This window comes from Eucalyptus grandis, chromosome 5 (assembly GCF_016545825.1).
Source record: "Eucalyptus grandis isolate ANBG69807.140 chromosome 5, ASM1654582v1, whole genome shotgun sequence".
NCBI lineage: Eukaryota > Viridiplantae > Streptophyta > Magnoliopsida > Myrtales > Myrtaceae > Eucalyptus > Eucalyptus grandis.
Window position 1 is genome coordinate 56,223,839 of NC_052616.1, and position 72,089 is coordinate 56,295,927.

General features: G+C 37.8%; 3 protein-coding genes and 1 pseudogene across 3 annotated transcripts; all 4 read right to left on the reverse strand.

Moving 5' to 3' along the window:
- Nucleotides 1-9,545: 9,545 nt before the first annotated feature.
- On the reverse strand, nucleotides 9,546-10,321 carry LOC120294057 (putative cysteine-rich receptor-like protein kinase 35). The gene is made up of 3 exons (XM_039313936.1): nucleotides 10,152-10,321; nucleotides 9,939-10,075; nucleotides 9,546-9,829 (listed from the first exon to the last, which is right to left on the reverse strand). Exons 1-3 carry the CDS (start codon nucleotides 10,319-10,321, stop codon nucleotides 9,546-9,548), a joined length of 591 nt encoding a protein of 196 aa, XP_039169870.1.
- A 12,207-nt stretch (nucleotides 10,322-22,528) lies between these two features.
- Nucleotides 22,529-35,966, reverse strand: LOC104447655 (cysteine-rich receptor-like protein kinase 10). Its single transcript, XM_039313937.1, has 10 exons — nucleotides 34,970-35,966; nucleotides 33,432-33,572; nucleotides 33,195-33,316; nucleotides 32,854-33,064; nucleotides 32,430-32,667; nucleotides 32,203-32,353; nucleotides 31,826-32,106; nucleotides 25,821-25,874; nucleotides 25,557-25,611; nucleotides 22,529-22,942 (listed from the first exon to the last, which is right to left on the reverse strand). The coding sequence occupies exons 1-10, from the start codon at nucleotides 35,964-35,966 to the stop codon at nucleotides 22,529-22,531; spliced, it is 2,664 nt and encodes an 887-aa protein (XP_039169871.1).
- A 20,697-nt stretch (nucleotides 35,967-56,663) lies between these two features.
- On the reverse strand, nucleotides 56,664-57,890 carry LOC120293264 (annotated as a pseudogene).
- A 176-nt stretch (nucleotides 57,891-58,066) lies between these two features.
- Nucleotides 58,067-62,272, reverse strand: LOC120294058 (cysteine-rich receptor-like protein kinase 10). Its single transcript, XM_039313939.1, has 4 exons — nucleotides 61,486-62,272; nucleotides 59,692-59,829; nucleotides 58,398-58,519; nucleotides 58,067-58,231 (listed from the first exon to the last, which is right to left on the reverse strand). Exons 1-4 carry the CDS (start codon nucleotides 62,270-62,272, stop codon nucleotides 58,067-58,069), a joined length of 1,212 nt encoding a protein of 403 aa, XP_039169873.1.
- Nucleotides 62,273-72,089: the final 9,817 nt, after the last annotated feature.

A 72,089-nucleotide genomic window follows, 5' to 3' on the forward strand; every position in this document is an offset into this window, starting at 1 on the left:
TTTAACCTTTTCTTCATCAACCTATATACCATTAGCACTTACAACAAATCCTAGAAATACTAATTTGTTGGTAACAAAAGAGCACTTCTTTAGATTAACGTATAATTGCTTGGCCCTTAAAACCTGCAAGACAACTCGCACATGCTCAATATGGTCATCAGGACTTCGGCTATAAATTAAGATGTCATCGAAATAGACAACCACAAATCGACCAATAAAAGCACGCAAAACATGATTCATAAGTCGCATAAATGTGCTCGGTGCATTAGTTAATCCAAATGGCATTACTAACCACTCATATAATCCATACTTGGTCTTAAATGCAGTTTTCCATTCATCACCTTCTTTCATCCGAATTTGATGATAGCCACTTTTCAAATCGATCTTAGTGAAAACGCAAGAACCATGCAACTCATCCAACATGTCATCTAACCTAGGAATAGGATGTCGATACTTTACCGTAATATTATTGATTGCTCGGCAATTGACACACATTCGCCAAGTTCCATCCTTCTTTGGCAGTAACAAAACAAGGACGGCGCACGGGCTAACACTCTCTCACATACCCCCGCTCCAATAGTTTGCTAACTTGCTGCTGAAGTTCCTTTGTCTCCTCGGGATTGCTTCGATATGCGGGTCGATTAGGTAATAGCGCACCAGGAATCAAGTCAATTTGATGTTCTATGCCTCGAATCGGTGGTATCCCTCCAAGAAGTTCATCAGGAAAGACATCTTCAAATTTCTGCAATAAAGATACAACAGGACTAGGCAAACTTGGGTCAAGATCGTTAGTAGAAAATAAAACCTCCTTGTACACAAGTACAAGCATTGGTCGATCTAGAACTAAAGCTCTCCTCACTTCACTTGATTTTGCATAAAAATTATTTTGCCTCTTTTCTTTCCTCTCTTCTTTTCCCTCGGTTTTTACCACAATCTTTCTCTCGGCCTCTCCTTTTCCTTGCGTCTCAGACACACCACGCAAGCCCTCGAACTTCTCACCTTTTCTCTCTCTCTCGGCTTCTCGTTGTAACTTTAATTGATCTTGATACACCTCACTAGGTGTCATTGGTACCAAGGTATAAGTCTTTTGACTCATCATCAATGAATAATGATTAGTATACCCATCATGATGTACCTTTCGATCATATTGCCATGGTCTTCCAAGTAAGATATGACCCGCTTGCATAGGTACAACATCACACTTTACCTCGTCCTTATATCTCCCTATCTCAAATGGAATTCAAACTAACACGGGACCAATGTTTGCATCCCACATGTATCTAAGATACAATCAAACCATCCGGCTCCCCTACTCTCCGAGCATCTCGTACCCCAACTGGCATCACGAGGACCCTCCGGCATTCAGCCATTTAAGGCCACTGGGCAACCGGCCGTACCCTTCTAGCCAGGCATCGTCGGCTCACACCTCCGACGGCCTTCTCATTTATCTTAATTCTCATCTTCAATTATAGTTCAATTTTAACATGGCATGTGATGTGATGGCAATCAAGATCATATCCATCATTGAATTCATACATGCATCTCAAATCATTATCATACATGCAGCAAGACACTATCATCCAATCAATACAATTCATGGAGTCCATGCAATTTAAAATGGTCCATATTTCATGCATTTTCAAAGTTTACAAAATTCCAGCATGTACCATTTTTAGAAAATATTTAAATTGAATATCCATATGCTTCTCAAAATCATCATATCAAGGCATGTCATATACAAGACAATAAGATAGTAATTTCATGAAAAATACATGCCCAATAGAGTTCCACACAAAAGATATAATTCACACAAATACAGCATGACATTTCGGATAGAAATAGAATGTGCAGTTTTCGAAATAATTCGATTAAAATACCCGAGCGACCTCCGAAAATTATGAAATTTTACCAGGTTATATTTAAGACACTAAATTAGATTTTCCATGAAGACTTCTAGGCCAGATTCGTTTTAAATAATTTGCTATAGTCATCCGAAGCTCCTGGTTCTCTCACCGAAACGTCCAGTGTAGTCATCTCCGAAATACCTAGTTTTCACCCCTTTATTCGTCTTATTTTTCTCTGCAATTTGGATATATTTTACTTAAAGAGGTCCATGAAGTCTCGGGTGTCCTGTAGCGTGTCTCCAGATTTACCATCTTCAAGAGTAAGTCGATTCACTAGGCTACACTTACTCATTTTGCTTCAAATTTGAGTATGTTAGTATTTAGGATGTTCTATACAAGTTTCATGAAGAAGTTGAAGAGATATTCTTAGTAAAAATCGACATACAACCACAAATCTACCGAAAGGTCAGCAAAATCGTTCCAGATCTAGTGTCTTCATAGGATGAGGTTTTTGCCCCTTAAATCTCCACCTTTTTATCCCATATATTAGTATGTTGTAGTTTAATATGTTGGCTACAACTTTCATGAAGGAATAAAAGTCAAAATCCAACTCGAAACATGCATACAAGCCTTCACAAGATTCTGGGTCAGGCGGTTCACACGAAAACAGCAAGCATACTCAAGAACAAGTCACATTCTAGCTTCGGTTTTGTCTACCCTAACATCCGAAATCTACCACCAACAAATCACACATGCAAGACACACATGCAATAGTGGAAATCAGTCCCAACTTGCCTCAAAGACCAAGCGGACAGCGGCACACGAACGGCACACCGGCGACGAACGGACGGCGTGCGGGCGGCGACGGGCGAACTCCTCCTCCCTCTCGGCCTCACTCTCTCTCTCTCTCTCTCTCTGGCTAGGACGGTGGCCCTCAACCGGCCACTCTCTATCTTCCTCTCCCCTTTTATTTCCCCAAATCTCCATCATTGGCAATGATTATTTGCCTCTCCCCAAGCCAAAGCATGATTTACACTTGGCAATTTGAGAGAAACACATGGCCTTCTCCATGCAAGGATGGGCCTCATTCTCGGCTGGGCTTTGGGCCTTCAAATGGGCCGGTCAACAGCCCCTCCTTGGCTCCAATGGGCCGGCCATTCGGCCCTCCAAGATTCATGCTCTTGGGCCTAAGGCCCAACCTAATTCAAATCAATTTTAATTTTCTTTTTAAACACTAATTAAATCTTATTAAACTGAAGTACTATATAGTAAAATTAAATAACTAAACACTTAGAATTACAAACCTATGGATTCTAATTCATGGTGCACACGGCCAGAGGTAAGCCATCCTCTTCCAAGATCTATGCATTTAAACTCGGCCATAGATTTTAATACAAGACACTAATCGGAGCACCTCTAATGGCTAGCAAAGAATTTCAGGATGCCACATCATCCCCTTCCATTAATTACTAGCAACACCTAAACATCCATACTCATTATCTCCATTTAATGCATTTGACTCTTGTTCTTAAAGAAGATTAGCCTATCTAGCTTGGCCTCTAGGTCTTCTTAATAGGTTCATGACTCACCCTTTCTTAATGTACAACCATCCAAAATTTTATGATTACCTATACAAGGACAAGACTAATTTTGCCAAGTGTCCTACTTAGTCATCAAGTCTTAATTAACTACCTTCCAACAGTATTAAATGCACTAAGGGAAATATCTAAATTTGAAGGCCATCTCATTGGGCATGAATTAATTGAGTTTGATTGCAACCGACTACCTTATTTGACCCGAAATTTGTGCCTAAGCCATGATCGGATGAAGTTGGACACAACCAGGCATAACTAGCGAAATAGAGTTCGCACTCTTCATTTATCATGTAAAGAGCTCGAAGTTAAGGATGTTACATTAAGTATACTTCACTTTCTATGCAACTAGAGAATCTAGGGTCAAAGACTTAGTTACTATTTAATCAATTAATACATTTCCGTTACCTAATCTTGTTCATTTCAAGAAGATTTTTGTTGAGTAGTCTTGATTGATTTTAGACCTATCCATTAACATATGAGGTGATCATGTGGGTGCGTAGTCATTAAAATAACAATCAACAACCAAAGAAAACATTGAATAAATTACAAGGGAAAGCAAGCATCTAACTCTAAGAAATAAATAAATCTCAATCCTAACTAGGCAAAAGAGAAGCCATGGTCATCATGTAGAAAGTGCGCAATCAAGAGCATTCTTCTTTATGGATGTTGACATCTGATTTTTAGTAGATGCGTCAAAAGATAAAAAAAACCGATATTTGGGATTCCGATCTCGACAAAGCCCATTTCTCAACTAAATAATTTGGTTTTCCATTTCTGTCGATTGCATTATCAAATTTAATAATTTTCTTATTCATTTCTAAGAAAAATCTGAAAAATCATCTAGTTGACTTTCAAGTTAACTTTTTGATCAACCCTTTAATCAAAAGTTAACCCCAAATAAAAAATTGATTTTTCATCTAAAAAGATGTCAAATAACCTTAATTTCACTTTAGTTGGGTCAATTTAAAAATATATATATTTGACTCAAAAATCAATATTTTAGAAAAAAAATCAATTGAATGGTTAACTTTTGGTCAAAATTTTGACTAAAAAAATTGAAAAAATTGAAAATTCTCAAAATAATTTGTTTTAATGTCAGTTTCATTTTTGTATAAATTTTTTTTACAAAATTCAATTAAGAACCTTGTTTTTCTGAATTTTTTTAGTTTTAAGTTCTAAATTGACCAAAAAATAAAATTACTTTTTGTTTTAGTCATAAATGAGTGTAGTTCCTTTTACAACATTTGGTTTAGGGACTATTTCTATTCCACTTGTTCATTCGATTTCGGGAATTGTCATGTTGAGAGGCGAATTACCATTTTAAGCCCCAATTAGGGGGTCAAAATCGATTTTTCATAATTTGCAAATGGACAATTATTTTCTACTTATTTTCTTAGGATAAGTCCAAATCCGGGTTAATTTCGAGAAATTAACATGAGAACTTTCAAATTTGAGAGATTTCGCTCTTTTGAATGTAAGAAAATTGAGCCGTCGAGTGTTAATTGAAGAAATTTAGATTGACCCATTTAAGACTATCCTTTCCCCTTCAAACAAAAAATGTAGGTCCTGACACCCGGCAAATCCCACCTATGTTGATTAGCGCCCCAAAGAAAGCCCATTAGATCCTACAACCTACAGGTATAGTTTTAACAACATCGAAGCCCAACTAGTTTTACAAGTGAAGAAATGTACAGTCTAGTGGGTTAGTTAACAAACAATTCAATTTGATTATAGACAAGAGAAGAAGTATTGAGCCTTATAGAAGCACCACAATGTACAAATGCGTCAAATTACAATGGATCGGTGTATGATTTAGGCTCAATTAGTAACACGTAAGAAAAATCGTAATAACTATGATGGATAATATGTGGAAAGTCTTCTTTTAAATTCACACGACCCCATTTGAGCAATTAAGAACGTATTATCCAAATACATAGATTTTTGCTTATGGCTCATGAAAATTCATGGCGAAATGCCAAGCAATTTCACTGCGAGACGATCCTTGAAGAAGGATTTCAGTCATGCCACCATTCACTAGGGGTACAATTCAGTAATTGACATGCTACTGGTGGATTCCTTCTATTCAAGCTCGTTCATTGGGGCAAGCTTACTTTGGATGAAGAAAGCTGGATGTTGAGGCAATGGTGGGGTAATGGAATTACTATTGAACATGAGAACTACTATGGCCATGGTGGGTCTAATAGTAAGATCTCCTTGAATGCATAGTAAGAAAATGTGCAAGCATTGAAACGCTTGAATATGGAACTATGATAGCTGCGTCCAACACTTGCAAGGGTGTGCCCTCCCTCCATTGATTCCACACCTGCAAGAATAAGTTCAGAAAATCATCACAGGATTGTCACACTGATTCAATGACTCCTCATGCAAGACATTTGAATTTTGTAGAAAATCACATATGAACAAGGAACATAACAAAAGCCATAAGTATTTTTACATGCTAAAATGACTAAGTTTTTACAAAGGAATTTCAATTTCACTTGACCAAAATTACAAAGAGTGCAGTGCCAATATTTGTTGCAATAGCATGGTAAAACTCACATAACTAGCAAGATATTCAGCCCTGTCCAATTGGTGGTTGAAGTTACTCCTCTTACCACTGATCTGTAGAAGTAGTATGCCAAAGCTATAAACATCGGATTTCGCTGAGAACTCTCAATGCATTGCATATTTTGGAGACAAGTAACCACTGCAAAAACGAACATTAGTCACATGTAAATTAGGATTTAGATTCGGATCATGTAGCATCCTTAAATAGATCAAATGAGCAAGTCCAGCATCCAATCACAAAGTCAAATTTATTCAAACACTAAGACTTACAGAGTCATTACAATTTTATCTGTGTTAGCCTAAGTTTAATCAACTCCAAAAACTCTATGCCATACCAAAATATGAAATTTTCGGGTTCATTTCACTGTCTAACAAGATATTGCTATATTTTAGGTCATGATGGATGATCTAGAGACAAGAATCTTCATGTAGATAGAGTATTTCTAGAGCAATCCCAGATAGTAATTTATAACGTAAGGACCAATCCAATTGTCCCCCTTTTTTTTCGAGATATGCATCGTTCACCAAAATTAGTTAATGTTCTAGGATGTGGTACCTATTCAAAAACTCAAGGTGAAACTCATCACACAATATCAAAATATAGTTAGGGTGCATTTGGTTGGACATTTGGGAATAACCATTAGGAAAATGCAAATGACTTTAAGTTGAAAGGACTTTTTAGAATGCAAATTGTGTTTGTTAATTTGTAATCTAAAAGTTCATTGTGAATTACTTTTGAGCAAAATAGTGTTTGGAGAGATTATATTTACAACAGATTTTTGTGATTAAAAAAAAAAAAAAAGAAAAAAATATTCATCAAAAGAAAAAAAAATTGATTGACAAGGGTAGGCGATTGCCAGTGATTGAAATCTATTGCCAATGGCCAACATCTGACTCAAGTAGCCTTGAAGACAATCGGGGAGGGCCACCTGGGGTCAGGCGACCCCTAGCGAGGGTCATCGGAGGTTGGTTGACCCAGATCTGGGGCGATGAGGTCACGCAACCTCCGGTGACCCCATTGCGACCCAAATCTGGGGTGGCAAGGTTGCACAACCTCTGGTGACCCAGCCGTGACCAAATTTGGATTGTGGTTGGGTCATCCAAGGTTGCACAACACAAATCTAGGGCAGTGAGGTCATGTGACCTAGATCCGGGTCGCGGCAAGGTCTCCGGTGACCTAGATTTGGGTCTCGACAAGGTCAGCGACCCAGAGCTCACCGCGATCCAGATGGCGCGGTGGTCACGCCACCCCCCGGTGACGGTTGCCTGCACCGTGACCACGTCAACCTCTATCTAGCCGTTGCCGGTTGCTCATAGCCCCGCGCAACACATCGGTCGACCTCAATAGAGATGAAGATGAATAGTCCAATGACGAGGTGGCAAAACTGGAAAATAGAGTGAGTAAGAATAGTTTTGGAAGAAAATAAAAATAGGAACAACACACCTACTTGTATGCCGAGAAAGCTGAAAGCCTAAAGCACCCTCAAACCTACCTTGGGCTTTTAGACTTTAGAATGTCAACTTTGGCCTAATGGGTATTTCAATTTTTTTTCCAAACACTCAATACTTGGCCCAAAGGGCTTTAAGTGTCCAAAGTGCCTTGTAAATGGCACCCCCAAACGCACCCTTACTCTCATTCATCAAATGTAGCTCAAGAAAAACTAATAATCAATTGAAAGAACAAAAAAAATAAAAAAAATTCAAGGTTTCTGCAGCTAGTGAAATTTTGAACATTTTATTTCAAGCAATTGTACATTAAGCACATAAAAAGGTTAAACTGCAACATATGAAATAAGAAATAATCAAAGTTTATATTTGGCACAAACTCATAAGCAAGTAGTTTTCATTTCTCTCCAAGCAAGATTAGAGTAGTTGAACAAGGTTTCTGTGTTGAAGCTTTGCAACTAATAGAACTCCGTTCTTAAATTCTTCATCACCTCATCTTGAGCTTTAAGATAGCATTTTCATTGCAATTTGTTGTCCTCTAGGAAGTCTACCCTAAATGATTTTGTGTCTTCATTTAATTCCTTATCACAACTTCTTAGAAGCTAACATAAGAAGGCTTTACATGTTTTTTTCTTCAACATCATTATGTTCAATACAATTTATATGTAAAGCATTTTGAATTGTTTCTAACAGTTTATAATACTTACCGGGAAAACTTCACCAAATCCACTTTCACCCAACTTTTTTTCATGAGAGAAATCATTTGTTGTAGCCTGTGTTGTAGCCAAATCAAACTGCAAGGACTCCACGGTGGTAAGTTCATTTGCACCAACATTACAAAACAACTCAATTTATTTAAAAATTAAAATAATAATGTTGCTTTTTATAAATAGTAATGGATTTAGAGTTGCCAATGCTTGCGGACATTTATCACAATGAAGAGCACCAGTTAAACTGGCATGTTGTGTCTCCCTACCCTAGGCACCCTAGGCAATCTTTCCTCTCTAGATCGGTCATGAAGAAAAGCAAAAAGAAATAAAATCATCAATACTAAAGGAAACAAACGGGATGAATCTTGTATCACGGTCACTTCTTCATGCTAAGGGTGGTGCTCATTGTGGTGCAAATGCTACCCATTCTTGGTGGGAATCCTTAACGGTTAGAACTATTTTGAGGCCTCATTTTAAGGTTAGTAATGGTGACTTTATATCGTCAAATAAAGAAAAGAGTTGTCTGAACGTTTGTTATTTCCTTTTCTTCGACAAATTCTTCTTTTCCTTTTCTTATCTTTTGCTTCTTCTCAATTCCATGAGTAATGCCACTACCCTCCTCCTTTTGTGATAAGAAGGCGAGCTTGAGCAAAGATGGGCTGATGAAATGCAGAATCGAAATATCGATAATGCGAGGCACGGAAATAAGGCGAGGACCGTGTGAGTTGTGGTGGAGGGGGGAGGGGGAGAGAGAGGATGATCCCAAAATATTTTTAATAAGTTGCTGTTGGTTAAGCCATCACTTCAGGTGTAAAAGAGAATAAGATAAATGGTGACCAGTGAGAATGGTCCCCCATTGGCGTAGTACGGGGGTCATTTACATGGTCAATTGCGTGACTTGCATTCTCACGTTCAGCGATCACGTTGGTCAAAGACAGCGCTTGATGGCCCTTCGAACTCTAAACTTTCTGTGGCCTTTGAAGATCGAGAAATTAAGGAAATATGCGTGTAAAGTCGCTTTGCCTTACTATCATAATCAACCACCAACCATCATAATTGAGTAAAGAAGTCGGAGATGCAAAGGAATATATTTGGAGATGACATTCAAGACCTCGATTTCTAATGAATATGATGGAAATAAAGCGTGCAGATTATATTATCACATATCATGAAAATACTTTGAGAAAATCATGACAATGAAGTGAAACTCTAGTCCTTTCTAATTAATCATTTCTTCAGATGAGGAAGAACTTCCATTCGTCTATCCAATAAAACCACATATACATATGAATAGATTAATATACGACCATCGTTATCGAGAGGATCAAAACATAATTAGCCTCAACGAGAAGACACCATATTTGCTCGTTGTTCATTGATGATCACCGAAATTCAGCCCCAATGATAGACCTCCCGGTGGATTTGTCCGATTCCAGTCTCCCAGTCCTGCCGGAGCAGAAAGCCGGTTGTTGGGGCAATTCAAGAGTAATGGAGTGGCTGTTCAACTCATGGACTATGTCCGCCATTGTGGGTCTACGATTTGGATCTTCCTGAGCACATAGCAAACCAATTTTGAGGCATCTAGAAACTTCGGCCACTGAATACGTCTCTCCAATGGCGGGATCTAACACCAACAAGGCATACCGTCTCTCCAGTTTTTCCAGGCCTGAAAATAGTTCATTGAAAAAACTTCTCAAGACATCGAATTTGCTTAGTTTAACCATTTTCATTTTAGTTAAGGAGTTGATTTGTGCAACTTACGTAGCAAGCAATACCTTCGCCTTTGTCAACCTGGTTGAAAAAACTATTCTTCTTATCAATAATGAGCTCTAGAAGTAGGACACCAAAACTATAGATATCAGACTTCACTGAGAATTGCCCATTCATTGCATACTCAGGTGACATGTAGCCACTACAAACCATTATATATCAATAATATAAGCATAACTAAGCATAAAAAGCAAAGAACAAAGCACAACAACACTTACTAAGTCCCACCAATTCTTTCAGTGATTGCTAGTGTTTGGTCGATCCCGAAAATCCTTGCCATGCCAAAATCGGAAATCTTGGGGTTCATTTCACTATCCAACAATATACTGCTTGATTTCATATCACGATGGATGATTCCAATTTGAGAGTCCTCATGTAGATAGTGCATTCCTCGAGCAATCTCACATGCTATGTTGTAACGTGTCGACCAATTCAAGTGCTCGCTTTTTTCAAGATCTGCATGAATGCACAATTGAAATGTAGGTTACTTTTGGTTGATAAATCCTCTTGAATGTATTCTATGCAAGGAACTAACTTTAGGTTGCAAAAGATAGGAAAAATTCAACATAATATGAGGCTAATCACATATTCGCCTCAACATAAAAAGCAATAGCTTAGTAAAATCTCAAAAAGATGATGTACCAAATAAAAAAGTAGTCAAGACTTTTATTCTGCACAAACTCATAGACAAGCAGTTTTTCTTCACCCTCTAAGCAAAACTGGAGCAGCTGCACAATGTTTTGATGTTGAAGCTTCAGTAGCAACATGACTTCGTTCTTAAATTCTTGGAAACCTTGTCTAGAGCTTTGAGATAGTTGCTTCACAGCTATTAGTAGTCCATTAAGAAGCGTACCCTAGAAGGTTAGTAATTTTATGTTTACACCTAAGTGTCTTCTGACCACAACTTTTCAAAGTGACCAAATCAATGATCTTCAAGTTTTTTTCTTTGAGAAAACGATGAACTTGAATCTATGGAGAATTTCGGGCAAAGAACAAAACTAAGAGAGAAAGTCGGTTGATAAGTTTTTTCTTTGTTTTGACTAGGCTCTTTCTCCAAAAATACAGAGATTGTCAAGAGAGAGGGAAAATCAGGAAAATTACTAAAAAAATCGTAAACCTATTACAATTGTATTAATTTAGCCATAAACATTTTTGTGTTACTTAAATCCTAAACATTTTGTAATTGTGTCAATTTAGTCTATCTCGATCAAAATTGGCGACACTAATGTGGCTACCGACCAAGATGGGAGATAATTTTTTAAAAATAATTTATTTTTTTGAATTATTTAATTAATTTTTCTTTTTTTCCTTTTTTTTTTTTTTTTTTTCCTCCTCCCTCCTCCTTCCTTTGGCTCGACGACTAGCCGAGGGGAGAGCTAGCCGGTCGTTGAATTGGATCAGCTGGGTGAGCCCTTGTTAGATTTGGCGAGGGCTCGCTCGCTAGGGGATAGGTGAGCTCACCCTCTCCCAGCAACAACAAGGTGAGTCATTGCACAAACTATTGATTCACATTATTAAAATGAATCTTTTCGTACTTGAAAAGGAAAATATCAAAACCAAAGAGATAATATCAGGCATGAGAGTCCCTAAACATGGGGAAAGCCCGTCAAAGATTTCAGAATGATTGTGCACTTGTAACATAAAAAATGAAAATCGTGCTTCAAAGTCTATGGGAGACTTTTGGGTTGTTTAGGAGGACAAGTTAGCTTATTTGCCAAATCAATTAATAAATATGAATTTCCTTTTCTTATCTTCCATTAAAAAGATCTCAGCTTATTGTTTTGTTTTTTAATTGATTGAATGCAATTTGGTGTAGCAGTTACGGAGTGGACATATGTATGAAGAGGTGGATGAATCAAGTTCGGTAATTCCTTACCACAATTTAAAATGGAAAAAAAAAATTATAGGTTCGATTTCCTCGTGACGTGTTTCTTCCCAAAAAGGAAAAAAAAAATAGACAAGAAAAATAAAACCTTCATCATAATCGATTAGTGGATTTTTAAAAACTTTTGTATTAGGTTACTCTAAATATTACCATCTCAAGTATCATGTTTGAAGCCATATAACTCCTCTCTATCACGCATGCACTTGGTTAAATATAGAATGGTGTCCACTGGATAAATTAGTCTTTACAATAATGATTGGAGTTACCCAAGAAAAGATCAATGAAGTTAGAGCTGTAGTTCCCTAAACGAGCTAACGCTACTAGAAAAAACCTTACCAAAACGTCAAAATCAGTCCTAAACTCTCATTATAGACGACTCGTAGATCATCAACTATCCTTGGTGAGGGTTTTGCGAAACCTATCATCATGACGGAGACGGTTTTACTTCCCATTCCTAGAGGATATCAATTATATGCTCGTCCCATCAACTGCACGATAAAAAAGATCGATGGAGATAATCTAATTTAATAACAGGACAACTAACTAAAAAGTTAAATCAATTAATCAAAGAACTATGAAGACACAACTACAACAAATGTATTCCTAATTTTCACAAGAGGAAGTGAATTCACAAAGCAAGCAGATAACCTCTATCTTGAGCTATAGATTACTATCAAAGAATACAAAGACTCTCTCCTCTTTTTTCTTTTTTTTGGGTCGAACAAATTGCTTTCATTTCTTCAACTAACAATTTCCAAACAACGAAGAAGTACTTTTTGAACAAAGGATGGCTCAAAAGGGTTGAGGTGGGTTAGACAACCAATTACAAAGGGAGGGCTTCAATTGTTTGGGTCTTGACAACCCAATCAGCTAACTAATTAGCCTCATGATAATGGAGGACAACTTGGATTTCCCAAAGATGGGATAGACTACATTTGCATTCCGCAATAAAGGCCTGCAAATCCCAGTCCCATCCATGTCGATTAGCGCCTTAGAAAAAGCCTATAAGAGATGGAGCACCAACGGCTTATAGGTATAGTTTTAACAACACCGAAAACCAACTAGTTTCATAGGTGAACATATGTACAGTTGTCGCAATCGAACCTTTTTGTTTGGACGGAAACGGATGATAGATTTAGGGGTATTGCCTAAAGGCGGGTCTATAGCCCTCGATTACGCGCGAGCTCTTCCAAGCTCATACCTCACGCGACATTGAAGTATTTGATGTTAAGTCAAATTGGCATTATAAGGATTTTCAAATAAGGTGCGACCATTATAGGGTCTGCTAGAAATTGAGCGAGGAATGATAGTATACTTCACTACGCAACTAGAAAATCTAGCGCTGATGACTTTGTTATATTATTTGATCAATCAGTATCCTTTTGGTATCTAATCTTATTCATTTCAAGAAAATGTTTGTCAAGCAATATGAATTGATTTTTAACTAATCAACTAATATGTGACATGATTATACGGGTGCACAATCATTAAAATAACAATCAACAATCATGGAACAAGGAACAACTAAATAAATTGCAATGAAAGGCAAAAATCTAATGCAACAAAATAGGAAGCATGGCATTCCTAACTAGGCTAAAGGAAAGCCATAATCAACATATTAAAAGTGTGCAATCGAGAGCACCAATCTTTAAAAAAAAAAAAATCAAACCTTATTGGAAAGCCCTAAAAATTTGTTCACTTTTAAACACAATGTTTTATCAAAGATTTTCGTACATTTTAAGAGGAAACTACTCAAAAACTAATATTTAAGCTTTTTCCTAATTTCTGAAAAATATAAATTATTTTTAAAAATTATTTTTATTTTTTATTGTTTAATTTTTTAAAGATATTTTATAAACAATATTTTTATTCCAAAAATAGGGACGAGGGCCGGGCCTTGGGGCCTAGCCAAAAATGGGCTGCCATCTGGAATTTTTAATTATCAAAAATCTACATGATTCGCTTTAAGCCGAGATCGAGTTACATGGAGGACAAGGACAATTTTGCTATTTACTTTGTGGTGAGTTCTCCATCCACACTCTATTTATGTTTATGAATAAGGCGTGGGATGAGGCACAACTTTTTCTTTAGCTTTGTTTCTCTAGTTTAGACTTTCTCTATCTCTTCTTTGGTTACCATCAGAATCTTCTACTGGCAAACTATGGAATAGATCTGTCAATCTTTATTTGTAAAATATTTTAAGATTATGTTTGGATGTGGGTGCCTGCATTCAAATGGGCCCAAATGAAAAGATATATGAAACCTTGACATACAAAAGCTTCTCTTTTGGATTTATTTCTTTGTAATGTGTCTTCAAAAGGCTGAGTTGGTTATGGCGGTCCATTCATTTTGTTCTTTTGTGGTAGTCAGGTGGTAGATATATGCTTTAAATTATTTGAAAATCTACATCAGTTAATAGAATTGCTTCTAAGGTCAATAAATTAATTCTTATATACTATAAATAAGGTTGAAGGTGTTATGGGCATTAGTCAATAGATTGTTTTATTAGGTTGCTCTATAATTCTTATAGCCTACGAGTACTGTAATAAGTTGAAGGTAGATTGGGCATAATAAAACCATATAATTGAACATAGAGTTGTGAGAATCGGGGTTCTAATTGTATCCATTTAATTTTATTTGTTATTGGTATATTTACATTTGTTGAATTAAACCCTTTTGCATTTAATGCAAGTGATTACATGTGCTGTGCTATCTCTAGTGATTCACCCATCAACACACCATCATATCATTAATAGGATTTGCTCGGCCTTTTGTGTTTATCTTGAAGCTATTTCAATGCTACCCTCGCTCCGTGTCATGCAAAATACAAAGGTATTGCAATGGCCAAATCTTGTAATGACGATATGCGTGGAAAATATCTATGTCAATCGAAATCAATTGTAAAAGGACCTCTACTTCTTATCTGCTGGTCACTTGCACTTCTGGAGATAGTTTCATGCCTGATGCCTCTTCATTCAGTTGATATCTTCATTTTGCATGTTTAAGTAGCAATTTTGCAACCTTTTTTTTATTTCTTTTTGAAAAATTCAAAAGATTGCTTTCCTTTTTCTTTTGCCACTCGCTCCTTTACTTTGAATCTCTGGCTATTTCTATTGTGTATTCATGTCAGCCGGGTCTAAGAATGCTCATTTGTGAACTACAATTTCTTTTTATTTGCTCTGTCCTGCAAAGTTGGTGTTTTGCAATCACTCCAATGCATACACATCTCTAGTGTGTTGGCTTATACTATGCTAACAGGAAATTCCCATGGGTTTTTTGCTGCATAGCTTTCTCAAACATTGGTCTTATGTAAATGTTGATAGCACATCTATTGGCTTTTTTTCTTCTATGTTACTGAGTTTGTACCACTCTTTATAATTTTGGGGTACTCAACACATAAAGGAAAGGAGGAAGAAATAATTAAAAAATAAAAAAGAACCTGTTGAAACTTGGAACCGACCCCAGAACCTGTGACAGGGTAGGTTCCAGGTTCTTAGTTCTGACGCATAGGTTCCAGGTTCCAAAAAATGAGGAACCTGTACTCGAGGTTAGGTTCCAGGTTCCAGGTGGAACCTGTAAGGAACCGGGAACCGCTCACCCCTACTCAAAAGGACAATATCAAAGCACCAGGCAAAGCCAACGGAAAGTTTTAAGAGATCCGAACTCTTATGGAAATGAAATTTTTAGCTGAAAAAGCACTAAATAATCAAGAACAATCTTGCACTGAACAGAAGAAATTCAAATGCCTATTAAACAAGTCATATTTCAAGACTAAATTGGATGGACTTTGTTCAGGCATTTCTTCGAACATGTAGTGGGCAACGAGTTGGATAGCAAATAGGGACCTACCCGTAGCTCAAATTCACACCCAAACTTAAGAGAAATCAGCAAGCAACATTCAAACTTAAAAAAAGCCAAACGAAGAAAAACCGACTCGTTTGGTATCTAATCTTGTTCATTTCATAAAGATGTTTGTCAGGTGATCTAGATTGATTTTAAACTTATGCGCTAATATATGAGGTGATTATGTGGTTGCGCAATCATTAATATAACAATCAGCAATTAAGGGAGCATTGAATAAATTGCAAGGCAAAACAATAATCTAGCACTAAGAAATAAGAAAATGTCATTCCTAGCAAATCGATATATTGAGAGCATGCAATCAATTAATAATTGAAATAGCAAAGCGCGAGCAACCTAGCACTCATCTTTAAAAACATTTATGCCTTATTATAAGGCCCTAAGGGCTTGTTTAATTTTGGGCAAAAAAAAAAAACTTTTAAGGATATTCACACACTTTAAGAGAAAACTATCCAAAAATATATTTTTAAGCTTTTCTATTTTAGAAAAATAATAATTTTTTGAAATTTTTAATTAAAAATAATTTTTAGTCTAAAAATAGGGACCAGGGCTAGGCCCTCCAATGTGGACCGCAATTGGTCTTGTGAAACAAGGCTCATGGCACAATTGGACTTTCAAATTGAGCCATCCTTTCAAAAGACCTAAGCCCAGCTCATTAAGGAACTAACTCAGCCAAACCAAATCATACTAAGCTAAGCCCAAGCTTACCAAGGGCCACAATGAACCCAAATTCGAAATCATTAAAAGTCCAAATTTTGGGTGAGGACACTCCTAGTGTTAAAACTTGGCACTGATAGATACATAAGTACTAAAACTTTTAAAATGTACACTTAAGTGTTAAAATAAAAAAATAAATGAACACTTAAGTGGCAACGATTAGAATTTTTGGCCAAATGGCTTACGTGGAATTTTCCGTCAAGAATTTTAGATAATGTGACATTTTTTCAAATAAAAATTATCCACGTGATGTCAACGTGGTTAGATAAGCCCAAAACGAAGGAAATTGAAGAGGGCCTCTGCAACCCTCACTGCCGCCACCTCACCATTGTTGCAAAGGGTCAGTGACGGTGGAGTGAGGGTCAACCGGTGTCACGCCCCAATCCTCAGGCACGTGCACATCCCTTACCTTTGGTCAATTTTATAATGCGATATTCCAGGACTATGTATCGCCGACCTTTTCATTTATTAAGCACATGCGGAAGCAGTTATAAATCCCCAGACAATAAATACGATGAGATAGAAAAACAAAGCCATATTTTTCATATTGAAACTTATAACCAAACTTTTATACAAAACACAAACCAGAGTACTTCACAACTTTTTACTCTATCTCTATTCACATCAAAATGGAGATCTCAATAGAAGATGGAATCTCAGTCCATCCGGGTCATACTCAAGATCTCTCTTGGGATCATCTTCTTCTTCCAAAAATCCTTCTCCTTAGGTTTCACCTCCGAGTTATCCTTCTCAGACTCCTCCTCCTCAGCTCCTCATCGAGGTCCAGAAATTTTTTCCCCAAACCGGGATGAGACTATGTCTTAGCGAGTTCTACCCCACTAAGGCCTGATTAGTAAACCATTACACTATAGGCTGCCTAAACAAGCACAGGGCAGAGGACTTACCTTGGCCTCAGATTCCACCTGCATATTAGCACAGTTCAGTAGACACCCAAACAATCACATCACAGATCGATATCTCGATTAATCGATTCAGTCGATCACACGCCAACAAAACCACTCACGGTCATTTCCATTCAATCAATCATTTCACAACATCATATCAAAGCAATGATCAATCGACCCAGTCGATCACATGTCATTTGGACCATTTCTAGGTCATCTCACTCCACACCTTATAATCACCAATAGTACACTCAGTCACAGAGCTACAGTGATGCTCTCGGGCGTCTATTCGCCAAGGTGATGTACAATAAACACTTTATGTGTATACTCTTAGGCATTCCAATTACCTTTAGCCACACTGGCACGATACTCGACACACAGAAATACGGCCACGCAGGCACGATCTACGCCACACAGGCATGATACTCGACACACAGAAATACGGCCATGCAGGCACAATCTACGCCACACAGGCATGATCAATTATCGCCACACAGGCATGATCAATTATCACCACACACGCATGATCAATATTCAACAATTTACAAGCATTCTCTAAGGCATCCAACATGCCAAAGTGATGTAATAATCGCCGAGCCACATCACGCAGCATTTCTTCTCATCTTTTATTATCATTGATAAAATATCGTGCGTGGATACACGATTGGCCTTAGCCAAAATATCATAATTTCGTTTTCACAAATCCCACCAATATTTGCGTCCATCAAAACACTTTTGGTGCTGTAAACCGACACCCAATTATTTTCCAATTAATTATCCAAATTAATTAATCCAAGAAAATAATCTTATAATCACAATTAATTCATTTCAACGCAAAATAAAGCTCGATTAAATAAATGGACTACACCACGATGATCACCACGAAATTCGATTGTCGGATAACCCAGCCTTAATTTTCGAAAAATAAATAAATAAATAAATAATTTCAAAAATTAATTAATAAATATTAAAAATTCAATTTAGCTCAAAATAAAGCCCGATTAAATAAACGGACTTCACCACGGTCATCAGCATAATAATCTGGTCACGGGCCATCCCAGTTGAATTCTCGGAAAATAAATAATTATTTAATTTAATTCCGAAAAATAATATTTAAATACCAAAAATTCCACTTAGGCCGAAAAGCCTAATTCAAGCCCACTAAGGGTCGGGAAAAATCCCGAGATACTTTCAATAAATAGTAGACCACGTCTACTTGCTAAATGCACATTCAATTTGTCTAATTCGCATCACAATTGACTAATAAACACTAATCCATTCTAATTTAACCACCTAATTGCATTTAATTAAACCTAATCAACCCCTAAGCATAATTAGCCAACTAATTAGGGATTAGTGAGATTACTCACCGGAATCGCACACAAATCGGATCAATCCGACGGGGACGACAGGTCTCGGGTCTGAGGCCCGGAAACGGCCCAAAACAGCCCACGAACCGGTTGGAAACCCACCGGCGGGTTTGCTGGTTCAGCCGCAAAACATAGAGAAAGAGAGAGGGTTGGGGGCGGCAAGGGGTCGGGAAGGTAGGTGGCGGTCCGGCGAGGCTGAACAGCGGCTCCGGTGGCCTGCTCAGCCGCTCACGGTGGCTAAACAGAGGCCAAACAGAGGTTGGATCGCGCAGGGGAGGACGCCTGGGCGGAGGAGAGGGCAGGCGGCGCACAGCAGCGAGTGGCAGACGCGGGTGCGTGCGTGGACGGCGGGACGACGGCCTAGCGGCGAGCTGCGACGGTGTGTGGGTGGCGACGGCGGTGGCTGTCTGTCTCGGCGAGCTGCGGCTTCCGCTTGATCCCGCCGGTTCGCACGAATAGAGAGGAAGAGAAGGAGGGTTATGAGCGGTGGAGCACGGGCACGGCGCGGGCCGGCGAGACAATGGCAAGCGGTGGGTGGCAACGCAACAGCGACGGCAAGCTGCTGTCCCCTGTTTCGCTTCAGTTCCGCTCGTTTTCACGAAGAAGAGAGAGTGACGAGAGAGAGAGAGAGAGAGAGAGAGAGAGAGAGAGAGAGAATTTGACCAGTCAAAAGGAGAGAAAAGCCAATTTAAAATTGGCAAGGGGGTGCTCAAGTGGGTGGGGAGGGGCTGCATTGGGTGGGGAGGGGCTGCACACGAAGGGGGGAAAGAGGAGAGAGAAGAGAGAGAGAAAATAAATTAAATAATCATATTTTCTTATTTTTCTTTTCTCTTTTCCTTTCTATTTTCTTTTGGTCTTCGATTTTTCCTCCAATAATTTCTTTATTGAAATTTCGGACTCGTCAATAAATTGACAGACGATGAGACGGTCCTAAAAATGAATTGTGACACGCTCGAATATTCGATTCCCGAGATTAAATTAAATTTCATGGTTAGAATCGATCAGACGCGATTTTAGTCCAATTCAACCAATTGAGTAGCTTTTAGGGATTTTACTGCAGATACATCCCTTAACGGCTTCACCCAATAGGTTAGTTAACTCGTGAGTGATCAGCTCAGAGAAAAATGACTATAGACACGTTGACAACATGCCCATTTCACTTTATCGAAACGGGGTCGAATTTTCAGGATGTCACAACCGGGGTCACTAGGCCTCGACCTATGGCTGGTGACCCCACTCCTGCCAACAATGGTGGCCTCTTTAGGCAACGGCTGGCAACCCTCATCTAATCTAGGGGAAGGCCGCAACCCCTCGCCTTAGATCTACGCAATGGCATATAGGCCATCACCTATGATTAGCCAAGGTTGTCGACCCTTTCGGCTATGATCCCTCGCTAATTTCCCCTTTTTTTTAAATTTATTCTTTTTAAGTTAATTTAATTAATATTTATATTAAAAATCAAATTTCGGGGCAAAACGACGTTATTTTGGGACAAGGGTTGCTGAGTGAATATTTTGGCAAGCGATAAAGACAACTTTCCATTTCGTCTTTCGCCTCACTTGTCATGTGGCCTCACCTCCATCTCTCACTCTCATTCTTAGTGGACTTTGGCCTCATTGCTCCCTCTGTCACTCTCGCTCTCAATCGCCTCTAACCTCCGACCTTATTGCTCGCTCTCAAGTCTCACACCTCTTTTGAAGTGTGGATAAATCGAGTGGTTCTATGGACCCACTCGTGAATCAAACTGGATTGGCGGTCCAATCCTGGGGTGGGTCCTTAGAACCGATAGGCAGTTCTTAGTTCCAATTTATCGGAACCAGTCCTTAGTAGGTGGTTTTTTAACCATCCACCTAGGATCTGATCACCCATACCCTATTCTAATCAACAAGTTAATTCCTATTTGAGTTTACAACATATTACAGTTGTAAAAAATAAAAGATAATTGACATTGACAAAATGAGGAGTTTGGTGTGAATTCTTATTGTTGAGACAATAAAATTTGAATCCGTCGGAAAAGTTCAATTAAAAGAATAGAGAGAAAATCTGTTGATAATTTTTTTCCTTCATACCAGTAGACTCTTTCTCTAAATACATGGGGAGATCATCAAGAGAAGGGCGAAGTCCAAGCCCATCGACGACTGGTATTGGCAAAAATGACGGTTGGAATTAAAATGAGTGGCTCCCAATTTATGGAAAGGTTCAAATGAATTGTAAAGAACGAAGACCAATCAAAAAATGGGTTCTAATATGTTTTAATTCAATCCATCTTTAACCTATTTTAATCAAGTTGATCTTGAGATATGTTGGCCGTTTTTTATTTTTCCATTTTTTGAGCCGTAACAAGTTGTTGTCTCCTTTATTGCGAATCTGTGTACGATATTTCAAAGTGATGATATAAGAATTAACATCGACTTAATGCTAAATAAGTAGACAATTACTGTGGTAGTTTGTTTTGCTCAAACGTCTATTTCGTTGTAGACATTATATTAGTTGCGTGTGTAGATCAAACGCTAGAAGACATCATTTTCGCTGACCTTTGCTCGTATTACAGTCGATATCTAAAACAACTTTATCGTGTTGGAAGGAGTCTTGCGAAAGGGATGATGCTCTTTGGGCCCAAAAAAATAGATGGGAAACATTAATCCTTAACATATCTTATAAGGTTGTTGAAAGAATTCGTTTCAGTTTGTAAGAAAAAAACTCAACTTGCATCTCAAGAAAAATAATACAAATAAAAATAGCCTCTTAGAGTTGGGCCACATGAAAATTACATGACCTCTTATTTAATGGCAACGATTGTTAAGATTTTGAGCCCGAATTGAAATAGATATGTGTTGGGTTTGGTTTGGATATGAATCATTAATGTTGTATGACGTAAAAATGAGTTAATGCAGATGTCGCGACCTCTTCTTTTTTTTCGGCGTCCGCGATCGGGTACAGGCGCCTAAGAAGGCTAATGGCTCGGATGAAATTAGTTATGCCCGGACTCTCCCAAGTTCACCAATTCACGACTTAATGGTCTAAGTTTTTAACCCGTAAATCAATTTTTAAAATGGAGTCGCCACTAATCAATTTGGAGTAGGTTGATTAAAAACCCAAGAGAAGTATCGGGAGAAATACTTACTCTGCGCAACCAGAGAAATTAGGATCGGGGACTTGATTACACTAATTAATCACTAATGCCCTTTCGGTACCTAATCTTGTTTAAACCTTGAGGTTTTTTGGATGTTCAAGGGATTTTCCATGCATTTTTGTAAGGAAAAACATTTTTTGAGTCTTTTTCTAATTTTTGGACATAAAAGGGATTTTTTTTTTTTTTTTTTTGGTACCTTTTGGATAATATGGAATTTTTTTATTTTTTTTTATTTTTTGGAAAATAAAATATTTTTTAATTTTTTCAAAATATTTTTGGAAAATAAATTATTTTTTATTTTTCTCGATTTTTTTAGAAAATAAAACATTTTTTAACATTTTTAAACATTTTTCGGGTTTTCGGAAATTAAAATATTTTTTAATTTTTTTGGAAAATATTTATTTATTATTTTTAAAATATTATTTTATATTATAATAATATAAAACAAACCGGGTCGGATCTCGGGTTGGGTCCGACCCACTTTCGTCTCGCCCGAGACACGAGACGGGCTGCGTTGCGGGCCCGACTTGACTTTTTTTTTTTCCCATTTTTTTTAAAGAAAAGCCCAAACCGCTCTTGGCCCGCTTTATAAAAACCCTAGTTAAACATCTACCCAGCCCACGCGCACAACCCGGCCCGTCTCAGGCGGAAACCCTACCCGGTTCAGACCTATGCCCGACCCGCTCTCGACCCGGCTTGCAGCCGCGACCCGATTCCTAAAACCCTACCCGGATTCGTGACCCGGATCGCGACCCGGTCTTCCGCCTCCCCAAATCGCGCAAAACCCTACCCGGTTCCTGGCCCGGTCCGACCCGACGACTCGGAAAATCGGGAACCCTAGGGTTCCCGATTCGCGGCGCCAAAGCATCGCCGGGGCAATGGCGGCGACGACTACGACGGTGATGATGGCGGTGGTGGCGACGGTGGTGACGGTGATGACGACGACCCTTATTACCTGTGGCGAGGTGGCGGCGAGTGGGGGAGACGGCGACGACGTCAGAGGGTGCGCGACGCGGCTCTGCAGGGGTCTCGGCTTGCGTCGGACAGCGTCGGAGGACGATGACGAACACGGCGGCTGGCTGGAGCTTCGGCGTGGGCGGTCGACAACGTCGAAGATGGCGGTGGTGACGCGGTTGCGCTGTCGACAACGAATCCCAGATCTGGTCAGATCTGGGCTTTCGCCAGCCCTCCTCGTCGCTGCGCTCTCCCCTCTTCCAGAACTCTTTCGCCTCCTTCGACCTCGCTTCTCTCTCACTCAGGCTAGATCCGAGCCTCCACCGGCCGGATCTAACCTTCTCGAAGTCGCTCGCCGCCGGCCTTCCCCGAAGTCTCTCGGTGGAGGGTGGGCTGAACTCGCGACTCGAGTTCTCTCTCGCTCGCCCTTCGATCCTTCCCGATGTCTCTTAGTGAAGGATCTCCGAGCTCGCCACCCCCCCCGACGATGCTTATAGGCGAAGGAAATCCGGTCGACAGAGGGGCTTGGTCGCCAGCCTCCGGCTTGCCCACCGGTTCCGCTCGGCTGAACCGGTGTCCCATCGAGCTTTCCAGCGAAGCTCGCTCAGCATTAATGGTGCCTGATCTTATCCTCTCCGGACGACGTCGGCCTACTCCCCTCAGCCGTAGGTCGTCCTTCGCACGCGTCGCCGGCCACCGCGCGTGAGATGCGGCGCTGAGGAAGAAGAAGAGAGGGGGCCAGGCCAAAACTCAAGAAAACAAGGGCTGGGCCCTGGGCCTACGCAAGGGAGAGAAAAAGAGGGAGGGGCTGGGCTTTTGCTTTCTTTTGTTTTTTCCTTTTTATTTATTTTTGTTGTTGTTTTTGTTATTTATTATTTATTATCTTATTTATCCGAAATGACAAAATAAAATAAAGTAAAACCTAATTAATTAAAAGGAAATTTTAGGCGTCAACAGCAGATAGAAACCATCTTGCACCCACTTACCACCTGAATTCAACCTTATCCACCTAATTAGCAAAGAAAAGGACACGACAAGTGATATAACTTTCGTGTAGCTCTCACTTGAGTGCCATAACATTTTTTTTTTCAATTATTTGACTATCATAACTTACATACAACATTTACATAGGTATCATAATTATTTTTTTTTCCGATTACTTGAGCACCATAACTTTTTAAAAACATTCATCATAAGTATTATAATACGGTGGATTTCTGACACTTAGGTGAACGTTTTTCAAATTTTTTGACACTTAGGTGTCCTTATCCATCGTTTGGCAAAATCTACCATGTTTAACTAGTATGAGATTGAGATAATTGCCAGATCCGCTTGGGAAAGTTGCACCTGAAATGTGCCTCGATTCTTGGTGACGGGAGACCTGTCATTGAAGTTCGGAAAACATTAATAAGAAAGCACTCCGTGAAAAGAAAAAGAAATAAGAAAAGAATGTAAAACATGTACATAAACATTTGAGAAAGACAATCCCGTTTTCTTTATGTTACATGGATCGTACATTGTCGTGCTTCTGGAAGACTCAATTCAACTACTTCTTGTCTAGACTAAATAATCAAATGGGAGTGTTAGTTAAATTACCAATATATTTACTCTCATTCATCAAAGGTTGCTCATGAAAAATCTATATTCAGTTAAAAGAACAAAAACCAAAAATTCAAATTTTCCACAACTAGTGAAAGCTTGAACGTATGATTTCTTGCAAATGGTACTTTCTGCACATTAGAAGGTTAAACTGCAACAAACCAAATAAGAAGTAATCAAGACTTTTATTTGGCACAAACTCATAGGTGAGTAGTTTTCCATCTCCCTCTAAGCAAAATCCGAGCAGCCATACAAGGTTTATGTATTGAGGCTTCGTGACCAATAAAACTTCATTCTTGAATTCTTCATCACCCTGTCTTGAGCTTTGAGATAACCTCTTCACCGCGATTTGTTGTCCATTAGAATGTCTACCCTAAAGTGTTTTGTATTTAGCGTTTATTTCCTAATCACAATGTCTTATAAGCAAACATAAAAAAGCTTTTCATGTTTCTTTTTATTCGACATCATTATGTTTAATTCAAATGTAAAGCATTCTTATTATTTCTAACTAATATGTAATTTGCACCTAAAAAATTTCACCGGATCCACCTTTACCTAACTCGTTTTCACGAGAAAAATTATTTGTTGTGGCTAGTATTGCAGCCAAGTCATATTGCAAGGACTCCATGGAATTAAGTTTGTTTGCACCAACATTACAAAACAACTCAAATTGATTATAAAATTACATCTATAATGTTGATTTTGATCTATAATAATGGATATAGGGAGGGGTGAGTGGTTTCCAATTCCTACCGTTTAGGTCCTCAGGCTCCTAATTTTATCTCAGAACCATACTCACCTCTAGATATGAGGTTGCTAGTGCTTCGGGACATTATCGGAAGGAAGAGTATTAGTTAAATTGGCATGTTGTGTCTCCTCACTGTAAAGCAATCTTTCCTGTCTTGATTGGTCATGAAGAAAAGCAAAAAGAAACAAAATCATCAATACTATAAGAAAGAAATGGGATTAATATTGTATCACCATCAGTTCTTCATGCTAAGGGAAATGTTCATTGTGGTGCAGGTGTTACCTATTCTTAGCAGGAATCCATAAAGGTTAGGAATATTTTGAGGCCTCATAGTGTGGTTAGTGACGGTGAATTTATATCACGTTGGCATGTTGGGGTATCTGAAACGCGCCCACGTGAACGTTTATCTTTCTTTTCTTCGTTTTCTCATTTCCTCCACGGACAAGCTCACTTTCACTTTGTCCTTGCATGAAATGTCACCACCTTCACTGACTTCATGCACATATCTGTTAAAGAGACAAAACAAAGATTAAAAACACAGAACAAAGAAGCTGATAGAAGCAGAGGAGCTGAGCAAAGTGAAGATGATAAAAGAAGGGAAAGATGAGTTGCAACTACAGCTGAACAAGGCAGCTGAATAAACCAAAGCAGAGCAAGCTCGAAGTGAAGCTGAAAGATGAGCTGGCAAGCTATAAAGAAGTCGAAGAAACAAAACCTGAGCTGGTGATCCGTAGAAAAGTTGAGCTGGCAATCCCTGTGAAGAATCCGACTATACAAGAGATTAACAAGAGATTAAAACTAGGAACAGAAGTTGATCAAGCTACTGAAGGAGCTGCACGTGTGCCAAGATTAATCATTATGTTACTAAAGTTGTTAAATCTGTTTTGAAAGAAAGTCTAAGTAGTTAAGCTTTAGTATAAAGAGATTGAAGGAAACTGATGAGCCGATGTGATACATTTCTGAAAACTTGAATCTCTCTGTTCTCTTAATTCTCTCTGTTCTTCTCAAGTTCTCTCTCTTTGTATTTTTGTTCTTCTTCATATAGTAAAGCTTTGTAAGGTTGAACAAGAAGAAAGATGAAAAGAAATGTTCAACTGATGTATTGCAATTGATTGTTCAGCAACTACAGAATACATAAGTCTCTCATGTACAGTTTATCTTCTAGATTCTATTTCTTCTCAATATCTAGGGAAGCAACTCTGAAAGTGGCTGAATCCTGGCTATTGAACCATGGATTTGGGCTTTAGGAAACATGAGCTGTGCCCATCTGTAACAAATGTAGATTCAATTGGGCCAATCTCGACTTCAATGATAACACACGCCTTGAGAAAATATTAGGTAGGTTCATCATTCCACGTCATCAACGAGAGACTCCATTAATTGGCTGCCACTTCTCCTAATGAATTCATTAATTTCAATTTTTTTTGTCAACTCCGATTTTTCTCTGTCCTCCTCTTACTTTTGTACCACACCATAAATCAAGAAATGCTTACACTTCATTAACAGGTTCTGCAAACAAAGATGTGCACAACAAGATGACTGAATTTACGAGGAAAATTCCCATGCAAAATCCCTTGAGCCTTTTTACAATTCATTAGGAATCAAAGTCAAAATAAAGCTTAGTTAAATTGCTTTTCCAATTCTCTATTTCTTTTGCACACAAATCTCAAGGTTATTGAATGAAACGGAAGGTGAACCTGCTTCAAGTTGCAGAAACCTTTGTAAACTCACACCCAACCTTGAAAAACACAAATACCTACACCTCATAGAAACCCTAAGTCCGAGCCTTCCTCTCTCTTACTATCATTCTTGAGAACATGAAGCGCAACGACGCAATCGCCAGGTTCGATGACCTTGATCAAAGCGCACGTCAGCAGCTCCCTACTCTGCAAGCTCAACGCCAACCACCATCGCCTGGGCTCCATGAACTTCAGCTGGAGGCTCTACGACGACGACCTTGATTAAAGCAGTACTACTTTGATGCCATGAGTGAGAGGAGAGAGAGAAAGTAACGGAGGATAGGGATTAACAAAAGTGAGAAGAAAATTGAGACTAATGGGTCCTTTTTGGACACGTAGCATACAATTAATGGAGCATCTCATTGATAACGTAGAAAGAAGGTCCCACTTGATATTCTCTCCGCTTGTCTTGATAAAGACTAGTCCACTAAACAATTGGTACAAATTTCCAGAGGATATTGTACAATATTATCTTACGTATGACAAAGGAGAATGGAGTAGACAAGACACCAGCAAAAGTTAAAAATAAAGAGTTCAAAGTCGGTGTTTTTTTCCAACATGGAAAGTTATGGCCAAGGTCAAAGCAAGTCAAGAATGTTGAGGGGGTGAAGATAGTATACTCAATTGCTCGCAATGAGTATGAATGTTAAAAAAAAAAAAAAATTGTAAGTGATTCTAATTCCTTTTTCCAACAAACGACATGCCTCATTTTTAGAACAATCGTTAGGGACTTTGAATTATACTCTTGAAATCCGCACATGTATATAACAAAAGAAAGCATATCCACATGTCACCCAATAGCAATACTTTGTCCAAATCCATATGATAAATCACATTTATTGTAATTCCTTATAGTTCCACCAACCATCCATACACAGTTCTTTTATTGCAGTCATCAAATAAAGAAAAGAGTTGTCTGAATTTTTGTTCTTTCCTTTTCTTTTACAAATTCTTCTTTTTCTTTTCTCATCTTTTGCTTCTTCCTCAATTCCACGAGTAATGCCACCGCCCTCCTCCTTATGATAAGAAGGCGAGCTTGAGCAAAGATGGGCCAATGCAATGCAGAACCGAAATGCCGATTATGGTGAGGCACGGAAATAAGGCGAGGGCCATGCGAGCCGCGGATGAGGGGAGGGAGAGAGAGAGAGAAATAAATGGTGAGGATGATCCCAGAAAACTACTAATAAGTTGCTATTGATTACGCCATCAATTCAGGTGTGAAAGAGAATAAGATAAATGGTGACCGGTGAGGATGGTCCCCCATTGGCCTAGTACAGGGGTCATTTGCAAGGTCAATTGTGTGAGTTGCATTCTCATGTTTAGCGATGATGTTGGTTAGAGACAGCATTTGTTGGCTCTTGAAACTCTAAACTTTCCGTGGTCCTTTGAAGATCGAGGGATTAAGGAAATATGTGTAAAGTCGCTTTGCCTCACAATCATAATCAACCACTAACCATTATAATCGAGTAAAGAAGTCAGAGATGTAAAGGAACATATTTGGAGATGATATTCATGACCTTGATTTCTAATGAATGTGATGGAAATAAAGTGGTGCATATTATATCATCACATATCATGAAAATACTATGAGAAAATCATGACAATGAAGTGAAACTCTAGTCCTTTCTTATTAATCGTTTCTTCGGATGAGGAACAACCTGCATTCCTCTATCCAATAAGACCACATATACATATGAATAGATTATAATAGATTACCTTCCTTATCGAGAGGATCAAAACATGATTAGCCTCAACGAGAACACATCATATTTGCATATTGTTCATTGATGATCACCAAAGTTCAGCCCCAGTGACAGACCTCCCAGTGGAATTCCTTATCACAACTTCTTAGAAGCTAACATAAAGAGGCTTTACATCAACATCATTATGTTAAATTCAATTCATATGTAAAGCATTCTGGATTGTTTCTAACAAACATGTAATAAGTACCTACAAAACTTCACCAAATCCACCTTCACCCAAATTATTTTCACGAGAGAAATCATTTGTTGCAACTTGTGTTGTAGCCAAGTCAAATTGCAAGGACTCCACAGTGGTAAGTTCATTTGCACCAACATTATGAAACAACTCAATTTGATCAAAAAATTTAATTGATAGTATCAATTTTGATCAAAAGTAATAGGGTTGCTAGTGCTTGGGGACAGTTATTACAACGAAGAGCACCAGCTAAACTAGCATGTCATGTCTCCCAACCCTAAAGCAATCTTTCCTCTCTTGATTGGCCATGAAGAAAAGCAAAAAGAAATAAAATCATCAGTACTATAGGAAAGAAATGGGATGTATCTTGTATCACAATAACTTCTTCATGCTAGAGGAAGTGTTCATTGCGAGGCAGATGCTACCCATGCTTGGAGAGAATCCTCAGAGATTAGGAGTATTTTGAGGCCTCATTATGTAGTTGGTAATGGTGAATTTATATCATGCTGGCATGTTAGGCTACCCAAAACATACACACGTGAAAATTTCTCTCTCTTTTCTTAGTTTTCTCATTTCCTTCACGGACGAGCTTACTCTCTCTTTTTTCCTTGCATTTCTCACCACCTTCACTAACTTCATGTGCATATCTAGGGAAGCAACTTTGAAAGTGGCTGCATTGTGGCTATCATTTTGACCAAAAAGAAGAAAAAAGAAAAAAGAGAACTGCGGCTATTGAAACATGGGTTTGGGCTTTATGAAACATGGGCTGGGCCCATCTATAACAAATGTATATTCAATCAGCTAATCTCAACTTTTGTGATGACACACTGCCTCAGAAAATATTAGTTGAGACCGTTTTGCCATGTTGTCAATGAGACACTCCGTTAATTGGCTGCCATGTGTCCTAAGGGACCCATTAATTTCAATTTTTCTCACCTCCGTCACTTCTCTCGGCTCTGTTACCCTCTCTCTCTCCCTTCCGTTCGGTCTTCTTCCTCGAGCACCACACCATAAGTCCAAAAATGCTTAAACTTCATTAACAAGCTCCACAAACAAAGATGTGCACAACAAGATGACCAAATTTATAGGGAAAATTCACAAGCAAAATCCCTTGAGTTTTTGTAGTTCACTAGGAATCATAGTTGAAATTAAAGCTCATTTAAATTTTCCAATTCTCTATTTCTTTTGCAGACTAATCTCAAGTTTGTTAAATGAAACCAAAGGTGAACCTACTTCAAGTTGCAGAATCCTTCATGTATTACACACCCAACCTCGAAAAACACAAACACCTACACCTCTTAGAAACCTAAGCCCAAGCCTTCCTTTCTCTCACAATCGTTCATGAGAACATGAAGCATGTCGACGTGATCATGGGGTTCGGCGACCTTGACCAAAGTGCACGTCAGGAGCTCCTTGCTCTATGAGCTTGACACCAACCACCACCATCCGGTCTCTAGGAAATTCAGTTCGAGGCTCTACAGTGGCGACCTTGGCCATAGCAGTCCAACTTTGACACCATGAGAGAGAGAGAGAGAGAGAGTAACGGTGGAGAGGGGTTAACGGAGGAGAGAAGAAAATTGAGATTAATGGGTCTCACTTCGACACGTCGCATCTAATTAACGGAGTGTCTCGTTGACAGTGGGAAAAGACGGTCCCACTTAATATTTTCTCGGCTTATCTTTGTTAAAGACCAGTCCACTAGACAATTGGTAGAAATTTCCAGAGGATATTGTGTAATGTCATCTTATAAAAGACGATAGAGATTGGAGTAGATAAGCACAACAACTAAAGTAAAAAATAAAGTGTTCAAAGTCAGTGTTTCGATCCAACACGAAAAGTAATGGCCAAGGTCAAGGCAAGTCAAGAATGTAGACGAATGAAGATAATGTATTCAATTGCTCGCAATGAGTGTGAATGTTATAAAAAAAAAAATTCTAAGTGCTTCCAAGTCCTTTCTTCAATGAAAGACATGCCTCTTCTATGGAGCAATTGTTGGGGGCTTTGGATTATACTCCTTGAAATCCACATTTATATGACAAGAGGACACATATGCATATTTCACCCAATAGTAATACTTTGTCCAAACCCAGATGATTAATCACATTTATTTTTTTGTAAATCCTTATAGTTCCACGAACCAACCATACGCAGTTGTCCGAATTTTCGTTCTTTCCTTTTCTTCCACATATTCTTCTTTTCCTTTTCTCATCTTTCGCTTCTTCCTCAATTCCATTAGTAATGACACCGCCCTCCTCCTTGTGTGACAAGGAAAGATGGGCCGATGCAATGCGGAACTGTAATGCCGATATTGATGAGGCACGGAAATAAAGGCGAGGGCCATGTGAGCCATGGTGGAGGTGAGAGAGAGAGAGATAAATGGTGAGGATTATCCCAAAAAACTTTTAATATTGCTATTGATTAGGCCATCAACATTCAAGTGTGAAAGAGAATAAGGTAAATGGTGACTGGTGAGGATGTACCCCCATTGGCCTCGTACAGGGGTCTTTATATATCAATGTACAGGGGTCATTTACAAGGTCAATTGCGTGAGTTGCCTTCTCTTGTTTAGCGATGATGATGGTCAGAGTCAGCACTCCAAGGCCCTTCGAACTCTCAACTTTCCGCGGCCCTTTGGAGATCGAGGGATTAAGGAAATATGTGTGTAAAGTCGCTTTGCCTTACCATCATGATCAACCACCAACCATTATAATCGAGTAAAGAAGCCGGAGATGCAAAGGTCATATATGGAGATGACCTTCATGACCTCGATTTCTAATGAATTTGATGGAAATAAAGTGGCGCAGATTATGTTTTGACACATCGTGAAAAGTACTTTAAGAAAATCATGACGATGAAGTGAAACTCTAGTCCTTTCTAAGTAATCATTTATTCAAATGAGGAAGAACCTGCATTCCTCTATCCAATAAAACCACATATACATATGAATAGACTAATATAAACGATCTTCCTTGTCGAGAGGATCAAAACATGATTAGCCTCAACGAGAAGACACCATGTTTGCTCATTGTTCATTGATGATCACCGAAGTTCAGCCCCAGTGATAGACCTCCCAGGGGATTTGTCCGATTCCAGTCTCCCTGTCCTGCCATGGCAGAAGGCCGGCTGTCGGGGCAGTTCAAGAGTAACAGGGTGGCTGGTCAACTCACGGACTATGTCCGCCATTGTGGGTCTATGATTTGGATCTTCCTGAGCACACAACAAACCGATTTTGAGGCATTTAGCAACTTCGTTCACTGAATATGTCCCTCCTAGGGCGGGATCTAACACCAACAACGGCGTACCGTCTCTCCAGTTTTTCCAAGCCTGACAACAGTTCATTGAAAAGCATTTCTGAAGACATCAAATTTGCTTAGTTGAACCATTTTCATTTTAGTTAAGGAGTTGATTTGTGCAACTTACGTAGCAAGCAATACCTTCGCCCCCATCTACCTGGTTGAAAAAACCATTCTTCTTACCAATAATGAGCTCTAGAAGTAGGATACCAAGACTATAGACATCGGACTTCACCGAGAATTGCCCATTCATTGCATACTCAGGTGACATATAGCCACTACAAACCATTATACATAAGTAATATAAGCATACATAAGCATAAAAAGCAAAGAACGGAGCACAACAACACTTACTAAGTTCCCGCAATTCTTTCGGTCATTGCTAGTGTTTGGTCAATCCCGAAAATCCTTGCCATGCCAAAATCGGAAATCTTGGGGTTCATTTCACTATCCAACAATATATTGCTTGATTTCAAATCACGATGGATGATCCGAATTCGAGAGTCCTCGTGTAGATAGCGCATTCCTTGAGCAATCCCACATGCTATGTTGTAACGTGTTGACCAATTCAAGTGCTTGTTTTTTTCAGGATCTACATGTATGCACAATTGGAATGTAGGTTATTTTTGGTCGATAAATCCTCGTGAATGTATTCTATGCAAGGAACTAACTTTAGGTTCCAAAAGATAGGAAACATTCAACATAATTTGAGGCCAATCACATATTCGCGTCAACATAAAAAGCAATAGCTTAGTAATATATGGAAAAGATGACGTACCAAATAAAAAGTAGTCAAGACTTTTATTCTGCACAAACTCATAGACAAGCAGTTTTTCTTCACCCTCTAAGCAAAACCCGAGCAGCTGCACGACATTTCGATGTTGAAGCTTCGGTAGCAACATGACTTCGTTCTTAAATTCTTCAAAACCTTGCCCGGAGCTTTGGGATAGTCTCTTCACAGCTATTGGTAGTCCATTAAGAAGCGTACCCTGGGAGGTTAATATTTTGATGTTTAAGTACACCTGAGTAGTTTCTTATCACAACTTTTCAAAATGGCCAAATCAAAGATCTTCAAGGGTTTTTAACACAGGATCTTTCAAGTGTGATAACTAGCCGTACCAGGAAGACTTCACCAAATCCGCCGTTACCCAACTTGTTTTGACAAGAGAAATTGCTTGTGGCGGCTAGTATGGTGGTTAAATCGTACAACATGGACTGGGAGTTTGTAATTTCAGTAAGGCCTACGCAACAAAACAAAACGGGATGGTCATTTCTGTTAAAGCATAGAATAGTACATCCTGCTTACACAGTTTTATCATTCTATCCAGGTAGACGGCAGCAGTACGTATTTCTTACCGATTTGACCTCCTTGGACGACTGCATGTGTGTTGGTCGCATTCCTCCTACTGAAACACCGAGCAAGGAAGAGAACCACCACAGTTGAGACGACAGAAACGGCGATTACGATGATTATCATAGTAAATATATTGCTTTCGACTGCATATGGGCAACCATATCTCCATAGCATCAGTAATGAGATTATGACTGGATGAGATTTCATAATTACCATAAGCCAGAGCAAACGTGAAAAATGAAGAGAAAAGAGTATGCTTTATGAGTAAATGTCCAGAACAAATGATGTTGAGAGAATGTATAAGAATAACCATCGATCGAGTAAAAGCCACATTTTACCAATTTTGACCTAAACAATCTAACCTAATAGGCAGATGTGAGACCCACCATGTTCAACGGGATGAAATATTATATATTTCCATCGTCCATCACATAAAGAATTTTTTTTCCCGAAAAATCATGCTGACAGAATTTGTAAGAATAAGATGCAAATCTATATTATTCGTGGAGAAAGATTTATCTTAATTTCTACATTTCATTTTATGCGTTAATTATTTACTTAAGGATATTTTCCTTGTCAATATAAAAATAAATAAATTTTATTGATGAATAAGAAGAAAGGAGCATTCAATTAACATGATAGTCTTCAATTAGAATAAAGTTAGATTTTCCTATGGAGTAAATAAATTAATAAATTGCATTGATGAATTTGATGAACAAAAATGGTCACTTATTTTTTCAAATTATATAAAGGTTCTGATTATTTTGTGGAAATTGAAAAGCCCAAAAACATTTTCTTAAAAGCGATCGTTGGCATGTCTTAAAATAATTAGTTAATGAAAATTATTTTCATTTTCGACAATAATTTATATTTAAATAATTTAATGGACGACAAAAATATTTTCATTCGTTAATTTTTATAAATGATATAAGTAATTGTTTTTAGAAATATTTTTTAAAATAAATAGGGCCTAAAGTAAATAAGGTTTTTCTATCAAACAGGAAATTTTTTTTAAGAAAGTAGGAAAGAAAGGCGATTGGAAACGGACTCCATGGGTACCACCTCGTAGGCACTCTGTGATCCTCAATTGTCATCACCTCATGAATTTAATCAATCAATCACGTCGTTTTCTTCGAAGAATAATTACATAATTTTATGATGGCTGACCCACGATGACCAAATTGATGGATACAGAACATTGATACGTTCAACATCAAAATCTTGATGCAAAAGGAAGCCAAAAACGTTGCGAAAAAGACATACGTCAAGTCGAAAAGTGATTATTAGATGAATCGGATATATTTGGTGAAATCGGTTATATTCGGTGAAATATTGAATATATCTGATTTTCCATGTTAACGATTTTGACAGGTCCCATGTCATAATTTTTTGATGTGCCCTCCCTCTTCATCCCCACTTCACCTTCACCTTTCTTCTCCTTTTTATATATATATATATTTTTATATTTTTTTATTTTTTTTTTTTTCTTCTCTTTTTTTCCTTCAGAAGTAAAATTCCTCGGGAGCTCCCACGGCGAGGCCGGTCGCCCAGATCGTCGTGGCCATGGGCGAGGCCGCCTTCACCCACGGCCAGTGAGGCCATGGCAAAATCAGACTTAATATTATGAAAAAGGAGAGTCTGGATGGAGGGAGACAAGCTATACACACACATGCAATTTTAGGTCCGGTCACCGGAGCGGGAGGCGGAGGTGCCGGAACGGGAGGTGGAGGGGCCGGCGACGGCAGGGCTGAGGCATCATAAAAGGGGTAGAGCTCATATCTCAAGTTGCAGCTTGGAGCGAGCAACCTCCCGCCTTGCTTCCCCTGTGGCAGATTAGCGATCGCAAACTGGAGGCACTTGACACAGTCTGACGCCGTCAAGTCCGGCGTACACTGTGCGAGTGCGTACAACTTCTGTGAGCTAGTGAAGTTTGCCTCCGCTGTTGCAACCTTCTTCCCTGACCCGCCAGCTGAAGCCCTTGTGGCGATATCGTTCAGGGTTTCACCGAGAAGCTGCATGAAACGGGTTGGGTCGGTGACGTTCCCAACGTCATACAAAACACGATCCAACGATCGCTCCATGGCAGAGAGTATGGACCGGTTCGAGTACCGCAACATGCACTGGTCGTACCATATTGTGGAGACTCGCTGGTTCGGGCATCTTTGGAGGATATCCCATTCTCCGGTGGCCACGCAGCGGCTGCACTCGGTGCTGTTGAGGTCGCCGCGGCAGAGGAAGAGCCCATAGGCCCGTTCTAGAGGGTTTTGGCCGGCGGTGGCATTGGCGAAGCCGTCGGTGCTGCCGGCGGCGGCAGAGGAGAGGGAAGAGAGGAGGGCGTGGAGGTTGGATCGGTAGGTCGAGTTGGGAGTGAAGAGGGTGGTGTTCGGGCAATCATGAAACAGATATTCGGGTGCAGCCTCAATGCTTAAAATGTCGATGAAGAAGGAGGAGGAGAGACAGAGGGAGATGATGAAGCAAGAATTCATTTTTGGCTTGGTTGATGAATGAATGGGGACTTCATGATTTATAGTAGCCATTACTGTTGCTCCACTCGCAAGATCCCAATTTTAGTCTTGCCGCACGTTATTGGCGGCACGACGGATGGAGAAAATAAGGAAGAGGAGGTGTGAAATTTGGGGAAAAAACAGAAAGGAAGGGAGAGAGAGAGAGAGAGAGAGAGAGAGAGCGTGTGTCTTCGCTATTCATGAATGGAAAGGGAAAGGGAAAGGAATATGAGAGCATGACTATCGCAAAACATTTTTCACACGGGCAATAATGAAAGTAAAATAATCCATGGAGCATTGCAATTCAAGTGGAATACGTCATGACTTTTCACCTATACAAATCACTCTGACTCCAAATAGTTTATATATAGTTAATGAGGTTTGAATGGGTGACTTTTTGTTTGTGAACTACAAATATCTCGATACCTAGATATATTAACAATAGAAAGAGAGACTAATTTGTATTTAATTGAGTAATGAAGAATTTTTATTGTTTTGTACATAAATATATCATAAATTTTTAGGATTTTTGGCAGCCTTCATTGAATAGAATATTTTGCTAAATTTACTTCTCAATGGTCACCCTCCATATTTCTAAACTTTTCGATTCCAAATTATCTACAAAAGAGCACTTATGGTAGAATTCACCATTATCCTCTAGGAAGGATGGGGCTGTTAGCTTAGCAATGTCCTTCATGAAAAGAGTCAACAACACTCCTTTAATAATAATTTTTAATTTATTGTAAGAATAATAGTCTATTATGGATTACAAAAAATTGATTAACAAATTATTATAAATTATTATGGAGTTCGGTCCTTCAATAATATGTAGTCAGAACAAATTATTATTTTTATAGTAATCCAAAATTTGTTATACTAACGAAAATATATTTGATATTAAATCATTAGAATTCTAAGCCCTCCAGCGCACACAAAAAGACAAACAAGAATGTGGGTCTTGTCCTTTTTTGGGAATGCTCGACTCCGACCTTTTGTCCTTTCAGACCAAGAAAATTCGCAACCAAAATAGCGCGTTTTATTTGAATGACGTTACATCCTTAACCCCGAAGGGAAGCGTACCTTTCAAGCCAGATAAAAATGTAGAGTTGTGTACTAGTAGACAGCGACGCTTATAGCTTTTTTCTGCGTTTGGTTCACTTCAGGAAAATGCATAGTCATTTCGCCAAAGCTTCTTGGCTCAAGTGTACTTTGCTCAGAGCAATTGGCGTTTGACTAGTGACTTTTGGTGCAGTGTTTTGCAAAGTAATTTGAAATTAAAAAAATAGAAAAGAAAAATAAAGGGCGCTGTTTTTCTTCTTCGTTGAAGAGAGGTACATGAGATTGATTGCAGGTGTATCTCCCATCCACCATTTCTCTGCAAATCCTTAATCCGAAAGCGCCAATCCATTAAAACCATAACTTTCTCACGTTGGCTACTGTGCAGTAGTTAAGATTGATCGCACCACATTGGATGATGGGCTGCCGAGGTTGCACAACCTTAGGACAACCTAGAATTGTCCCTCAGACGATTGACACAAACTAGGCAAGGGCTACAAAGGATGCGTGATGCTAGGTGAGGCAATGCTGAGGTCACGCAACCTCAGCGACCACACTGTTGAAGGATTGCAGAGATAGATAAAAATGGAGTTTAGAAAGATGAAGGGTCGACCCTCAACGTACATGACTTCGACATCGACCATTGACCTCGACCAACGGGGTCTCGATCTCGGCAATCGGCAACCCCAACGATTGCATCTCTCTAGCATGTTTTACTTGCATGACATCGCATCTCTCTAGCGTGTTGCGTACTCTCTCTTTTAGGACAAAAGCATGTTGTCCACTTGGGTTGGTGATACACGTGATAAAGTTGTGGAGTCTTGTAGAGAAAAGTGATATCAAGACTAAGAACTTTTACTATTAGTGGAATCCTAAACTCCTATTATATTCATAAGGTAATATCTGTCGTAGTCGTAAACTTGTAACTTGAAGCTTGTAATTTTGATATTGATGCTGATACTAAAGAGTTTGGATAGTTGGGACATCATGGTTTTTTTCCCTTTTGGATTTGGAAAGTGTTTTCTATGTTAAAAATTCATGTATTTCTTTTCTATATCTTTTCACTTTGAAGATTCGGATTCCTAACAATATATTAAATGACTCTATGCATGAGGACGACATATATTAATTTTGTAACGTTTTCGGGGCACCTTCCATATAAGAAAGAGTATTCTATGCATTAGTTTTACGCGGTTAACTTGATGCAACTGATTTGGTTACGTTATTTGTGTGATAAATTTATCAATCAATTTTCACCTTTTAATTTTGTCACGTTTCTTTTTCTTGTTGATAAACCTATACCCGTCCGTTGCAGACGCGGAACTAAGCCAAAGTCCAATTTTTCATCTTCTCCGGTAAAATTCAAAATGAGAAGACCGTCCAATCACTTGATAAAAAGTTTCGGTCAACTCTTGACCACAGAAACTTACTCTATTGGGAGTTAAAGGTATATCGTTTTGCTCAATGTTTGTTAGATTAGAATTCCCAAGGTTTGTTCTGTTTATGTATTATTGCTATAAACGTATATCATATGAAACGACATATAATCATTCATATGACTACCATTACAAAATAGTGTAAAATTTCCTCACTTGAGCATGTCACTAGCACAAAATTTTTCGCTCTAGTCATGATCACCTAATGCATAGTTCCAAAATATTTGCTTATTAGTTTGAGATTTTGGAGAGACTAGCTACCGCAACCTAAATTAAATATGGAAAGCTAGGTTTATGTTAACTTTTGTTCCGTATAGGTGTTTAATATTGTGCTAAATGACAAGATTCTGATTTATGTTATTCTTTTAAAGTTAGCTTTTGTGGTTTTCCGGCATAAGTGCCAATTTTGGCAATTAATTTTGGAAGCTTTATATTCTGATTGCCAGAAATGAGTCCCACAAGAGCGTCGTTACAAATATAGCATAACAATACTGCTAGGCTAGTTGAACTCACATTACAAAAAAAACTCTCTTCTTTGATTATCGTCTTTAGGAAAAAAATCTCAATGGCGATGTAAATAGCTTTGGATTTTCGTTCACAACAAGGACATAAAGACTTCCGGTGGTCTCATTGGCGCATACCACAATGGGTCTTCAAGTGGGGTGAAGTTGTAATAAGGTAGTCGTAGGTGAACCGATAGTTGGGTCAACTCATTTGAAATGGAAAAGCCCTCTTCCCCCACGAGCACCTACTTCTGACAAAATGAAAAGAAGTGAACTCCCCAAACGAATTCAGAGCTACTGGAAAATTAGGAGTAAACCACTGTTTCTGTGCAGGTCGAAATAATATAAATAAGGTTTTCTTGGGGGTGAGGGCTATATACATACAGTGGTTATGGTATATGGGATTGCTAGAGCTGGTATTCGTACCCTTTGACTGACCTAACTTGAGGCACTGGATGATGTTGAATGAAGTGCTGATGGAGGGAGGGAAGGATTTTCTATGAACATCAGTTCCAACTTCCCAAATGCTGGTCCAAAATAAAAGGCAAAACAAAAATTTCCAAGGGAGGTTCTTGGCAGGAAACTCTTGCTGACTTGCTATATCGAGTGGAAATGTAATACTCGCATTTGTGGTCAACAATGAGAACAATTCTTCAGACAATTTAAAACCTTAAACCAAAGGTTTAGATTTATTAAAACTAATCTACGAAGCTGTTTTACTTGGAGATATGTCAAATTGCAAGTGACCCTCTATATAATCGGTTATATACCAAAATCAATTATAGCCCTATATATCATTTAAGAAGTTGATCGTATGAACTAAACAAGCCCATTATTTTTCTAAAACAAAACTCTATGATGTTATCTTAGTAGTTTAGAATTTGGCTTGTGCATAAGAATTACACGGATAGAACCAACACGGTTCCCACTAGGCTTATTGATTCACATAATATAAATGGATCTTTATGTCATTAGAAAAGAAAATCTCAAAACCAAAGAAATAAGGATTCAACAATGTCACTGAGTATGGATAAAGTCAGATGTATTTTTTTAAATGAAGCCGTACATAATTTTCTATGTGGGGATAGGGGAAATGAAAAGAAGGTGACGTGAGAGATCATAATACTCTTGCATTCTTTCATCCAAAACAATTCCGAGCACGACCCGTTGTGTAGAGATGCAAAGTCAGATTTTTGCACGCTGTTGAATGAATTGGTCGGCTTTTTTTGTCTTTGAGCTACTCCTCTAGGGGAATAATTTGACTTAAAAGGGGTTTGGATCGAAGTATTATATCAGATAATAAAGAAATATAAGAGATTGGCAAATCTATGAGTATGAGAAAAGCTAAAGTTAAACTTAATCTAAACGTCCACGTTTCTTTGATCTATTTATTACATGGAAAAATTCTAAAGGTTCTATGTCTCTAAAATAATCAAAGAACTCTGAGAGTTTTGTGAAAGTTTGTATGATACGGTATTCAAAGGTTAAAGTAATTATAGAAAGAAAATAAACTAAGTAAAGGAATGATGTATATCTGAAGATTAAATTAAATAAAATCTCGAACACTATAAATAATATGAAGAGTGAAAGCTATGTATAAGATATAAAGTAAGAGTATGCAAAAACGAAAATCAACCATATAGGTGGTATGAACTTATATTATAAAACTGCAAATTACAAGTATCGAAAAGTGTAGAAACTAAAATATCAAGTCATCCACTAGGGCGATAATCCATACTCCAAGAAGTATCGATATTTGTATTACAAGAAAAAGGTTAACCAACTATGATGCAAGTTGGTAACCCTTTATAAACTACACTAAATGTATTTGAAAAACAAACTTACTTTGTAACAAGGGATATAAGGTAAGGAAGCTTGAGGCTTGAAGGGATGAGGGATTACAAGAGGGAGTGAAGAGGAAGAAGAGAGAAATCTGAGATCTAGGTCATGTTCCCTTCTTCCATGCTAAAAAAGCTATTTATAGATGTCGCTACAGTAAAAGTGCTACAATGCTAAACAATGTAAGTGAATAGTATTTGCTACAATATGTCTGCCATTTACTATAGTGTATTGCTTTTCCCCCGTTACAACAGTGTTAGCATGTGATATTCTATCTTATTTCTAGGGAAGATTGATCCCGTAGCAATCATTTTCATTAGTGTTTTCATTGTAATATGACTGTGAGGATCCATCTTGGTCATCTTGTAATTTGGAAGATCCACATTGTGATTTTTCCGCTTCTAAAAGTATTGTTTTGAGGACATTAAAGTATTTCTCTCTATTATGGATTGAAGTGAGTGCTGCACTTGTAATGGATTTTTTCAGCAAAAATATTGTATTGGATGGGAATGTAGTTATCTAGGTATTTTGGCTATTTAGCCAAGTCTTAACCGCAGCTTTGGATCCCCATTCATGGTATTTGAATCCATCCCACCGTTTTGTTTTGTATCTTCGAACAAGTATGGGTACACTAGATTTGGTGGGAGATGTATTATAATCAAATTCCCATGCTATTACCCATGAGATTATAAATATTATGAAAAAGTGCATAAGGCATGGGAACCTTGTATTATGTTACGTTGGTGTAAAGTATTCATGGAATATTCGGTATTCTTGTTTGACTATAGGGTGTAGTATTACATCTAAAGGACCAAAGAGATCCTACTAGAAATTAAACCACTTCGGTAGGTTTTCCCTTGGGAAATTATCTTTGAAGAATACTAGCCAAGTGTATTGGAAATTTATATTTTGACAGAAGAAAAAATTCCACCAAGCTTGGTCATAGTCCCAGTATGCGTATGGAGTAGAGTATGGTAGGTTTTCGATAACCCTAGATTGGAATTTTCTAAGTGTATGAGGTGAGATTTCCCATTGTGAGGGGTGTATAACCTTATTGATAGAAATAGTGGAGTATAGGATATTAACTATATCAGACTTATCAACAAAGTGGGTGAACTTTGCTAATTTTGTTTCCACTAAAATTTGCTCATAAAAAGCAATAGTTTTATTTATATTGTATGGTTTGAAAAACCAATATTTTGAAAATATATTCTTTACAAATTTGATTGGATATTTATCAAAAAATTCATCTTCAATAGTTAGTATTTTCTGAAATGAGGTTTTTGGAAAGAATTTGATTTTTGAGAATGAGGGGTTGCTTGTGACCTAATGACCACTTCATTCAAAATTCTTTTATATTCAGCTTGTTTTTGTGTGACAAGTAAGGAGTGATCGTTGCTTACCTCAATGGCACTAGACGGTTCTTTTTAATTTATTTGTAAAGATTGAGCAAGTATTTCTAGTGTTTCTTTAGGCAATATGACAGCTAGCTGGGCTAGAGTTGGTATGGTTTTTTTTCTTTGAAGGGGTATTTGGTATTGGATGTTGTTAATTTTTTTTATTATTTGAAACCATAACTTAATTGGTGTCAAGCCTTTTGGCTTTGGTGGTGTATTGGAGGCTTCGGCAATGCCTTTATTTTTGTCTTTTTTTGGGTCTTGACATAATTGTATTCCCTGTAAAAATTCTCTAGTGAGAAAATCGAGTAATGAATTTGAAGAATCATTTATAAATTCAATGTGTGTGTGTGTGTGTGTGGAGCTAGATTTACTAAAACTGATTTTTAATATGGTATCTTTTAAAGGGTCAACCAAAAACAAGCGCGCGTCCATGGTTTTGTCCCGTAAATTTAGGCCAGCAATCGTCTTCTGAATGTACATGGCACTTAAGTCATGTGATGTCACGTCACATTTCCAGCTAACTTCTCAGATCAACAAATTACTTAAATGAGATGAGCTCATCTGCAAGACGTCATCCTCTTGCTGAATCTGAATACGCAGACACAAAGTTCATGATGAGAAATCAGCCGTTAAGGATGAACCAAAAAAGTCATTGCTTATCAATCGATAGCTTTCGATTCTCGTTTACAACATGGAAATAGGAAAGTCGAGACCAGCTTTTCAAATGCTGGCCCCAAAATAGAATAGTATAAAAAAACAAAAACAAAGCAAAACAAAATTTTCTACCCCAGGTTCTTGGCAGGAGACTCTTGCTAACAGGCTATATCAAGTCGAAGTATAATACTCAGAATTCGTGGTCCAACTGGATTAAGGAGGGTCCAGGAATCTTAGACTAGGACTCTCTAAGATAATGATTCTGGTCCAAGAAAATACAGCCCTAATAACGGAAAAAAAGAAGACCAAATTCAGGACCAATGTATCCTTGCGGTAGCCCAAAAACTTTGGACTGCATTTTCAACCACGACCAGAAACCTACGCATGATAAAGAAAAAAAAATTCAAGTATGAGCACACCGCGGAAAAGAAGAGGCAAATTTCATGTGCCGGTAATTTTTGGTTCTTTGAATGGTTTAGGAGAATAAGAAGCTTGTTTTTTCATGTACCTACATCTGGTTTTTCTTCCCTCTGTAATTTTAGGGGAAAAAAATACCATTACTAGTTGATATGTGAGACGATTAAGATAACGTTAGGAATTAGAATGATAGCTATTTGCCTCTTTCTATTAAAATAAAATTCCCGAGTTTAGGAATTAGAATGATAACTTTTTCCAGAATATCAAGAATGCGGACCATTAAAATAAGGGACGAAAATGCATCTAACTCTATATAAAATCGTGTATGGTTTTCCATGTGGATATGCCATAAAGCAAAAGAAGGTAATGTGAGGGGATCATACTAATCCGAAACGACACCGAATGTGACAAATTGCCTAGGGATGCAAAGTGTGCAACCTAGTGTATTTATTTATATCTTAATACAAAAGTTTTTACATGTCGCTACTTTATGTCTTACATTACAGAGAACGCGTATATATTAATTATTTATATTAATTATTATTTTAATTATTATATTAATATATTGATTATTTTTATTAATATCTAATTATTATTCTATATTCTATTCTAAATTCCACGGACAAGTATTGGTCATTTCATTACTAAAGAAATATACCAGCAATGTACAGCTTTTTGATTGATTAAATTAATCCACTTCATTTGTCTTTGAGTTATTGCACTTTGTCCAGTACAAATTTTCATTTAGGTTTTGTTTGCTTCACGAAAGAAGAATGATTTGCAAAGCATTTTTACTAAACATGATCCATTTTATCACTTGAAATTATTAATCAATGGAAAATATTTTCATTATCGATAATAATTTATGCCTAAATATTTTCATAAACAATGCAAATATTTATTATTCATTCATTATTGCAAGCAATATGAACAATCGTTTTCAGGAAAATATTTTCGAATCATTCAATCTTCATGAAATAAATGGAATTTTTTTATATTAGGATACTTGTAGCCCCAAGCATAAGCTAAAGCTTTTTAAAAGGAAAATTGTCTGAAGAGTCATAAATCAATCAATTCATAAACCTTTTAATTATATCAATTTTTTTTACTAAAATTTTTGTCAATTTAATCCTAAATAGTTTGACAATTTGTCAATCTAATTATTCCAGAGTTAAAAGGTTTATGAAAAAATTAACAAATTATCAAAAGATTTAACACTATATTTGCACCAAAGGATTAAATTGACAAATCATTATAATGTTCAGAATTAAATTGACATAAAAATTTTAGAGCTCGTATAATAAGTGTAGGATTTTTTGGATACTTATTTTGCTTTTTAGATGAGGTTAAATCAATATTTTGAAGGAGGGGCAGGCTGGTGACGTTGTGGGGCGCGTCACATGGTGATACTAATTGGAAAATAAAGATTCTGTAATACCTAAATAAGTAGTGCCAATTATATTTAATTGATGTCGCTTTGACTCAGTCAAATATTCTGAGCTTCTGGCGGATTGCTGTTGTGATGAAAAAGGGAAGGAGTCACGAAATCTACTTTGATATTAAGGCTCTATAAGTTTATTTCTACAAGTTGCATTAATTTGCTAAAATATCTTTGCTCATATATATATATATATATATATATATATATATATGTATGTATGTATGTATGTATGTATGTATGTATTACATATATCAGAAGTGAGTAAAAGTCGCGAGATTGAGCCACATGGCACACTCACATAGGAGCTTTACACAGAAATTTACCTTTACACTCACTTTTGCAAATTCTAATCCTAACAAATTTTTAATACTGCATCTCTAATTTTAATACATATTTTGTTAATAAATCTCTAATTGATCGGCAAGAAATAATATTTTGATAATAAATATTTAAAAATAATCATCCATTTACAAATCAATTCTATTGTGTATTATGATGTGATTTTGAAAGAGATTAACAACGTTGGACACCTAGTGTGATATCATATCTAATTCTTTATTCGTATTTGACAAATAATAATATTAAGAGATGAATAAAAAAATCCATCATCACGAAAAACACGATTATGCAACATAATTATTAAATGAATATAATAAAGTTACCATCAGTATATATAGAAGGAAAGAACATATGTTTAGAGGGCTTTGTCACATAACTGCACATACTTAAAAAATGTGATGACTTTTTGTGATTGAGAAGTTCTATGCTACATATTATGACATAATATATTGCCGCATTTCATGAGTAAACAACGGAAAGTAGTATATGTTGGCAAGTTAAAACCCTAAACCATGGAGCTATATTTATTAAAACTAGATTACAAAGCTACTAGAAAATATATCAGATTCTCAGTGATCATTTGGTTATATAAAAAAAATAGTAATAGCCTAACATATCATTTAATAAACTAATTGTATAAAATAGCCTTAAGAAACCTATTATTTTCCTAAAACAAACCCCCATGACATTGGCTTTGCGATTTAAAATTTGGGCTGTGCATTTGAATCAGACGTATAGAGCAAACTCGATTCCTTGCTCAGACTTTTGAATGACATTATCATAAAGGATCTTTTCGTACTCGAAAAAGGAAAAATCAAAACCAAAGAGATAATATCGGGAATGAGAGGAGTCCCTAGAGACTGGAGAAGCCCGTCAAAGATTCCAGAATAATTGTGCACTTGTAACATTAAATATGAAAATCGTGCTTCAAATCTTGGGGAGACTTTTGCGTAGTTTAGGAGGACAAGTTAGCTTATTTGCCAAATCAATTATTAAAATATGAATTTCCTTTATTTATCTTCCATTAAAAAGACTTTTGGGTAGTTTAGGAAGCCACAATCAAGATATTGAAATTGTGCAGTCGAGAACATTGATCTAGAAAAAAATTTCAAACTTTATTGCAAAAACCTAAGGGTTTGTTCAATTTTAAACACGATTTTTTTTATCAAAGATTTTTGCACATTTTAAGAGAAAATCACTCAAAAAATAATTTTTAAGCTTTTTCTTAATTCTGAAAAAGACAAACCTAGAAAGCATTTTTGACTTTTTAATTTTTTTAAACTTTTTTTCAAAAAAATTTAAAATAATTTTTTATACTGAAAATAGGGACCCGGGCCAGGCCTTGGGGCCCAGCTAGAAAATGGGCTGCCGCAGGTCACACTATTCTGAGCTGAAGGACGCGAAATGGGCTTCACACATTAAGAGGCTTTAATTGATTGAAAAATGAATTGGGCTCAACTCATAGAATTAAGCCCGATTCCTCCAGCATTTGACTAAGCCCAATCCCAACGGACCAAGTTCGGGCCGAATCTAATTTAACAAGCCCATCTAACCTATCCAGAACCCAAAACACACTAAGCTCAAATAAGCCCAAATTCGACAAAATCCAACTTCAGTCCCCAGAACATGAATACGTGAATTTTTAATTATCAAAACTTGGGATCAACAAAAGAAAGCGCCGCTTATGGACCACCATCTGGAGCATTATACGAAACCTCACCGTCGTTTATCACCAGCTTGTCACCAGACCAATGCCTCCAAAAATTACAATTATAGCTCCAAGAATACTCAGAAGGACAATATCAAAACGCCAGGCAAAGGCAACGGAAAGTTTTAAGAGATCCGAACTCTTATGGAAACGAATTTTTTAACTGAAAAAGCACTAAATAATCAAGAACAATCTTGTACTGAACAGAACAAATTCGAATGCCTCTTAAACAAGTCAGAATCGGAGACTAAATTGGATGGACTTTGTTCAGGCATTTCTTCGAATATGTAGTGGGCAGCGAGTTGGATAGCGAATATGGAGCTACCCGTAGCTCAAACTCACCCAAACTCAAGAGAAATCAGCGAGCAACATTCAAACCTAAGAAAAACCGACTCATTCGGCTCCGACGTGGGTGAGGACTAAAGAAATCAAGTTTGCTTTGCTCTTTTAAAATCAAGTGGGACGCAGAAAAAAAAGAAGAAGAAGAAGAAAAAGAAGGAACGAGCACTCAATCATGGGGGCCCTACCCGGTTTGGTGGTGACGTTTGGAAGCTAGTCTTAACACACATTGAGCTATAGCAAAAGAGAAAATGGGCCGGCCCACACGGGAAAGAGAAGAAGGAAAAGAAAGAGCCGGGCTAGCCTGGACCTAGCTCGGTCTTGCTCCCACTAGTTAATAATAATGATAATTTTTAAATTTTTGAAATGCCTATTTGGAAAAATTATATTACTATCAATGCAAAACATATTATGCAATTTAATTCAAATTATTTTTTTTAGGTTTAAAAATTATTCTCCAATTTTTATGCAATTAAATCCTAAATGAACAGGTAAAATTTAAGTGTCAACAATAGTTTAGTGGGTTAGTTAACAAACACTTCAATTTGATTACAGACAGGAGAAGTAATATTGAGCCTTATAGAAGCACAATAATGTACAGATGCGCTGAATTATAGTGGATTGATGTATGATTTAGCCTCAATTATTAACACAATTAAGAAGAATTATAATAATTAAGATGGATAACATGTACAGTCCTCTTTCAAATGCACACGATCTCATTTGAGCAATTAAAAGCTTATTCTCCAAATACATAGATTTTTGCTTATGGTTAGTTAAAAAATCATGGTGGAAGGCCAAGCAAATCTCACTGTGAATCCATGAGAACTATTGTGGCCAAGTTGGGTCTAATAGCCGGATCTTCTTGAATGCATAGTAAGCAAATGTGCAGGCATCAAAAGGACTAAGTTTTTACAAAGAAATTTCAATTTCTCTGGACCAAAATAACAAAGAGTATGGTGTCAATATTTGTCACAGTAACATGATAAAACTTATGAAACTAGCAAGATACTAGCCCCCTCCAATTGGTGGTAGAAGTTATTCCTCTTGGCACAAATGATCTCTAGAAGTAGTATACCAAAGTTATAATCGGATTTCATTGGGAACTTTGTATGCATTTCATATCCTGGAGACATGTAACCACTACAAAAATAAGCATTAGCCACATTTATATTGCAATTTTAGATTCGTATCACGTAACATCCTTGAATAGATAACATGAGAAAGTCCAACAGTTAATCACAAAGTCATCTATTAAAAAATTAAGACTTACAAAGTCCTCACAATTTTATTTGTGTTAACCTATCTTTGATCATCTCCAAAAATTCTTGCCACGCCAAAATCCGAAATCTTGGGGTTTATTTCACTATCTATCAAGATATTATTATGCTTTAGGTCAAGATGGATGATTAGGACACAAGAATCTTGAGCATTTCTCTAGTGATCCCAATACCATTTTTCAATAGAATGGCCAATTGAATTGTCCTCATTTTTTGGGATTCACATCATACAATAAAATTCATTAATGTATTGGGATGTGGCACCTATTCAAAAACTTAAGGCCAAGTTCATCACACAATACCAAAATATATTTACTTTCATCAATCAAAGGTAGCTTAACAAAAAACTATAATAAGTTGAAAGAATGGAAAACCTTTTAATTTCAAGGTTTTTTAGCCAATGGAAGCTCGAGCATATGATTCCAAGCAAATTATAAATTCTCCATGTATGAAAGTTAAACTGCAACTTACCAAATAAGAAGTTATCAAGGCTTTTATTTGGCACAAACTCATAGACTAGTCATTTTTCATCTCCCTCCAAGCAGCTGTACAAGGTATCTATGTTGAAGCTTCGCAATTAATAGAACTTCATTCTTGATTTCTTCTTCACCCTATCTTGAGTTTTGAGATAGCCTCTTCACCATGATTTGTTCTTCATTAGGAAATCCACCTTCAAATGTTTTGTGTTTAGCATTTGATTCCTTACCACATGCATCTTGTTTCCATATTATCCAATTGCACAGATATATGTACCATATGCATCTCATTTCCATATTATTTGTGAATATTAAATTTACACCTTTGTTCTCCACAGAAACGAATCCTTTTTGCGATGGAATATTCTCTTTCAAAAGTTTGCCTCCTAAAACTTCTTGGAATGGAAAATGTGACAGAAAAGTGCTCCAATAATTTTATTTTCAAATGGTTTCGTATATACGTGAAAATTCTTTTGCAAAAGTTATGCAAAGTCGAAAAAAATGATGATAATGAAGCTATTGATTGACAAATTACAGAAACCAGGCATCGCGGCAAAAGTCAAACTACGATACGAAGGCCACGTCGGCTTTGAGAGCAGGTGAGGGGCGAGTACTCGTTAAGCATAAATTCTTTCTCTCTAGTCATGATCACCTAATGCACAGTTTGAAAACGTGAATAATTTGAGATTTCAGTGAGACTAGCTACCGAAACCTAAATTGCATGAAAACCTAAGTTTACGTTGATTTTTGGTTCTCTATAGGTGTTTATATTGAGCTAAATGATAAGATTCCGTTATTTTTCTTGAAAGGTTTGGCTTTTGTGGTTACACAGCATAAGTGCCAATTTTGACGATTGACTTTGAAAGTTTTATATTCCGATTGCAAAAGATGAGTCCCACAGAGCACTGTTACAAATATAGCATAACAGTACCGCTAGTCTAGCAGACTCTTATTACAAAGAATTCTCTTTTCTAATTTTCGTCTTTATGGCAAAATCTCAATGCAATGCAAAATGGCTTTCGATTTTCGTTTACAACAAGGAAATGGAAATGTCAGTATCAACTCTTCAAATGATGGCCCAAAATGAAGAGGAAAACAAAATTATCTAACGAAGGTTCTTGACAGGAACGTCCAGCTAACTAGGTATATCAAGTAGAAAAATAATTCTTGAATCCGTGGTGCCACAATGAAAATAAATTTTCAAACGATTGTCCGTATTGACCAAACAAAATCAAAAGATGAAAAGTAATATGTATCAACAAGTTGAAACCTTAAACCGGAGTTAGATTTATTAAAATTAATTTACAAGACTGTTTTACTAGGAGATAGGTAAGGTTGTGAGTGATTCTCTAAATAATCCATTATATACAAGAATCAATAATTGCTGAATACCTCATTTAATAAATTAATTGTATAAACTAATCTTAGTAAGTCTAGTATTTTCCTAAAACAAAACCCGATGACATTGGCTCAGTGATTTAGAATTTGGAGATGTATAGAGCCATCTCTGTTTGCACAAGGGTTATTGATTTGCATAATCAAAAGGGATCTTCTTGTCGCTAAAAAGGAAATCTCAAATCCGAAGAATTAAAAATTCTACAAGGCTTACATCAGTATTACCAACTCTGAATAAAATCGGGTCTATCGTTAAAGAAAAAAGACTAGCTAACCGCACTGTTAGCTTGGAAAATAGATGGTGAATTCATACATTTTTCATGAGAGAGGGGGAGATCTTTTTTTTTTTTTTTTTTTTTTTTTCTGTTTTTTGGGGGAAACTTCGACGTGCTTTTATTTGAGAAAGGAAACTGTTGTGGCCATCCTTCCCTTCACATAATTTTCTACGTGGAGACCATTTAGAGTGATGCCGTGCGTGACCCGTTGCGTAGAGATGCAAAGCTGGCAATAAGGAATAATTTGACTCTTATGAATTTTGAAGGCGGCTGGTTGAGGTTGTGGGTGTCACGCGGTGATATAGATTTGAGTGTTTGACTTTTTAACTTTAGCCATGCAATTGAAAATAATCTTCTTTCTATCAAAATAGAAGTTGTAATTTAATGTGTAAGCCCAAACAAGAAGCATAGGCACTATTGATTGACGATGTCACACCCCGAACTTGGAGCGCGCCAACATCCCACCATGGTCATGCAAATGCGACATTTCTAGGTAGTGTCGTCACCCCCATTCATTTATTATTATGCAAGTGGAATGTATTATAAAACCCTTGACAAAAACTCACGAGATAGAAAAGCAAGAAACCGACATTCATAAACAAACATGCTTTCAAAGGTAACCACACTAGGGTTTACACATATACCAAAAAAAGGGCAATCTACAAAAGGGATTGGTCCTATGACCACTAGTCGGACTCGTTCTTCGATCCCACTTTTGATTGATCAGCCTCCAAGGGTTCCACCATCTACGATCCTGAAATTTTGGCCTACAACGGGATGAGACATTGTCTCAGCAAGTTTAATCCCTTAAACCCCTATTAGAAAGAAAATATGCCTAATGGTGGCCTAGCCATATCACATAGAGAACTTATCTCGCCTCAGTTCCTTCCTGCAGGTTAGCACAATTCAAATCACTCAATCATAGATAGTAATAGGAACTTAAATCACTAGAACGCCAACAATATCATTTCGAACGACCACAGAAGTCCGGATTATATGACCAAATCATTATGACATGTCCCATACCATGCCACACGATTCCGTCCTCATAATCCGACCCGTCAATAACACTCAACATGCGATCCAATTGTTATTCATTGCCACGTAAGGGCATAGCCTACTCGCAGTTCGGCTATCTACTGACATTAATGCCAGGCATCGCCTCCCCCCTTGGAGCGCGGCTTCGTCACTAAGTCGACCGCATTCCCGAAAGAGCATGGTCCAGTTGGCTTAGCCTCTACTGTGACCCACATCCGTTGTAAGGGGCATCCCATATAGGGGCAAGTTCGGCTCAACAGCCCTGGACAACTTCCTCTTAATTATCACACCACAAAATCATACTCTGCCCTAGGACACTTTGCATTTCACTCACTGCTTCCACTTAAAATAGTGATTCCGACCATTTTTCATTATATTAAAAACATCCGAGAAAGTAGTTGTGTGTGTGGATACACAATCAAATTCGAACTAGAAAAACTAACGCCATTCTTTTTCAAACCCCATTGCTTGATATAATACTTAAAATCCATTTTCGGTATCAAACCCGACACTCGGGATTTTTTGAAGAAATTATATATTTTTCACAATCACAATTCAGTTTCACAATTCAGCAATCAATTGCACAAATCATCATTCAATTTGCAATATACACTCATCAAATTAATAATATGAATACACAATAGCGATCAACACGAAATTCTAAGAAAATAAGGTCCCGATGAAATTTTCGGAATTTAATAAATAATTAAATTTATTCCGAAAATTAATTAAATAATATTATTTTAATAATTTTAATAATATATTTATTATTTAATTTTCAAATAATTTCGAAATATTCTAATTAAATCAAAATTCCCTCATTTAAGTCAACTCACCATTAAACTAATATAAACAACAATTTGGCCTTAATTAAACCTACTTTAACTTAATCATATTCTTAATCTAATTAACATTTAAATAAACTAAACTAACCACCTAAGCTTAATTAACTTAAGCTAAACACAACTAAAGCATAATTAACCCTCTAATAAAGGTTTAGTGAGTTAAACTCACCCGATTAACGAATCGATCGGACCAAAATGACGGGAAAGCCGCAGGGAACAACTTTCATCAAAGCGGGCTAAGCATCCAGGGTTGGGAAGCCGGCCAAAACGAGCCAAAATTGAGCTAGAATACCCATTTTTCTAGCTATTGTTTTGGGGTCGAAAAGGGCGAAGCCGGCATCAGTTTAGGTCGGAACGGGCGGAGGAGAGGGATGGCAGCTCTGGCAGTGGCTGGCAGAGGCTTCGGCGATCTCCCGGTGGCCTTGGCGACGGCGGCAGTAGTTGAACGGAAGTGCTGGACAGTCGAACGAGCAGGTTGAGGCTCGAGCAGAGGAGGATCGGCGGACGGCAACTGCGGCTTGCATGGGTCTCCAAAGAGCTGGACGGGACCTCCGACAGGTCTTCGCTGGTTCCAACAGTGGCTGGCGACCTAGAGCAGCGACGGACGGAGGTGGAGCCACGTGTTGGCCGGCAGGTGAGCAAAGGCAGAGTGGCAAGCTGGCCGGTCGTGCAGCGAGCAGGCGCGAATGGGTAGCGACAGTAGCAACGGACTCTGGCGACGGGTGTGCGGGTGGCCGAGCGGGTGGTTGAGCGAACGCAGCTCCTCCTTCAAATTCGCACAGCTTTTTCCCTCTCTCTCCTCTCTCCAATTCCAAGAAGACTCAAGCTTGAAGATGATGGTGATGGGTCACCATTTTGGAGAACAAATCTCCACCTTACACTGGTCAACATCCTAGCCACTCTTGCCTCACACCATGATGATGTCACAATCCACTATCTCAATCCTTCACAATCTCTTCCAATAGGTTCAATTTCATTTTCCGCCGAGGCATGAAATCTTGTACATTAATTTCTTCAATTCCATTCAATTCTTTTCCAATTGATTCCAATTGAAGTCCATAAAATTAATCCACTGACAACACACTTCAATTCACATATTTACTTGACCATAAAACCATCTTGATCTAAAAAATACCACAAAAAGCGGGCCTACCAATTTTCCTAACCAAATTAACCATACTTTGATTATTTTGTTGAAAAAACTTGGCTTGCATGAAAAATCTTCCAAAGATGAGTTAGTGTTCCTAAAATGATTTGCGACACATCAGGACTTCTAATTTCCGAATTCGATCTCAATTTCACTATTGATTTCACTCTGATACAATATTAGCGCGTCCTAATCTACCGGGTAGTTTTTAGAAATTTTCGTGCATTTGACCTGTGGTTGATCAAGCCACAATGTACCTCTTTGACACATTGGCGACTCTCGGTTGTTGGGATAATCTCAATATTTCAAATACGGACACAGCGTACCCAATCGACAAAAAATTCGGTCCAGTGCTAATCGACAAGAATTGTGCGATCTGGTGGAATCACTCACACTTGATCACATGCCTCTGTCAGCTCAACCTATCTTCGGTCTCTAATCGATTTTTAATTGTGTCGTAATGACCTTATAGATTAGCTTGGTCGAAAGGTCGCTTCCTGGTCAAATTCTCGAGTGTGATGCATTATAATCTCTTAACGGCTTCACCTGATATATTAGTTTTCACATGAGTGGCCGACTCAATGAAAAGAACTATATGCGTGCCAATGAAATGCCCGTCTCAATTTATTGAAAATAGAATTGGAAAATCGGGATGTCATAGACCACATAACAAACATGAAGGGGAGGGTTTTCTACGATAGCATGAACATGATCAAAATAGTTATTTCAAGTTTAGAAGATCATTGTGTTGATTGAAAATAGGAAATGAGTTTGTTTGTTCATTTCCACTCAATTGATTAGTTAAAGTTTGCCAAAAAGATGAGATCGATAAGTTGCAGAGGTTTCCAGCAGGGAAAATTGTCCAAAAATCTTAAATTTATTGCACTTATATAAATCAGTCCTAAATATTTTAATTTTGCCAATTCACTCCTAAACATTTTCACATTTTTGTCAATTGAATCAATTGGATCAATTTTGTCTTGAATTTACTTATGTCGACACTGGTGACGATACGTGGTATGATTGCCGTTGACATGGACAATTTTTAATAATATTTTAATTTTTTTGAAATTCTTTATTTTTTTTTTCCTTTTTACTCTTTCCTTTTCATTTTCTTCTTCTTTTCGACGATTGCCCAGCCATTGTGAGCCCCGACTAGGCTTGCCCTTGTCAAGCCGAGACCTAGCAAAGGTCGGCCTCGTTGGGCGTCAATCAAGCAAAGGCGATGCCGGGTGAGGCCGCCTTGGCCTGGGTGAGGGATGGCCTCACTAGATCTAGCTTGGGCAAGGCCGAGCCCCGAAGAGGGCTCCCATGCTAGTGTGGGCAGAGGCGATGCCTGATGAGGTAGCCTTGGCCTGCGCGAAGTTGAGCTCTCTTAGTTTAGGCAAGGCCAACCCTTTCTAGGGCTCGCCCTCCCCCAATTAGGCCTTGCCTATGGTGGATGGGCTACCTCGGTGGCCATGGCCGATGGCTGGACATGGGGTAAGCTCGCGTTGAATTGATTAGCACTAGACCAGTCGAGATTCTAGACCTGTCATCTACGTGTAACATGAAATCTGGGTTGACCTTCTAGAAGCTTGGGAGGACCACTTACTGTCTTTACCAAATCGATCATTATAATATAAAATCGCCACTTAATGGTTTGCTATCTAATTGATTGGGTAAATTTTGGTTCAAAGGTTAAGGAGAGGAGACATGTATGAATAAGTGCGATTTGACTGAATTCTTGTGCTAATTTATCGAACAGGATAAGAACAAAACAATGGGTAAACCAACCAACACTCGGACCATCTTCTTGCCCCTATTTCTCCAAAAGTCCCTAGGGCTTTCCGGCTTCAAGCTGCCGAAAACTTACTGTCATCACCAGCTGGTATGGTCATTCCATAGGTGATTTTTAATGTTTGAATACTTAAATGTTTTGTCAAGTGGGTGCTAGGAAATTCGAAAATGGATAGCTTATTAAATTAATGGATACTGTGAGAAGGCAACTGTATTTGTTATAAATTGATTCCCAATAATCTTATGCTTGAAACAGGTATGTACTAACACTCGAACACAACACGTCCACAATGTGAGTTGACTTGCTTCATGTCTTCCTAAAAAAGGTATTGTTATAGTTACATAGATGAGCTAACATTACTAGAAGAAACCAATAGCCGATGGGCAAAACAGTACAAAAGAAGAAGTCAAAATTGATTTAAAACTCTCATTATAGATGGCTTGTAGATTAGTGACTGTCGTTGGTGAGGGTTTTGCAAACCTGTCGCCAAGAATCATTGGGAAAGGATAACAATTAGACACTCGTTCGGTCAACTCCATGACAAGATATTGATAGAGCTAATATAATTTAAATACCGTGACGGTAAATGAAAAAGTTATATCAATCAATGAAATAACTAAGAAAACACAATTTCAACCAATTTATTCCTGATTTTGTAAGAGAAAGTGCATTCACAAAGCATATAGATAATCTTTGTCTCGAGCTATAAATATTGTCAAAGAGTACAAACACTTTTGGTTTGTTTTTTTCCTGATTGAAGGGATCGCTTTAGTTTCTTCAACTAACAATTTCCGAACACAAAGAACACTTTTGAAGAAAGGATCGCTCAAAAGGATTGAGATGGGCTAGGCAACCAATTACAAGGGAGGGCTTCAAGTTTGCTAACTGATTGGCCTCACGATAATGGTGGACAACTTGGATTTCCTGGAGATGGGCTAGACAAAATTGACATTTGGCAATAGGGGCTCGCAAAGTCCCCCAAGGTTGATCAATGCCCAAGAGAAAGCCTATCGGATATTGAGCACCTACAACCTATAGGTATAGTTTTAACAACACCAAAGCCCAACTAGTTTCAAAAGTGAAGAAATGTATAGTCTAGCAAGCACTATTTTGTCTAAAAAAGAGAAGTAATATTCATCCTAATAGATGTACAATAATTTACAAATGTGCAATATTACAAAGGATTGATGTATGATTTAGCTTCAAATGATAATAACAACTTAGAAATAACTATGATGAATAACATGTGTAGAGTATTCTTTTTAAATGCACACTACCCCCTTAAACAATCAATAGCTTATTATCCAAATACATTGATTTTTGCTTATGATTCATAACAAAATCACGGTGGAAGGTCAAGCAATCTCATCATGAGACCATCCATGAAGAATAATTTCACTTACGTAGCCATTCATTAGGGGTACAATTCGGTAACCGACATGTCATTGGTCGATGAAGGCAAGGTCCTACTAGTAGATTGATTCAATCCAAGCTCTTCCATTGGGATGCTCAATCCCCCTGATCTACTTCTGACAAAGAAGGCTGGATGTCGAGGCAATGGTGGGTTAAAATAATTACTACTGAGCATGAGAACTATGGTTGCCATGGTGGGTCTAATGGCTAGATCTTCTTGAATGCATAGTAAGCCAATGTGTAAGCAGCGAAGGACTTCATCCCTTGAATATAAATCAACAATAGCTGGGTCCAACACTTTCAAGGGTGTGCCATTCCTCCATTTATTCCATACCTGCAAGAATAATTCTAGAAAATCTTCACAAAATTGTGGCATTAATTCAATGACTCATCATGCAAGACATCCGAATCTTGCAAATAATCATATATGACTAAGGAAAAGAACCACAAGTGTTTTTTTTTTAGGCTAAAGGACTAAGTTTTTACAAAGGAATTTCAATTTCACTTGATCAAAATTATAGAGAGTGCAATGTGAATATTTCCTGCTCTAGTGCAACGAAACTTACATAACTAGCAAGATATTCTCCCCCATCCAATTGGTGGTAGAAGTTATTCTTCTTGCCGCAAATGATCTCTATAAGTAGTACGCCAAAACTATAAACATCAGATTTCACAGAGAACTCTCCATGCATTGCATATTCAGGAGACATGTAACCACTGCAAAACCAAACATTAGCCACATGTATATTGCAAAATTAGATGTAGATCAATGAGCATCCTTAAATAGATAAAATGAACATGTTTGGCATCCAATTACAAAGTCATCTACTCAAGATCTAAGACTTACAAAGTCCCCACGATTTTATTTGTGCTAGCCTAAATTTGATCAACTCCAAAAATCCTTGCCATGCCAAAATCTGAAATCTTCGGGTTCATTTCACTGTCTAACAAGATATTACTACATTTTAGGTCACGATGGATGATCCGGAGGCGAGAATCTTCATGTAGATAGAGCATTCCTCGAGTAATCCCAGATACTATTTTATAACATACTGACCAATTCAATTGACTGCTTTTTTGAGGATCTGCATTATTACACCAAAACTCATTATGTGCTAGCATGTGGCACCTATTCAAAAACTCAAGGTAAATATATTCTCTTATCGATTAAAGGTAGCTTAAATAAAAAAAACTATAATCAGTTGAAATAACAAAAAACCTCTTAATTTCAAGTTTTCCATAGCTAGTGAATGCTAGAACATTTGATTTTAAGCAATTGTACATAAGAAGTTTAAATTGCAACATACCAAATAAGAAATAATTAAGGGTTTTATTTGGCACAAAGTCATAGGCTAGTAGCTTTTCTCTCCCTCTAAGAAAAATTCGAGCAGTCGTACAAGGTTTCTATGTTGAAGCTTTGCAACTAATAGAACTTCATTTTTGAATTCTTCATCACCTTGTCTAGAGCTTCGAGATAGCCTCTTCACGGCAATTTGCTGTCCATCCGGAATTCTACCCTAAAGTGTGTTGAATTTACCGTTTAATTCCTTATTGCAACTTTTTAAAAACTAAACTAAAAGAATGTTACATGTTTCTTTTCTTCTTCTTTTTTTTTTTTTTCAGCACCATTATTTTCATATGTAAAGCATCCTTCATTGTTTCTAACTTATATGTAATATGTACTTGGAAAACTTCACCAAATCCACCTTCACCCAACTTGTTTTCAGGAGAGAAATCATTTGTCGCTGCTTGCATTGTAGCGAAGTCAAATTGCAAGGACTCCACAGTGGTAAGTTCATTTGCACCTGCATTACCAAAAAATGCAATTTGATTATCAAATTGTATCGACATTGGCTCCTAGTGGCGTTTATTGGTTGCCAGTGCTTGGGAACATTATCACAATGAAGAACACCAAATTGGGCTGGCACGGTTGTCCCCTTACCCCCAATGAAATCTTCCCCTCTTGATTGGTCATGAAGGAAAAAATTACAATATCATCAATACTATGGGTAACAAAGTAATGAAATGAATCTTGTCTCATGATCACTTCTTCATGCTGAAGGTACTGCTAGGTTTGTTAATTGTGGTGCAGATGCTACCTATGCTTGGATGGAATTGATAAACGTAGGAGCATTTTGAGGCCTCGTTTCGTGGTTGGTCATGTCGAATCTATACCCCTCTAGAATGACTCATGGCATCCAAATGGGATCTTGCTGGACCTATTCCCAAGGAGAATACTTTACTATTCTGCTCATTTTTTATTTATACTATAAATGGAAAAGGCCCAATGTGAGGTCTGAAGACAAGGTATCATTATAGGCAGCTATTTGTGGTGTAACTTGTCTGAACGCTTCTTCGGAAGACCAAGATTCTTGCACTGCTGCTTCTTGTGACATTCTCACCTCTACGATTGTGAGGAAAAAAAGCCATGAGTTAAATGGTATCGGCTGATTTGATTTTCATCTAATTTGCTAAGGTTTGGATTCATATTTTGGTTTGCAATATAAGATAAGCTGCCTATATTTCAAGGAATTGACAGATAGTCTTCTAATCAAGGCCGAACTCTCTACTTTTTGTGTCATGAAAGCACTGAGATTGTTTGAATGTTCTTGATGCAGCGGGCTATAAAAAGGAGAGATTTTCATTGGTGTTTGGGAAAATTTTTGTAGACTTGCTATATCTATTTATCTTTAAGGCCATAAATGAGATGTTACATTTCCAAACTTATTGATGGCATTATGATTGCTTGTGCAGTCAAGTGTAGTTTTCAAGGTTGAAAGAACATGAAGAATCTGATCTTTGCCCTTGATCATTTCCATTTTATGTGCTCCATTTATATCAAACGGACTCTTAATTCATCTAATTAACATATATGATTCTTTATGAAAAATCAAGAAATATCATAATATGCTCATTTATTTGGCATAGATAGCTTACAAAAAAAAAAAAAAAAAAAAAAGGCAATTAGTCAATTTACCGTCTTTTCCTTTGACGACTTCATGTGTCTTCTTTCTCTTTCTTCGAAGCAAACAACAAATAGAAACAACAAGGACCATAACACCTCCAATAGGAACGGTAATGGCGATGGTTATCATGGTAGATTTGTTGCTTTTTCCTGCACAATTTCCGTATTGTATATGAGACAACTGCCAAATAAATCTAAAAACATTTTAGATGAAAGCGTGTATAATATATAAACATTCCAATACTGTGCTTTTTCTTCTTCTTTTTTTGTCAGAAACACTGTGCTTCACTAGGTAGGAATATGGCCTAAGACTGACGCGAGAAGATTGACAATTACACACACAAGAAGGGGCTTGAGAAATTTGAATAGAGAGGCTCAAACAGAAAGTCTGAACTTCTATTGCAATTCTAGCATTTATAAGTTTCAGTTTTTGGTAAATTGATGGAGACGAATAAATGAAGAATATTAAGAAGCAAAAAAAATTTCGGATTAACAACCCACGTTTGATCACCTACGAAGTCCGGCAATAGGGAATTATTGCCGCTGCTGCAGCACACGAGCACTTGGGTCTAAATCCCTCTTAAAAAAAACCCTATTCACATTAACCTTATGAATATATCAACCACCGCCACAAGAAGTCCAATTTTGGTCTTCCTTATGAACCCCACACACCAAATTAGAGGGAAAATTACCCAACGAGTCCTAATTCTATTGTATTGTATGGATACTAATTCACTTTTGAAATTTTCAAATTTACCCAATTTAATACTAGATCTTGATGAAAAATTCTAATGTAATCTTTCTAATCAAGAAATCGATGACAAGACAATCCATTAATCTCCAATTGTCCTATATGACATACTGCCATGGCAGGGATTTCTAGCAAAAAGTGGCCAGAAGGACTACATTAAAATCTTACACAAAAGTTTGATATCCATAAAATAGGTTTAAGGATAATTGAACCATAAATTGCCTGGTTGTTGCCGGCACAGCTTTTAGGCATATGTTTCCCATACGGTATTTCTTACTTGGCTGATTTTTATTTTTATTATATTTTTGGTCAAAAATATGGATGAGATGCATTAATTAACCGAGTTATTTGTGAATACATCAAGAGCATCAGCACATAGCAGATTTAAAAGTGCAAATGGGGGTTGAGTAACTTGCTTGGATGATCTAAGCTCGACAAATTGTCTTACCATTTTTAATTTTTTTGTTTTTGGACGATTAGCAGTGATCACCACCAACAGTGTGACCTTAAAGGTGGTTGATATGGACTCTAAGCCTAGATCAATTTAGATGTCGATCTACTTCTCTTATTGTTGAAACCCTTTTGTGTTTATATCAATACACAAACGGTGGTGACTAAATGAGGAGAATGAACATCTACTAATGATTAATTACCCTCGGCCTAAACTCACTTTATTATTAATTTAAAGATCTCACATGACGGCTTGCGAGCAATGATTTCTATAACTTTTGATTCAATGAACTCACCGCGATAGCTGACTATTAGCCATGTCCATGCGCCAAAGATTGAGACATGGACCCTAGCTTCTTTTGCTGAAAATATAGAATCACTCCGTACCTTCTTTTTGGCAAAACTGTATTTATCTAACGCGCTGACCCAAAAATTAATCAGATGGTGTATGGAGCATATGGATTAAACTTATTTGAACAATTAATCGTACAAATCTCATGTGGAACTCATATAATTAATAATTAGATGATCTTAATCCACCCAGATTAAAAGAGGACAAAAAACAAAAAGCCACGTGCCTAATACCTGAACAAGAGCCAACGTACCTAAAGGCGGCGGCGGTGGCAGAGGCGGAGGCGGAGGCGGTGGCGGAGGTGGAAGTGGCTCGGCAACTGGGCTAAAGAACGAATAGGTCTCGAAATGGAACTGGCAACTCGGCGCCAGGGTCCTCAATCCTTTCCTCCCGACACAACATTTCTCGAAGGTCCCGACAATTATCTTTTGGTACTCGATGCATTGCTCCTCCGTCAAGTCTGGCGTGCACTGCGCCATTGCGTAAACCGTGTCAGACCCGTCGGACATGGCCTTCGTAGCATACTTCCTCAGTGAGCCACTGCCGGCTGCCTCGTGCTGCAGACCTTCCATCTCTCTCCCCAGCTTGTACATGACCTGGCTTGCGACATTGCCCGTGTTGGACAAAGTGTAACTGGGTTCAGTCTTAACTATGCCGAAGATCGAGGCGTCAGAGTATCTGACGTTGCCGAACTCGCTGTAGAGGACCGCCTCCTTCTGGAGGGGGTAGAGGCGGCGTATGTCGGAGGCCGAGGTGTTGAGGCAGGTGCGGCAGCTCTCGGCAGCGAGGTCACCACGGCAGGAGCCGATGACGTAGAGGGTTTGGGAGGTGCCGGAGATGGCGAAGGAGGCATTGAAGAAGCCGTAGTTGAGCAACGAGGAGTTGGTGGAGATGGAGGTGAGGAGGTTGGTGAGGGTGGTTTGGTAGGCGCTGTCGGCCGTAAAGTTGCCGGTCGAACCATAGTAGTTCGCCAGGAGTTGGGCGTTAATGGTGGAAGCAAAGGTGAGAAGAAGCAAGAAGAGGAGATTTGGAGGATCCATTCTTCTTAGTGTTTTTGTTTTTTGGGCGTTTCAAGTGTTTCTTTGATTAGTGTCGAGAGGCTAATACTGTAAATACACCAATATTTGGTGCAGCTCCTACACAAGTTGCGCCATCGAAATATCTACTTCGTCGACGTCTTCTAACTCGGTGTGGGGGTTGTTCGTCGACAAATATTAGGTAGTCCTGCACGATTCAGCGGCCGACACGTGGCGCGACGCGGCACGCGTGGATCCCTTGGACGAAGCCTCTCTCTCTCTCCCTCCCTTTCTCCCCAACGTTCATTCTCTCCAACACGCAACTTCTTGTCACGGTAAAACACTGTTCAGATCTTGGGAAATAGGAAGGAAAAGAAAATAGAAATGTCAGTATCAATGATGGCCCAAAATAAACAGGAAAACAAAATTATCTAATGAAGATTAGGAACGTCTTGCTAACTTGCTATGTCAATTGGGAATATAATACTTGAATCCGTAGTGCCACAATGAAAACAAATTTTCCAACGATTGTCCGCATTGACCAAATAAAATCAAAAGTTACAAAGTAATGTGTTGACTAGTTAAAACCTCAAGCCATAGAGTTAGATTGATCAAAATTAGGTTACAAAACTTCAACAAAAAAAATTAGTTTACAAAACTGTTTTTTCTAGGAGTAGGTAAGATTGTGAGTGATTATCTAAATAATCCGTTATATACAAGAATCAATAATGGCCGGATACCTCATTTAATAAATTAATTTTATAAACTAGTCTTAGTAAGTCTAGTATTTTCCAAAAACAAAACCCCATGATGTTGGCATGCGGGTGACCCGTTGCATAGAGATGCAAAGCTGGCAATAAAGAATAATTTGACTCAATATGTATTTTGAAGGCGGTTGGTTGAGGTTGTGGGTGTCGGTGTGTCGAGCGGTGATACGATTGGAGTGCTGACTTTTTAACTTTAGCCACGTAATTGAAAATAATCTTCTTTCTATCAAAATAGAAGTTGTAATTCAATGTGTAAGCCCAAACAAGAAACATAGGCACTATTGATTGCCCCCATAATGGACATGAACGGGGAGGGTTTTCTACGATATCATCAACATGATCAAAATAGTTATTTCAAGTTTAAAATATCATCGTGTTGAATGATAATAGGAAACGAATTTGTTTGTTCATTTCCACTCAATTGATTAGTGAAAGTTTGTCAAAAAGATGAGATTGAGAAGTTGCGAAGGTTCTAAGAGGGCAAATAGTTTAAAAAATCCTAAATCTATTGCACTTTTCTCAATTCAGTTTTAAACCTTTTAATTTTACTACTTCAGTCATAAACCTTTGTCACTTTTTATCAATTGAGTTTATCTGGCCAGTTTTGATAGGAGTTCGCTGACGTGGATACCGGTCACGCTACGTGACATGATCGGTGATGACATGGATAATTTTTAATAATATTCTAATTCTTGAAATTTTTTATACATCTTTATTTTTTTGTTTTTTGTTTTTCCTTTTTCCTCTTTCTTTCTTTTCACTTTGTTCTTCATTTTACCGGTGGTCGGCCATTAGCCACAACGGCCGGGCTAGCCTTGCTCACCGAAGCAAGGCTTAGTCGGGCGAGGGTGAGCCCCAGCGAGGGTTGCCCTCGTCGAGGCGAGACTCGGTGAAGGTTGGCCTCGCCTAGGCCAGGGCAACCTCGCCAAGCATTGGCCATTAGCTTAGCAAAGGTGACACCGAGTGAGGCCGCCTTGGCTTGGGCAAGGCCAACCTTCACCGAGTCTTGCCTCGGCAAGGCCGACACTCCCCTAAGCGAGGGCAAGCCAGAGCGAGGGCTACCCTCACTAGCTTGGGCGAAGGCAATACTCGGCAAAGTTGCCTTGGCTTGGGCAAGGGTTGGGCTCACCTAGTTTGGGTAAGGCCAATCCTCGCCAAGGCTCACGATTGGCTAGTCGAGCCTCACCGTGACGGGCAAGACTAGCTTAGTAGCTATGGCTAGTGGCTAGCCACCTGGCAAAAGGAACAAGAAAGTGAAAAGAAAGAAAGAGGGAAAATGAAAAATAAAAAATGTATAAAAATTTCAAAAAATTAAAATATTATTAAAAATTGTCCACTCTTTGAATGTACTTGGAGTAGTTCATTGTCAAATACATCTCGATTTCATTTTTAGATGAAGATGAAGAGCTAGCAAAAGCTAATGGGTATTCTTCTTTTTGTGAAGCGATAGCCATATAGATTTCCAAGCACTTCTCCCTTTTACATCTTATACATGAAATTCCACTTCTTTTTACATTTAGTCTAATGTGTGATGGTGCCCCCTTGAGATTTGCTATATTTGGATGCCACGCCAATGACTCTTTTGTTTAAGAACTCTCAAGTATTAATAATATCGTCATGTTTTTGACAAAAAAAAATGTGATGGTGCCAACATTACTTTAAAACTAGTGACATTGCCCATGTTTTGCTTGTGTTATTGTAGAAGTAGCTAAAGTTACTAATAAGATAAACAACTTTAGGTAATATGATTAAACGTAGGCATAAACTTAGAAAAAGAATAGATCCATTTTATCAAAACCATGTTTGATCTTGGCTAAAGATGGCACCAAGTACGAGGAACCAAAATGAACACATCAATAAGAGTAATATAATTACATCGAATAATTTTTTATTGTTAATATAGTGTTGCGATGATGAAAATGAGTTATGGCCGATGCCAGCCATCGCCCAGACCCCGACCACCAACGTAGAAGAAAATAAACAGTAGAATAGGGGAAAAAAAGAAGAAAGAAAAATGAAAAATAAATAAATAAATAAAACAGCATTGTTCCGAGCCCTATAGGCTAGGTTATAGGACAATTGATACTAACTAGATCGGCACAATACCCATTTCTAGGCTAAATTGATCAAAATGATTGCATTGAAAAATTGTTATAAGGTTTACGATTATATTGGTTAAATTGAAAATTTTATGATTGATTTATTGGTCGTACAATAAGTTTAAGATTTTTTAGATAATTTTCTCTATTTTCCACTCCTACCATATAATTAACATTTTTTTTACTCGAAACATCATGCCTGCCTACATAAAAAAGTATCTCACATTATTGTTTTATTTATTTATGGAGTTTTCATGTTTTACAAATACACGTGGTCTCTCTCTATTTATAAATTTATATTTTTTGAATTGGATATTTTAATATGGTGTTAAGATCATATTCTGCCTTAGTTTATTTGGTGCGTGCAACCCTATTCGTCAAATATTATGACGAAAGTTGTCTTAGACATAATTAATTTTGTCCCAATATTTGATCTTCACTTCCGTGTTAACACCTTGATCTTTGTCTAAACAATTGGTACGAAGGTAAAGGATGATAGAGACTGGAGTAGAATGTTCAAAGTTGATTTTTTCCAACACGGCTCTCGTGGCTCAGGTCAAAGTGCTTTTGTCCGAAAAGGCTGAACCGCGTGCTGTGTTTCTTTATTATATTGACCCACCAATCGGTGTCTCGATTGGACGGACGGCCATAAGGTCTCTGGAGCAACAATTCAACATAAAATGAAAAGGAAAAGACTTAAGAATTGAGTGATTGCTAATGAATGAATAATGGATCAACCGTATTTTGATCTCTTAAGTCTAACATTGACCACTAACGAGATAAATATCTAGGGTTATGGCATGGCTATTTACGTAGTCTTTTCAACATTCTCGAGATAAATATAGTACAAATATGATTATTTTCATACGGCATTTATTTATTTTAAAGAAAAATGCTTATCTAAGTGTTATAATTTTTAATTGATGAATGTGTTGAAAATGTTATATCACTCAAATGATCAATTAAAAAGTTAAACTACTTAAAAAGAAAAAGTCATATCACTTGAATAAGTGCCATACAAAAGTTATAATACTTATATTATTTTTTTTCTCCAAAATTTTCTCATACGTGGCCAAGAAGTTGGCTTAGAAAGTTTTACTTGGAGAAAGTTACAATTGTGATATATTAAAACTTTCTATTGTATATCAAAAGTCAAAAACCCTGTAGATAGTGATTGAATTCTTGGTATAGGGTCACATAGAGTTTTAGGGTGAAAGTATACTCAAATATCAAAACTTGACAAGCGTGGACACTTAAATGCCAAAATTTCTAAAATATATACTTAAGTGCCATTTTTTTAAAAAAAATTGGACACTTAAGTGTCAACTTCAACGAGACTTGCCAAAAATCCGACGTTGCATTATTTTAATAATAAAATTAATCTACGTGGCTCGTTGAAATGTCTACTTAGCAATGCTTGTCCCAAAACGACATCGTTTTGCCCCCAAACTTTTTTGTTTATAAATTTAATTTAATTAATATTTATATTAAAAATCATATTTGGACCATTTTGGACTTATCTAGCCATGTTAGTACCACGTGGATAATTTTTTTCTTTAAGAAATGTCACGTCATTTAAATCCTCCATGTTAGTAATTTGGCCATAAATTCTCGCCGTTGGCACTTAAGCATTAATTTATTATCCGATTTTGGCACTTAAATATATCTTTTGGAAGTTTTGGCACTAAATGTCCACCTGTGTCAAAACTCATGCCAAGTTTTGACATTCGAGGTGTCGGGCACTCAAGTTCCAATATGATATTCCAAAATCCACTTAACTTTGTTCAGTGTCCTCTAATTTCAGGGCATCATTCTCATATTTTCGCCAATCTATATGAACCAGTACGTACTGTTAGTGAATTAGCGTCGATGACGTTGAGTAAACCCATCGTCCACTACGCAAGGAGTGCACAACATTCCTTAGAGATCAGAATTGCTATAAATAATATAATTTCCATTCTATTTTCCACCTTTCCACCACATATTCTCCGGTTTGACTTCTAATGAACTTAACTAGAATTTAGACCTTTCAAAAGCATGAACTTAAGTAAACAACAACCTGCATCGTCTTACTTCTAAATTCAGCGTTGATCCTTTCAGTGATTTTATCTCCTAGGTTGTGGATCCGTCATCAAAGCTTCATTTATTGATGTTGTTGTTGAGCCATTAATAGATATAGTCGACTCTTCTCTACCACTGTTATCTGTCATATATGCAGGCCGTATCAACGTTGGGAGGGTTGGCCTTTGGCTCACCAACACTAAAACCACCAATAATATGTTTGGTTGTCTCAATACGCTCTCTTGAACACATAGCAACACAATGTGGATGCATCTTAAGACGCATTTGATAATGTTTTTATTCTTGGAAATAATTTAAGTTTAGAAATAATTTTTTTTATGTTCCTTAGATGAATTTCTGAGTGTTTAAACGTGTATGATAACTATATAAAATTTTTATTCCCAGAAAAAAAAAAGGAATGTGTTTGGCCCGACTTTCAAACATTTTTTTTTTCTGACATATCTTTTAATTTTTTGAGACTTTCCTATTTTTTTTTTTCCTCTTTTCTTGTTCCTCCTCTAGCTGGTTGCTAGGTCTGGTGATGGTTGGCGATTGGCCAAGGACAAGACTAGCGATCTCATTGGCCTCGAGGGAGCCTCACCTCACCCAACTGCCGCAAGATCAGCTTTGCCCGGCCACAACGAGTCTCGACCTCACCTTGTCAAGGGAGGCCCACCTCGCCAAGCCACAATGAGGTCGCTAGATCTCGTCTTTGGCCGGTCATTGACCATTGCTAAGGCCTAGCAACTAGCTAGAGTAGGAGGAAGAAGAAAAGAAAAGAAGAAAAATGACTTGTTTCAGAAATTATTCCTGGGAATAAAGAAATAACTTTTTATTACCTCTTATTTTTATTCCAAATATATTCCCTAGCCACCGATCTATTCTGGGAAAAAGAAAAATTAGTAATCCGGCACACGTGCTGAACTTCAAAGAAATCGAAGTAGACAACCGAGTGTTGTATGTTGAGAAACCAATGCGAATCGTGAATCAAAAAGAGTGTGTCTTGCGTAACGAAGTCATTCCCTTAGTTAAGGTTCTATGGCGATACCATGGCATGAAAGAAGAAGCTTGGAAAAAGGAAGAAATTATAAAGTGTCAGTACCCACATCTTTTTTTATGCTTAGGTACTAGGGGTGAGCGATTTCGGGTTTCTTACGGGTTCCGCTTGGAACCTGAAACCTACCTTGTCAGAGGTTCCAGGTTCCAATAGGTTCTTTTTTTTTTTAATTTCATTTTTAGTTTCAAAAAATGGAAATAAATGTAACAATAGTAAACAAGCTTGTCATTAATAATAAAAAAAAAAGAATGCAAAACGAAGAAAACTATCAATAGAGGAAAAATAATTCTTGACAGGAATTTAACTAGATAAAAGAGAATACTAGCATTGATCGATTATCTTTCTTAACCCGAAAAAGAAGAATTATGATATGACAGAACAAAGAATCAATTAATGCATTTGAAGTTTCAGCGGACCCATGCTTTTTGGTTATAAGGATGCCAGAAAAAGTCATAGAGCCGCGGCCATTCCAATTATTTGCCCCTTTCTTATACACAGCAACATAAGAATTTGGAAACAATCAAGCAGCAATAGACAAGGCCTTTTAACACTTTGTCCAACATGACATGTATAGATTCACGGCTATTCTCATCTGTGTACATAATTCTCTTCCCCAGAAGTTTCATTAGCTCATTTTTGATGACTCATTTCAGCTTCATGATTGCTAATTTGTTGACGAGACGAATTAGACACGGATCTTAAGCTATGTAGCTCTTAGGTCAATTGGCTTGTATTTGCCCAAATCATTTTCATGAAGTATGCCATTTGGAGACAACAAGCGTTGGAGAGTGAGGAAAAACCGAGCCTAACATCATCACATGAATAAGCCGAGTCCTAGTAAGGACACGTTCCACAATAAAAATTTAGTCTCCAAGCAAGTGGCTAATGCTGGAAAAAGAAGCCAACAAGAAAGAATTTAGCCATACCTATTGAAATCCAACAAGTGCGCACCAACAACTTGGCAATCCATACCCTTTACTACTCAGAGCTACTAGAAAGGATAACAGCAATGTTAGGACAATCCAATAACCAAAAACTTTGAAGACATCATGCAATTTGATGGTAGGAATGTAAGCTCTAGACCCCTACCAAGAGTAATAAAGAACCCAAAAAAAAAAGCATCCACTCATTGACAAACTTATGAATTTGAGATCTCGTCCGGCCTGCATTGTGCAAACAAGCGTAGATCTGTTAGGAGCTCAATTTGTGAAGAAGTTAGCTCTTTTGATGACAAATAGAGCAATTCAGCACGTAATTGGATATGAGAACTACTTAGTTTCCTTTTCTTTCTCTATCTTTCAATCCTATTGTTTTTGCCTCAAACTCTCAGCAGTTTGGCATGATATGATATTAGTGCACGTAGTTTCAAGAGTTTACTAAGGTTTGAAAGTAGATGTACAGACAACTAATGCAAAACTAGAGTTGCAAATGCAAATGCTAATGATCCTAATCCATTATATATTGTGAGTTATTCAAAAGTATCAGCTCAAATGGGGTAAGTACACTATTAGTGTCAAAACTTATGTACAGTGCTCACTTTGGTGCCAAAACTTTATTTTGGATCACTTAAGTGCCAAAACTTTTGAAAAATGATCATTTTAGTGCCAACACCAATCTAGTTGGCCAGAAATTCGACGTGACTTTTTTTTTAATTATTGAAGCTGATGTGACTTGCCGAAGAGTACAGTCAGCATTTAAACAACAAAACGACGCCGTTTGGTGTCTTTCTCCCAATTCAAAACCCTAAATCCCCAAATTAGAGAGAGAGAGAGAGAGAGAGAGAGAGAGAGAGAGAGAGAGAGAGAGAGAGAAGGCATGGCATGGGCTTCTTGTCGTCTTCTTCCCCGAAGAACAACATCAACACCAACCAACAATGACACCAGCAGCATATCAACACTGGCACCAGCACAACTCCGCCTCCGATTCGTCTGACAATGTTGACAAATCTAAGCTCTTGTCCTCCTCCTCCTCTCCTCCTTCGTCTCCTTCCCCCTTCAGAAGGACCCACTTCAGCTGCTCCCTGAGCAGAGCCCAATCTGCCATCTCCATCTGTGCCCTCCTTGTTTCCCTCACCCTCCTCGTCTTCGCTCTCTCCACCTTCGACCCCCCTTCTTCCTCTTGCTCCTCCGCCCTTGCCTCCTATTATTCCCATCGCTTCTTGCCCGAGCAACAACCTCAGCCTCTCCTCGCTCACCTAGTCGAGCATCTATGACGGAGGCTGAGCAATGGTGGCAAGCAACTACGACGGCGACTAATCGAGCTAGATTGGTGTTGGGCAAGGATTAGACAAAAAAACCCCAATTTCAATCCCCCCTAAATAAAAAAATATAAAAAAATCCCCAAATGAGTTGTGCGGCGTCGTTTTTGTGAAGCCATCCACTTAGGACTGCAAAATGACGTCATTTTCTTAAGGAGGATAGAAATCGACGTCATTTAAAAGCCATGTCGATTTTATTTTTATTTTTTTTATATAAAAGCCATGTAATCATTTTGGCTGGAATCTCTCACTGATGGCACTAAAGTGATCGTTTTTCATCTGATTTGGCACTTAAGTGATCTAAAATAAAGTTTTGGCACCAAAGTGAGCGCCATACACAAGTTTTGGCACTGATAGTGTACTTACCCCCAGCTCAAAGATGGATTTGCCAGGAGTAAGGAGGGACAGAATGTGGAATTAGTAAGTTGGGGCTGAAATGAATTTTTAGAAAAGCGAGATATTGTACTTATTTCCCTTTATTTGAGGGAGAAGGACAAACTACAAACATATATAAAAGCATAACTGAATACATGCATTGCATCAAAAAAGTCTCTATGATTTGCTAGTGCTCCCACATAGCCCATTTGAAAAAACAAGGAATAAAAGTGGTTGGACAATGATAATAGAAGTTTGGATCAATCATAGTTCAAGTGTATTATACTAATAGAACTCACATTAGTTACTACTTGCAGAGGTTTGAGAGAAAATTATTGCTAGAATAATGAACAAAAGTTCTGGAAGAATGCCAATTCTTCCTTTTAACACAATCAACAACACTAAACTGTTGTAGGAATAGCTAAACAAGGGATTTAATCTACCATACACTATATGTAGCACAGTTCCTTTGCATAACATATCAAATCAGAAATGACATAGGACAAGCTTGTTCTTTAAGCCCTAAGACTCAATTATTTGCTAGTTCAAGAGCAACTAATCTAGTTTCCCAAACTAAGCTTGTTTATCTTCCTAGTTCCCTCCTAAGGCGGCACCTAACTCCCCTTGTAATGCCACTAAAGTTTGTCTTCTCTCAATTAAATCTCAAGAAGCTAAATAGGTTTAACTTCTAGGGCTATTAGAGTCTATATCCCTAATTTAGCACATGTTTCCACTTAATGCACTTATGGACTATCCTCCAAAATTCTAAGGATAGGTTTAAGCCTTGCTAGACAACTTGTCCCACAAGTTCACTCTTAATTAATCCAAATTCAAGAAAATAAAGTATAAATAAGAGGACTATTGAATTACTGTCTTAACTGGGTAGGAATATCTTGAGATCGCTCAATATTGACACTTGTAATAGGACTGGGGTTTGTGTCTAAGTTTTGATTGGAATTGACCTTGATGCGACCTATGCTAATTAAGCGGCATCAGTGGTGCTTGTGTGGCCAGACCCTAATTGAGTTCAGCGCCTATTCGGGGTTTCGCACGTGACCCATGGTTTAGCTTGGTTGATCCATAAATAACCCTCAGTTATCTTGTAATCATTTAGGATCGATCAACTTGCCTTGGCTCACAGTCGCGTGGAATCGGATTAGGGTCATTCACAAATGATATAGTAACCATGCAAAGTCACTGATGACTAGTATATATACTCGAGCTG

Excerpts from the sequence above, each read along its gene's own strand:
- LOC120294057 (XM_039313936.1), bottom strand. The coding sequence starts at position 10,321 with ATGCACTATCTACATGAGGACTCTCAAATTGGAATCATCCATCGTGAT. Across the intron at positions 10,076-10,151 it reads GAAAGAATTGGTGGGACTTA|TGGCTACATGTCACCTGAGT; the intron begins GTAAGTGTTGTT and ends AATGGTTTGTAG. Across the intron at positions 9,830-9,938 it reads CCAGGTTGACAAAGGCGAAG|GCCTGGAAAAACTGGAGAGA; the intron begins GTATTGCTTGCT and ends AACTATTTTCAG.
- LOC104447655 (XM_039313937.1), bottom strand. The coding sequence starts at position 35,966 with ATGGCTACTATAAATCATGAAGTCCCCATTCATTCATCAACCAAGCCA. Across the intron at positions 32,354-32,429 it reads GAAAGAATTGCGGGAACTTA|TGGCTATATGTCACCTGAGT; the intron begins GTAAGTGTTGTT and ends AATGGTTTGTAG. Across the intron at positions 25,875-31,825 it reads ATCACTGGGGCTGAACTTCG|TCGGATTCTTCACAGGGATT; the intron begins GTGATCATCAAT and ends TCTCTTGTATAG.
- LOC120294058 (XM_039313939.1), bottom strand. The coding sequence starts at position 62,272 with ATGGATCCTCCAAATCTCCTCTTCTTGCTTCTTCTCACCTTTGCTTCC. Across the intron at positions 59,830-61,485 it reads GCCACCGCCGCCGCCTTTAG|GAAAAAGCAACAAATCTACC; the intron begins GTACGTTGGCTC and ends GAAATTGTGCAG. Across the intron at positions 58,232-58,397 it reads GATTTGGTGAAGTTTTCCAA|GGTAGAATTCCGGATGGACA; the intron begins GTACATATTACA and ends AACACACTTTAG.